Consider the following 72089-nt stretch of genomic DNA (forward strand, 5'->3'; position numbering starts at 1 on the left):
GTCGCGAAACGTCAACCTTCCTTTTCTCCGCGCCACTTGGAACAGCATACGTAGAGTTAATTGGCAGCGACACATAGGCGATGGCGGTAATCAGAATAAAATGATGAGATTGGATCGAACGGGGAACGATGGAAATTAGCGAGACGCCCGTTTCAATTCTCGTAACGCGGGAGGGGAGTGGGGACAGGATCGCTGCGTTGTCCGAGCCGTTCTCATCAAAAATCGGAGCGTCCTCGTTATAAATTTTGCGAATGCCCCTTTGCCCTGCGAAAGTTACAAAATCGTCTTTGAATTAAGTACCCGAAACGGGAGTGGACCTCGAGCACTCCGCGCATACGTCTGTCGCCGCGATTATTAACCAACAACAGACTACTTTCGCGGGCCGAAGGATAAAATAATACCCGACAGAGTTCTCGCCTAACAATCGCCGGTACGAATTTCCAAATCCGAGTTAACACTGTTCCCGCGATATCCGACACGGAAGAAAATACGTGTTGCGATTTATGACGCCGTGTGACCCGGACAGTTATGGCTGCGACCGTGAAGAACTGTAAAATACTATGGTTATTTGTGGAAACTGTGCACTCTCCTCCTCTCCCCTCCCTCTCCATCCCTCTCCCTCTCTCTCTCTCTTACTCCCCCCCCCCTCTCTCTGTATACGATTCTTTTTCGCGAAGCCCTCAAAGGCCAAGGGGCTATACGTCTGCCGACGATAGCACGGGATCTGTTCTGCCGGTAACTCTCGGCCGCTACTCCGCCCCCTGTGTATCCCGGCCTTTTTCCTCCTTCACGTTAACCCTCCGTCCACTATCACCTATCGTGCCACCTCCTGCAAACCCTCTCGCCACCCTACACCAGCACAAGCCGCACTATCCAAGGCCAGCCAGGGTCGCCTAGCTAAGTCGCCAAAAGCTTAGACTCCCTATGGAATTCAGCTTCCGTCATGCCGAAGACCGGCGTATTGCGTGGCATCCCCTAGTGTCGGCGATGCATTTCGACCCGCCGGGATTCTGCCTCGTAAAATTCGATTTGCGTAGACAGTGTGACACTTCACCGTAACGTGTGCCATTTAAGAACATGCTGATACTCATCAGCAGTCATTAGGCCAGGGGTTCTCAATCGTTTTTCATTATTCTTCCTAGACTTATTTAACCTCTTGAAGTACGACGAGTCATACTCGTGGTAATGATTGTGTATATGATCTATCAGAGATAAATGTTATTTATTTCTCCTTAACCCTTATGTCAATAACGTATACTCGCTTCCTTTTTTGCGCATTGTCTTGAAAATATTTTTTGTTCCTGATAAAATATTTGTTACCAGGAGCTATTAATATTTATTTCGAATCTACAATTTTGCTATCACAAAAGTACTCAAATTAGGTGATACAGTATCATGTTTATTTGTTTGATAACTGGAGTACGCGGATACCTCTTATTAGGGGAATATTTTTGATAAAAATAAAACCAAGTGTGCTTAATACCATTTATAATTGTATTTCTCATGTTTCACGACATATTTTATAGCGTAGTTTGCCTAGCGACGTTAGGTTTCCTATTAACCTCACAGGGACGCGTGAAAGTTAACAATGATTAATTAATTAAGTCCAAACGCAGCCAAGCTCCGTCGCTCAAATGATAATTAATGAAACTGACACTAGAAAGTTACAATTTACTGCAGGAAATATTAGTTCCTCTCGTTTCTATTCTGAAAATGATATCATCTAGAAAAACTGTTGATACTCCAAAATTTTATTCTTTACATCTTTCTCAATAAAAAAAAATTTGTTGCTTGTACATTTCGGTGCTTGCTTACAATGTTAAACGTATAGTAGTGAGATAATCTTTGTGAGAAGCAAATGAATGTAAGAAAATAACGAGTGAAAAAGAAATATTTTATAAGTGAGGTCTTCGAAAATGTATTATAAATAAATAATAGCATGATATTGAGACCAAGGATTAAACAGAGTGGTCTTAGCGACATTACTTCCTTCTGATACGGATCTCTGTAAAAGAAAGTCATGCAAGTTACTGAACTTCGCCTGACGCTACTTTGCATACTGAGCACCGCACTTAAGGTACTTATTTTTTAAAACAGGGAGAAATTGATTTATTCCACTCGCTTTAATGAGAGATCACTTTCTCTGAGCAACGAGTTTAAAGAACGGTTATATAAAATAAAGACAGAACCTTGTATACTATACCATCAATTATCGTATAAATCAAGTAGTTCCGTATCAATAATTTAGGGATGGATACAAACGGAACACCTGTTTCGATCATTACTTTAATTTCGCACCGACAATATTTTTGTCATTAGCAATTTCAGTATGACTTTTGAAATGGAACAGCAGTAAGCGAAACTTGGAGGCATTCGTATTCGGTGTGTGTGTCACGAAAATTCGAGCGACTTATTGCGCGACCTAACACATAAATAAACACGTTGACGTATACGTATCATCCCTCCAGGTATTTCTCAATTTTACCTCGTTTTTCAGTATTCCGGTATCACCAACAGGATACCGTAGCCGCGCGATATTCATTTTTTTCCTCGCATAAACCACATACGTGTCACGCAGAACGCGGGTGCTTTAATGAAAACGTACGGCGTGTTTTAATTAAAACTGCTTTGACCTCGCGGTAACGCACTTAGATGGGACAGCTCTGATTAGCGATTTCCAGCAAACAAGACAGAGCAATATCCTCCCGATCTCCAGGTCTTGACGTTCGCATACATATACACGTGGGGGTGTCTTTAATTTTGGATCCGCTATCGCGTCGCTCGTTATTACGGTTCAGCATTTTCGTCTTTCCTTTGCACACGCTGTGACTTGCGAGAGGCGAAAATGTCCAATCGATTCCCCATCGTCGAAAAACCAGTGCGCCCGTGTGCGCGCCGCATTCGTTGCAACTGTGTTAAATCCACACGATCTGCGCGCGAACATGCATCTTGCCGCGTGCAGCTTTAACGATTTGCATTTCGTCCTTTGTCATTGCGTCCTAAGTCGAGCGAAATGATTCCGTTGACGCGATGAGGGTTAGGGGCGGAACGGGGATTCCGAAAGATACACGGATCTCGTGAAATCCGACCGACCCCGATGTCGGATAACACCACTGTAATTTTCTCCAGAGGAAACGGGAACTTTTCTTATTCGAGGATCGTTCTTTGGACATAACCCGGCGATTCAGTAGGCCGGCAAGTCTAAACTTTCCGATGATTTATGAACAATCCTTCGTCCATCGGGCCGCGCGACGTGGATTCATCAATGGGCACAAATTGATCGAACGAGATTTATCGCGTGTGCCGAGCTGAATCTCGCGGCGAGGCGCTTTAATCAGCGGCAATCTGTTTCTCTGGAATTTCTGTTCCGTTTTTTCGTCCGCTCTCTTATCAATCGCGCTACGAGAAGCGGAAAAAGAGAGGAGACAGGAAATGAAGGAGAAAAATCCACGACGGAAAGGAGAAATGGGAAAACAATTACACTATCAACGATTGAATAGCGAGTTCTCAGTCAATTTCGCAGAAGCTTCGGACAATAAGCAATGTAGATAATAGCTCGGCAGTACCTTATCTACGGGCCTCTGTGCGGGGCTTGTAGCCCGAAACGTTTGTTCGGATGATAGAAAGTATTTCGTCCCGGCGTGGTGGGGCAAGTAGAAAACTTGGAGAGGAGAGAAGTTTTTGCGATACCGCGAGAACCGTATCAGATTTCCTGAAGCTAGGCGAGAGAGGTTCCCATCGCAACGCGAGTTCAATTCCTCGCTTTTAAAGCCCGCTTATACTTCGTACTTAGTTTTCGCGGCAAGCGAAACTTACCTAACAGATACGAGTCGTTGGGCACGATATGGAATCCGAGCGAGGAAGTCGCCGGTTCGTTCCATCCTTTCCCGGTGATGGACAAATCGTCTCCGGGACAGAAATTGAATGTCGAACTGCATGTACTTTCTAACTACGACGGAGCCCGAATAGTTTCGTTAACTCGACTTACGCGGAATCGCAAAGGGCTTCTTTTACGGATACGCTTTTTCTTCTCTTCCAATGAATCGTCGGAATTCGTTTCTTAAGTCCGGCGATTCTTGCAGAACTTTTCAAATGACATTAATTTTAAGCGGATCCAGCACCGCTGCCGTCGCAAAATGGGGATGCGGAGGAAATTCTATCCCAATGTCCGTACATTTCTGTTTACCTGCTTTGGAAATAAAGACCCGATAGTTTAATATTTCCAATATTTCATAAATTATTTATCGCAATACTGAAGAATAAAATGTATATTAAGTGTCAAAAATTTGATAATTCTATTTTGATACATTTTCAATATATTTATTGTCCTACATTAATTTCATAATTTAATTATTCATTAATTTAAAACTAGTTTTAATTTTTTCGTCGACTTGAGTGATTTATGGGAGATTTTCTAATTTCGATAATAATAATTTTAATAATTTTTATTCTAACAAACACATAAATTCTATATTCTACAAGTGAATTAAAACAAAAAATTTAATTTTATCGAAATTGTGACATATGGCGTTCACACATATAACTATAGATATTATGATGGCACACATGAAGTGTCACATTTGTTTTTTAAATTGTATATAGAGTTTGTATTAACTACTGGCTCGTCGATGATCACGAAGATTATAAACATATACAATGGTATGATATGTACGCATCTTTAAACGTTTATTCACAGATTATGATGTATGGTTACAAATGCCAAGACGTTGTAATTTGTAATATATAGATCATCCCAAAAATTTTATGTAGAGATTCTACGTTTAAAAGCAAATATAAAATTTTTTCATTTAAGCCTTGGTTTACGGAAAAGATAATAATAATGATATCGAATATGAATTAACTGGCGCGTCCGATCATGAGCTGTGAATTCTACTTCTTACCATACATTAAACCATTGTAGATTTTGATACTTAATCGATTCGGAAACGAAACTTTAAATAAGAAAATGGTACTCCATCCAAATGGTATAAGAAATTTGTACGACATATTTTTGCATTTACAATTATGAATTGATTGTACTTACAATATTTGTAGTTGTACCTACTACACCTAACTAAATACTTTTATCGATATTAAGATATTCTATATATTTATGCGAATACAACCACCAATAAATACGAGAACCATCTGCAATATGGAGAAAGCTTTCGGCTACGGTACTGTAAATTAAAGAAAACTGCAGCTTTGATTTGCGAAATTCTGTTCCGGTGATTTTCCTTTCATAAACGAGCCGCCTGGTAGACAGCAAACGCTTGCGGATAGCGACATGACATCTTGAAAGAACATGTGGAGAATGATCCACATCAAATATCGAGGGATCTTGCTTAAAGTTTGAACATTAATCATTCAGTAGCAGTACGTTCTAATTTACGAACGAATGAATTTGATCCTTGAAAGGATTTTGATTTGCAAAAGAATGAATTTAGAGTGCAACCCTGTGTAACTTTCCAAAGTAATAGTTACAATATTGCATATTTTATAACTGTTAATTAATTTGCGAATTAAAATTGCCCAGATTTCAAGAAAATAACGTTACCAAATCTAAATTTGTTATTACGATTACTATCATTGTTCTAGTAATAAAGTTAACTTATAATGTAGAATATACAATCTTATTTATGTCATCTACGTTTTATTTATCATTTTCATTTATTTAAGTTTTCTTGTCAATAAATATGAAAGCGTCGTCATTATTTCTTAAATTATCTAATTTGAACTAATGAACGAATCGATCAAAACGCTTAATTTCTTGTTTGCAATATTTAAAATATGACAACAGTTGTAGAATACTAAGACTAATTATTATAAATGTAATATTATACGACGAACGGTATTTGGAACTGAATTACAAAGAGTACAATTGGATAATCATATTACTGATTGTTTAAAAGGCACATTGAATTTCAATGGAAAATTAAAGCAAAAGATCATGAAATTTTAAATGTAGATATGGCGCGTAGAGTTTGCATTGGCACAATATTTGCTACATTAATTTAATCTGGTAACAATGTTATTCTTGAAATTATTAGTCATCCTCTCTGTGCAATTCGGAACATTTATTTAACGATCGACTGTTGCACTGCGAATTTCGCTCTGATGACTTATGTTCACGAACGTACTTTAATTTTAATGTTTATGATAGGGTTTATGATGCAATTTCTGTTCTATGCGAGTTTCATGTTAATAAGTTCGGCCATGCTTGCTACCCTTACTGCTACGTAGGTAGCAATGAAATATACATTATTTAGGTGTAAGGCCTTACTATACGAATAAATATTGCAAAATCACTGTTCCATGGCAAAGAAACATGTGGCACTCCGTCTACCACCGCTTTTTAAAAAGTCAGAACCATAGAGGGAGTACGGTCAAGTTCTCTGAGATAAACCAATAAAACAAAAATGTTATCGAAATGGTTTTTCATTGTTTCTCATCCTTGTGACTAAAATCATTCGGTGCCACTTTTAAAACAGTGTCCACAGAATTTAATTAATTTATCACTAAACTTCATAAATTCAATCAAAATTGACTGAATAATTTGAGAATATATATAAATTTTCCTTAAAATGATTGATTTTTACATTCTACGAGAGCTCAAATTTATTTTCAATCATCCACAGTGCGCATCGAAAAAATAATTTGCTTTCTTATTTTTTAAAATATCAATAGGTAAGGCTTAATGAATGTTATTGTAGATAACCTTGCTCATTATTTTTGTCAACTCATATTCCTTCCATAATTTCCCAGCTACATAAAAAATATAACAATGATATTATTTTCTTTCATTATTGTGACTAAATGTTTTACGAAACTTACTATGTTATCCACTTCTACACTGAAATAGTTAACACAAAACCGATTAAAGCGTGGATAATTTAATTTATACCTCCCCTAATAACCCATGCGAGCATCAATTTGATATACTTGACTTTGAAGTTCCATTCTTTTCAGACTTTTTGTTATATGTAAAACCTATATTATTAAACAAATGTAATTGTTCGCCTTTTGGATGGAAGATTACAAGCGATAATTTCGTAGTAAATAAACGCATTACCTGTTTAATGTTAGGTGCAATAATTGGACAGAGCTCTAAATAAACATTTAGTTAAATGTTACAGTTACATTAAATGATGCGATCATTAATTTTAAATACTATGTTTAAATACATTATGCAGTTGTGGTTGCACATGAAATACAGGTTCTTTTTAAATAGCGTTCTGAATGACAGTGATTTCATTTTTCTATTATACTAGAAACTCAATTTTTATAATAAAGAACAAATTATCTTGAAACGTGATATAACTATTTTTAGTGATACCTTACGAATGAAAATTTAATGCCATTTTTTATAAAATGGCGTAAGGACATTGGCGCGAAGGTTCCTATGTCTAACGATTACACTATTCTCTCTTTATTTTTTTACAAAATTATGTTATTAGAATGGTGAGAAAGACATCGCATTCAGCGCAAGAAGTTTATGCAAACAGATATTAATTGCCTATAAATTGAAAGCACCCTCGAAACATTCTCCAATTTTTAATCGCATCTACCACCGAAATTACCCGAAATTGGAGCACACTCCTTTCAATTGTGTCTGACAGAGAGTTAATCTCCAATGCACACTTTGCAACATTTCCGACGGCATCGACAGAGCGTTTAACCATCATTGCTGCCCAGCATCATCCCGGTAGAACAATAGCCACGTTCCCCTCTGTCGTATTTCTCATCTCGATTCTCATCCCGATTCTCATCCCGATCCTCATCCCCCACCGCAAGATGTATCGTGGTTAATTAATTCGCGGGTCGAACCGCTCATACAAAGCGTCGCTCGTGATGGCCCATGCAATTCGGTTGTATCGTAACGAGGATCGCGTACGCGGCCGCGATGCGCTGTTTCTGCGGTTCGTTCGAGCCGGTTTTACGTATGCCATCGCGAAACAATTGTATTCCCCCTACGGCCATAACCGGTCCAAGGGTAAGGCGAGTACGTCTTCTGTTTCCGCGCCGAGTTTCGGAGGGTTTGTCTCTCAGGAGGAATGTTCCTTCTAATTTATGAAACGCTACGGACGTTACGCCGTTTACGGAGACGCCTTCGAAGCGGCTGGCGAGAAGACCCCAGAGTTGGCACGTGAAGGGAAAACTTTCCAGGTTACCTGCCGGCAGGCTCTGATGCCGGCTATCCCGAACGTTACCGCCAGGAGGATTTTCTTGCTACGTCATTAGTATTCCAAGATATATACGGAGCCATTGAGACGAAGAGGGACAGCACGAAAGACACGAACAGACGGACGGCGAGCTGGAGTTTCTGCTAAATAAGTATCCCACGCACATAGACACGTTTCAGTACTCGCCCTACTTGCTGTTTCATCCACCGCCCTTACGACTTCTTCGCTCCTTCTTCTTCTCCTTCTTCTCCTTCTTCTGCTTCTTCTGCTTCTGCTTCTTCTTCTGCTTCGTCATTCTCTTATTCTCTCTCCTTTCAGTATTCTCAGGCTTTGTTACCGGCTCGTACCCGGGGCAGAGTAAGAAAGAAACGCGAACACTCTTAACGAATGCTTTTCTTCGTCACTTGCCACTATCGCGCAACAGGGGGGGATACGACCGGCCGGCGAGCACGGAGAAATATGAACTGTCTTTGCCTACCGTGCTTCTTGCAATCAACGAAATTAATGATGCGTTCATGCTGGTCAAAATATATTCACCGCGGTTTAATTAGAACCAGCGGACCTGGGAATGCAGTAAAACACGCGATAAGAAAGGATTCAGTATTATTGCAAAATATTTTCAAAAATTCGTCGGGGTGAATGCGCGGCCGAATATGTCCCCACGAATAGCCTTGCTTCTCTGCGTGCGATGTTCACTGTGAAACTATCGTTTATAACACCGTGGAGTCGGAGCTATCGCTGACAGCTGATTTACGAAATTCAGCTGACGTGACCGATTTTTCGATTTTGTACAATGTTGCAGAAATTATCAATATTAAATGGCTGCACGATGTTATCTGCCACCTTCGCGATTACTTCAGCAATCTCTTACGAATTTGCTATTCTCTTAGGCGATAATTAATTTACTTAACACATGTTCGTCCAGTAATTTGATACACCGCCATTCACAAAATGCCAGCATTGTTTTTGACACTGTCTATAGAAATGATATGGTTTACATAGAAACAATGTAACTTGTTAAAAATCTTATATTTTTCAGTGACGGTTATAATTATACCACCTTTGGTTAATATCATCTTTGTTTGGCAAAAATTAGAATTTAATTTATTTAGAATTAAAAGAACAAGAATGAATTATTTTCTGCAATATACAAACCAATAACGAATCGTTTGAGTTGAATTAAAATAGCCAACCTTGAAAATGAGAAATACATTCTATAATGACACGGTCTAATGACGATTGAATTTTATACATTTATAACAAAATTGAGAACGTAAAATTTAAAGCACTGAAATTAAAGAAAGGATTTCATTATTTAGATTAAACATTATTTTTAAACTATTTAAATAAATAGCGAAGAAAGAGAGGAAGTTCTATTTAGTGTCTCCATCTTGTAAGTGACACACGAAATTTTTAATTTGCATAAAGAATCGAAATTTAATAATCACATAATGTGACATAGTTGTTCGTTCAATTAAGGGTAAATTAAAATTTCTGAAAGATGACAGCAAATATAAATTACAAATGAACTTGTCATCGTTGATGAAAAAGATAAGTTAATAAATTCTCATTTATGTGGCTTCTTCGACTTTAGATTTAAAATCATTTCGTACCCCTTAAGGTTATTAGATCAGCAAGCATTTTAAAACGCCCGAGAAGGTAAAAGAGACGGTATTATTTTCAAGACTGACGTATTTTTCTGTTTACAGATGAAGAGCTGTTATCGCGAAAAGATTACAATTTAGCGCCAATTCAAATATTCATAAATCTAGTACTAAGGAAATTTTCCGAGCAATTATAGCACCAAAGCGTTATTGTGGCAATGCACAACTTCCTGATTTATTAGAAGAGGATTTGTACGCGTTAACGGATACGTCAAATCCAATCATTTATTTAATAATGGCAACGTAAACCACTGAAACCATTAATAAATGAATTACTTAACGTAGCAACAGCAATGTCCATTGTATAGTGCGAACAGTAATTTAGTGTACACGCGTAAACAAAATCTTTAAATGGTACTATTTTCAGAAATTTTGCTATACAGAAATCTGATTTTGTATTTTCAATTTACATTAACAGTGCACAACATACAAAAGAAAAAGATCAAATTAAATTAATTGCATATTAATTAACACTAGAACTATTGTATACTATTATAGTTATAGTACATAATACTATAGTACATATTACATACTAATGTAATACTATAATATTTATAGTATTAGCATTTGTAAAAGAAAGAAATGAGAAACCGGTCATTTTTAACGGTGTAGTAGTTGTGTGGTAGTGCTAAACAGATATCTAATAATCGAATACGATGAAAGGGAACGCACGTTTGGATTCCCAATAGCGAATTGTAACCAACGTCAGGATTAGTTTATTGAAACAAAGCTACCCCTCGCGTTTTCACTGGAGAAAACGTGGCAGGGATTGGTCAGCTGTTTCGAGGAAGTTATTTTAACTATTCTTCGATCAATCGATCGGCTGATTGTTTTTATTTCGAATTCCAGTACCATCCGCGAAAAAATTCAATCTCGGAAATGTATGGACGGCGCGAGGTAACCGAAAGCATTTCTGTGATTGTGTGCTCAAAGGAGACCCTTATCGATCGTCTTCGTCTCATTGCGATACCGCGCGCGCCGTATCCGCGATGGAGAACAAAAAAAAAGAAAATATTAACCGTTCTGTCCGTGCGGCGCAAACAGAGATCACGTGGCGCCAGTGAAATGTGTCAATTGACGGTGAGCCCTTTAAAATGATCAGGTCGCGAATCAAGTGACCTGGAGGTTATTTCACTGGAGGTTACCAATCGATCGGATAGACGTGGGGCTTCACGTGTTCTCCCTCGAGCGTCGAAACTTCGTAACAACGCGTTTAATCGCGCGATACCGATACCGATGCCCGTCCCTACTCGTAAATAAACCACCGAAAGGATCGTCCGCAAACAATTCGCTTGCGAACCATCCTCACACCTATCGCCCCGTTTTAATGAGCGATAAATGCTGATCAAGTTCAAAAGAAACTTAGGAATAAGCGGGGCGGTTGGCGTCTATAGCAGATTTCGAACAAACTTCAATTAACCCGAATAGTATGGTTTTAAGTACTTGTAAATTAGTTTAACACGGGGCAGACTGCGGATGTTGTTTAAATAGGTAACGCAGCGTTTATTTTCAATTTTAATTTGTTATGGCCTCAACTGCCATAACCAGAATAGAACAATTATTAAATGTCATTTTGGTTCCATGTAACGATTATATAGAAAAATATTTTTCTTGTTGATAATTATTATTCATTAGACAGTATGTGGTGACTACCTCCGCCATTCGCCAGCAGATGAATTCCTTTCCCGCTAGTACCTAAAACGATCCCGATTTGTATACATATATGTATATGTACACCGAAACCGTCCTTACCCTTATACCTGTCTAAGGCAGGGCCCGCTAGAACGACTTACTGACGAGTCTCCTAGCGGGCCCGGGACGAAACAGTCTCCCCTCTCTTTTTCCCGCTCCTCGCTCCTCCAAATTGCAATTTCCTCAGCGCGCCTAAGGTATACAAAAAGAAGTCGATGTCTTTCGTAAATCGGTATTTCTAGATAATGCTACTGAAATTCGTGTTTTTCAAAGAAGACGCTACCTGCATTGTTAAAGTTTCGGAAGTACATATTTTTAAACGCATCGCAAGCAGTTGTTTGTTACATTAAAATATGCGAGAACAAGGAAAATTAGTAAAACTTTGGAAGAACAATCTTGTTAGAAAGGAATGAAGAATGTGAAGTATATATAACTTCTGTTTGAACATGATGCAGTGAATTTTCTCGAAGTTTATTATTATAATACAAGTATAACAACCTAAGTAGCGAAATGTTAAAGAACCATAACTCCATTTCTGGACAATAGTTTCATAAAACTTGACTTCGGATATTTGCGCAAAATAAAAATTATCTTCATTCATATATAGGAATCACATAGACGTGTATACATTTTCTTAATCCTTTTAGCGAGTTGATAGCAACGCAATTATATTTTCAAATTGTTTAAATGATATTGCTATCTTGCATTTGATTTATCATTTTTATCATGGTATTTCAGTTTACTTCAGTCAATTTCTATTGTTTGAAAGTGTTAGATAAAATAGATTCGTAATGAAACAACAAATCAAATAGAAGTCGCAATTTTTAATTATGAAAATTGATTGTAATATTCTAAACAATTACCGAAAAATGTTTATTTTCAGTTTTCCTATTCACACAAAGTGTACAATATTTGTAATGGCTTTGGTCTTGGCAAGTTATACATGGAAGAGTGCTTTTTCACCGTATTATTGTATTGCGATAAATTGGTATCATACACATATATTTTTTATTTTTTTTTAACGCAAACCCTTACATATCTCAATTTCAATATAACTAGACATAAGGTCGCTACGCAAATAGATGGCACAATTATATAAGAAACTATACAAATAATCTGTTACGTTAAGTTAATTGTTAAATTAATTATTTATTACGTACACAATATTATATTAAATTGATCTATTCTGATTTAAGAAAATATTACGAGAACGAATTTTCGGCATCGCAGATAATTAATCGTTTCGTCTCTCGTAATTCGTACCCGTACTTTGCGTTTTATGTCCGCCTTCTGTGTCTCGTTGCACTGACTACGTATAGGATTAGACAAGGTATGGCCACTGATTACTTCGTGAGGTACTGTTCCTGGTTCCGGTGAAATAGAAAGTAAGGAATCTACGCCTATTCTCTGCCCAGATAATTAGGTTGATAGACATCTGAATGATAAATAATCTTCCATTTTCTTTTATGATACCGTTTGCTTCAAAATATCGTTATCGAGATAAATTTGATGTCCTTAAGTTTAGAACGTAGAACAATTCGTTGGAGTGTACCATGGTTAAAACTACGTGCATTTTGAAGAAAGAGGTATTGAAAATGGCAATTGAAATAGTTTTATTTTAATTTCTTTTTTGTTTAATTTTTCGGTATTACATTTGAGAATAATCTGAAATATCTATTGAATATTTAAAAAGTGTATTTTTTATAGACTGAATTTTGAATTATTTGAAACAATATTTTTATCAGAAGAAATTGCTTTAACTATTATTTTACGCTCTCAAACATTCTGTCTGTCTGTCTGTCTCTCTCTCTGTCTCTCTGTCTCTCTCTCTCTCTCTCTCTCTCTCTCTCTCTCTCTCTCTCTCTCTCTCGCTGTCTCGCGCGCGCTTCCTCTTTTTCTTTCTCTCTTTCTACAATTGGTAAACATAATTATGAATGACGAGACATATTCTCAGCTATTGTATAAATTAGCAGTAAAAATGATTGGTTTTTATGGCAATACAAGCTTGAGCAAAGAAATCTGACCAATAATTTTTCACTGATTCTCTGTAGTTTGATTAATTGTAAAACGAAGAATTCGATACCGATTATTTGAACGTCTGCAATAGTTTTGCCGTAGTTGAAGGGTTAAATTTAATAATGTTAGTAAAAATCTATGGCCTTGCGGTCTCTATGTTCAAGAACAATGGATCTGGATTTGCGTCAAACAGGATGGTCACAGTTGGTCAAGCAGCAATCGCCAAAAATAAATAATTAATTGACTCAAGTTTTAAAACAATTACTGCTGACTAAATCCGTTCTCAACAATATCGAGATTCTATTAATATTAAAAATTTTCGGCAAACTATTGCACACGAATATCATTAGTTGAATATCACAAACTTAACGTACTCACAGATTCATTGACTTCTTGGTTTCGTTACCATTTCGGTGTCAAATTCTGCGTTACCGATATATCGTGAATCTAGTCACGTTAGCAGGAAGCGAATATTCTATATAATTCATTCCCATTGTTTGCTAAATATTATCACAAACGGGGTATCAGAGTAGATCTGACAGCATATAGAGTTCTCTGTCACATGTACTGAAATACCGACGTCGCTAAAAGAGAGATTTTCTATCACCCTCTGTCAAAATAGAACAGTGAGCCGGTGAACTGCATAAAAATGCAGCACAGAAATTTCGTTTCTTTTTTACAGCATTCTCAAAAATACAATATACGATTTTGCCGTGTGTATTCCAGATTTTTATGGAAAAACCACACTTTCTTGGTGATTTCTTTTCAATTTGGTGAAACTTGGTATTATATTTATTAGAACCCTGTCGCGAATTTAATCGTTATCATAGTCTGTGGTCACCTAGGAGCTCACTTCTGCTCCAGCGGCGACTGGCTATGATGACAGACCCTCAGGACTTTTGTTGCGGCCCGCATAGGTTGTGGAATCTCAAAGGGAGACTTGACTACGTAGGGAGGGAGAATTGTTAATAGGTTAAGATGATTAGATAATTGAATGCGATTTTGTATTCCACTTTACGGGGTGTCCCAAAATGATGTTACTTCCGGGAAGTGAGATGTTCTGGGGTCATTTAAAGCAACTTTTTCCTTAGCTAAATATATTTAATTTAATTTCCATGATATTAACGAAAAACAGTGACTAATGAAAAAATCGTTTTGAGACACTCGGTATATTTTCTACGGATCTTCGTCGTAACCATCGGCTGCTGCTGTGGCAATATGTTATACTGAATGACAATATAAACAATATATTTACACTGAATTGCAAGTACAACTAATATAATCTAACAACTTCAGTCTATTACAAGTGCGTAAGTGTAGTGTAAGATTCGCGATAGTCCTAAGACACGCTCCCTGGTTTACGCACCAAGTCGGCGGGGGTTAACTATTGTTCGGAGGAGAACTCGGCTTGATCTTGCTACGTCTCGCGTCGCGATTTGACTTGAAAACTGCCCGATTTGGAGGAAAATCTTGGCCCTTTTATATGCAGCTGAACTAGAAAATTTGGAAGTGGGGACTGGGCCTACGTGACCAGATCATACCGCGGATGGTACAGAGAATCGGGGACGCGTGACCCTTCTTGAACTCGTGACTATACGGCAGATTAAATATTCTAACTTTGGAAGAAAGGACCATATTCACCGCCGACGTTATCTAACGTATGCCCTCAAGAAAGAAAAACGTCGGGAGAAAATCTCGGTACATAACATATAATTTGAAACAGCTCTACAAAGTTCATCGTCAACTCAGACATCCCCTAGAATTTTTTTCGGAATTTGGGCATCAAATTGTAACAAACATTATTATGGCATTAGTCATTAAGGCTTTAGTTACTGAGGCGTTAGTTGATGAAGCTATAAGTTATCGCAGCGTTAGTTATTAGCTAAAACATGATGTAAGAAAGAGAGGCATAACGAATATCGGTTTCGTTTTGATTCCCTTTCCAGTTTTCAATAATTTATAATTCGAAAGAAACCCCGATCATTCCACAGCCTATTCAAAATAAAAAATTATATCAGGCTAATGGCTGTAAAATACAATTTTCAAATATGTCAACTATTTTTGGGAAACTTTTCTTTAACTGTAACTAAAAACAAATGACTTACTGCTATGATTACTGACTGTTAAATATATTTTGTGTTAGACGAAAATAGAGCGCTAGAACCTGTTACCATTTCCGTATCGCATGAAATATAAATAATAAATATGGAAATATGGAAATCACTTGCTATATAGGTAGTAATTTCCCAATGAATTAAACTTGTCGTTAAATCTATAGTTTCACTTTTACGGTTTGAATATGTACACACAATGAATCTGTTGCTGTCAAATCATAATGCCAGTCTCAACGCAAATGAGATATACTGAATACTCTATTCTCGTTAAGAACTTTAATTTTTTGAAACATTGGTAATAACGAGTGCGATACAGAAATGGTATTGAGACTTCTGAAACCCCATTTTTAAGCAAAACGATATTACATTCGGTGTCGTGTACTTCTATATCTCGTCCGTGATAAATGCATTCGGTGTCGAATCTACTTCTATACCTCGTCACTGACTAAATCTCGTGATTTTCGCGAGATTGTTCGTTAAAGTATCGTACGATGGCGCTCAAGTACCGAACCTGTGGAGGTCCACTAAAGTCACTATATCATGAGACGCGGTAGCGTCTCGCGCCAAGTAGTTGAGTTAAAGCTATAGCGCGCGCGACGCTGCCAAGGATAACTATCTTTGACTAGAACGGCCGAAAATTTCAATTGCGATTTATTCTTTTCAACCGCATTGTATTTAATTTTAACGATTGTTATATATATATAGGTGAGGTCGCGTATTAAATGCTTGTGATCACTCGAGTGGGTTCTCTATATTTTATTAACCAATCTATAAGTATTAACGAATGTATATATATTAACCAATGACGACGCGCCACGGTTCTGCACCACGTGGTGGAATTATACTTAGGTTTTGAATCGGGAGGCACACGTGTTTCTCCGACGGAAGACAATATAGAAGTAGAAAGAAAGAAAGGAAGAAAGGAAGGAACAAAGGGAAACGGTCAGAAACAAATTCGAAACGGTACGCGCGAACTATGTACCATGAAGTATGTAAACTCGCCTCGACAACCCGCGCTGCGGCGGTCGTGTGCGGAACTACGCATCCGCCACAAACCTATGATGCGGTTTCATTTCAAAACACTCATGTACGATGACAGTATCAAAAACCGGACCCATGCTTTATGCAGCAAATTATGTACTTCTTATTAGTTTTAACATTTCTCACTTATTATCCAGTTTCAGAATATTTTTGATATTCATCAACAAAGTATCTGCTTCTGTTATGGAAAAACTTTTATTTTCAAAGTTTCTTAATTCTAGACAAATCTGTTTATCTCATTTAGTTTTTTCCAAAAAGTACTACATTTAATATTTATTTTTATTTATTCATAATCCTTGCCTATGCGGCTTAGGATGGCTTCCGGTTTACAAATTTTCCTACATCTATTTGTATAAACTATAACTATTTACATTTCTTTTTTTTTGTTTTGCATCTTAACCTAGAACTTAACACCTAAAAATCCTTCTTCCATCTTCATTGCACCTTTCTTTGGCATCTTTTCCATCCTTATTGCTATGTTTCTTTTTAGTTTTCTTCTTTTTCTCTTCCGCTCTCCCCTTCCTCGTTCTGTCTCCGCTCTCTCTCCACGTCGCTTCTCCTCCTCTCTTCTACTATCTTTTTCAATCCTGCTAGCCCCTCTCCTCCTTCTCCTAAAATTTCTTTTATGCTAGTTCCTCCGCCCGTCCCACACTTCACCACATGTTCCATCGTTTCCTCTTCTCTTTTACATATTCTACACATTCTTTCATCCTCCTGCCTCCACATCTGTCTTCCCCTACTCTCATTTCCACACCTGAATCTTGCTATTAACGTTCGGTCTTTCTTTCCCCTCCTACCCCTTAGGTATCCCGGTAGTTTTTCCGTTACTATGCCCTTGTACGTTTGGTTGTATTTTGATGCCTCTATCTGTTCTTTTCTCTCTTCCTTTCTCTTCGCTTCCAGCCTCTCTCTTAACTTTTTATAAATTTTCTTTGTTGCTCCCCCCTCTTGTTCCCTAATCCTTCCATCTCCTCCCCCTCCAGCCCCAGCGTGTTTCTTGTTTGTCTCCTCTTTTTCTCTCAATCGCTCCCTGTGTTTTTCTCCTTTTCAATTTCCTCTATACATCTCCTCACAATCTTTTTCTCTGACACTCTTGCTTCTTCTTCGTACTTCATTGCTCTTTCCAATGCCTTGTCTCTTACTTCTTCACTCTTCGTTTCTTCTGTCACTACATAGTTTGGCGTGTTTCTATCCAGCCCCAATATCCATTTAATATACCTTCTTTTTACCCTCTCCAGCCTCCCCTCCCTCTACCACCCCCAGACTTCCGCCCCGTAGAGAATTACGCTTTCCACCAGTGCAGCGAAAATTCTCATCCTTCTCTCAAATGATTCCTTAAATAATTTTTCTCCTATGCCCCAAGTCCTTTTCATCGCTATCATTGCTCTCTTGAATCTTTCGTCCAGGTGTTTCTCCATTTTCCCGTTTTTTTTGTACCATATAGCCTAGATATTTTACCTCTTTCACCTCTTCTATTTCCTCTTCTCCCCACTTCCATTCCCTTTTCCTTCTTCTCCTACCCCCTCCCTTTTCGAATACCATTACCTTCGTTTTGTCTACTCTCACTGTCAGTCCCTTTTTCCTCAGATATTTTCTTAGTCTTTTCATCGTCTCCTTTAGTCCCTCCTCCGACGTGGCCATTAGAACGATGTCATCAGCATATATAAGCGACCAGATTTTTTCCCTTCCTATCACTACCCCTCCCTCTCCCGCCTTTCTCAATTCTTGCTCCAAATCCGACAGGACCACGTTGAAGAGTGTGGGACTTAGAGGGCATCCTTGTCTGACTCCCTTCTCCGTCCGGAATTCCTTCGTCATTTCCCCTCCTATTCGCACGCTGTTTTTTGTCTCCTCATATATTTCCATTATTCTCCTTCTTAGCTTACCTTCCACTTGTAATTCTCTCATTCTATCCCACAAATTATCCCGATCTACCCAATCAAACGCCGCCTTCAGGTCCACAAAGCATGTGTATAACTTCCCCCTCCTTTTTCCTATTTCTCTGTTCGCCACGAAATTCAGCTCCTAAAACCCCTCCCCTCCTCTCAAAAACTCTTCCCCTCCTAAAACCGAACTGGCCCTCCTCTAGTTTTCCTTCCAACTCTTTCTTCAGTCTTTCATTGAGCAGGCTTGCGTATATCTTGTACGCTGTGCACATCAACGTTACCCCTCTATAATTTTGCACTTTCCCTTTATCTCCTCTTTTAAATATTGGGGTTATGATTCCTTTCCTCCATTCCCTCGGTATTCCCCCTCCTCTCCATATCTTGTTCATCGGCCCCAGAAAAACCTCCCCAACTCCCGTCGCCATCAACCTCCATGCTTCATTCTCTATCCCATCTATTCCCGGTGCTTTTGCTCTTTTTAAATTTCTTAACGTCTCTATTACCTCTTCCTTGGTGAATTCTTGAATTTTCTCCTGGGTTTCCTCTTGTTTGTTTGTTGCCTTTTTCTTCTGCTCCTCTACTTCTCCTTGTTCATGTCCTCCTAATAACTCCATGAAGTGCTTCTTCCATTCCTCCAGTTCTATGTTTTCATCCACCCCTTCCCTGTTTCTTTTTCCTGTATACCTATTTATGTACTCCCATGCTTCACTTTCCGTCCTTATTCCTTTTATCCTTTCTTCTTCTTCTCTCTCATATCTTTCCTTTTCCTCCTTGCACCATTCCTTGTATTCTTTCCTTTTAATTATGAATTCTTCCCTATCTATCTTCCCTCTTTGTAGTTTTCTCAGTTCTCTTCTCAATTCTCCTTTCTTTTGTTTCCATTCTTTTTTATGCCATGCCTTTTCCCCTACCTCCCAGTTTTTGATCCACCTTGCGTCCTTCTTGATTGCCTTCTCTATCTTTTCCTTTAATTCTGTCCATATTCCTTCCACTTCTTCCCCTTCTGCCGCCCACCCCTCGCACCGTTTATGGTATTCCTTTATTCCTTCCTCCGACCAATCACTCTTCTTTATTTGTTTCCATTGTCCCTCATCCTTCTCCTTTCTTTTTTCTGTGTCGATTAGCACTTCCAGTGGAACATGGTCAGACTCTGTCCTCTCCCCTTCTCTTACCTCCCACACCTCTTCATATGCTCTCTGGTTTGCTATTACATAATCAATCGTCGACGCTCCCTTCTCGCTGATGTATGTCCAACCTGATTTCACCCCGTAACATCCATTTAATATCAACCATCCTCTTTCGTATAGCTTTTCCAATAATCTTTTTCCTTCCCTGTTGACTATTTTGTCTGTTGACTTTCTTTGTTCTCCTCTCCCCGTCTCTATTTCCCTGAAAACCCCTCCTTCTTTGCCCACCCTAGCGTTAAAGTCTCCTCCAATTACTAATAACTCTTCTTCTGTTTCTCCTATTCCTTCTGTGATTGTCTTCATCGTTTCTTCAATCTTCAGACTATAGGTAGTGAGTACTCTCCACACTTATCCTGCCATTCTTACTTTTACTCCTGCTATCCTCTCATTCCACTCTCTATATTCTATTACCTCCACATTTTTTCTTACTGCCACGACTATCCCACCTCTTGCTCTCCCCTTCCTACTTTCTTTTCGCGCTGGTATGCACCACCAATTAAATTTTTTTGCCAGCCTTCTCTCCCTCCTTTTCCACTCTTCCTCTTCCATCCATGTTTCCATCAACCCCACTACGTCAAAATCTTCTATATATTTCCATGTTTCCCTGCATTTATTGTTTAGCCCTGCCACATTCCAAAACCCTATCCTTACTTTCCTCTGTCTCGCCTCTATCCCTCCTTCCTCCTTCCCCTCCATTCAAAGTACCCTTCCCCCTCTCTCTTCCTCCAACTTCTTTTCTCTCTCATTCCAGTTATACCATTTATTTTCTATGCAAATCTTTCTGTATTTCACCATTACTCTTTTTCCCTCCATTCTTTTCGTTCTTGCTATTTCTCTCAATTTCCTCTGCACCTCTCGTTCTTCTCTTGTTAAATCATCCTCTATATAAATACCCTTTTTCAACTCTTTTTTTCTCTTCATTATTTCCCGTTTATCTCCCCACTTCCCCAACTTGACCACCATTATTTCCTCTCCCTTCGTATTTTTTATTTTCCGTGCTTCCTTCACTTCTATTTCCACCTCTAGGTTCTTCTTTATAAAATCTCCCACCTCCTCCTCTCCTTCTTTTTCCCTCCAACTTGCTCCTCTTATCACTATATTCTTCCTCCTGCTTTCTCTTTCTCTCCTCTCCTCCTTCATTTCTAATTTTATGACCCTTTCTTCCAAGTTTTTCTTTTCCTTCTCCCATTCTTTCCTTTCCCTTCGTTCCTCCATTAGTTCCTTCCTCAGGCCGTCAATTTCGCTTAAATATTTCTGGAACATTCTTTCCATTATTTTCTCCATCTCTTCTAACACTTTCTTCCTTACCGACCCTCCTTCTGTCACTCCTCCGCCTGATGGCCCTGCCTTCGTTTTTTCTTTCCCGCCGAGGAATCTTTCCATTGTTCCCCCCTCTTCTCTCTCTTTTGTTTTTGTTTTGCTCGCTCTTTTAGCCATGATTTTTTCTAACCTTCTCGCGCTTAATTTTTGCTTATCTTTCTCTTCCTACCTTCTTTTTCTTCTCTCCTTTTCCTTTCCGTCCTCTACACTTTCCTTCCTTAGCTTCACTCCCTTACATTCACTTACTTCCCAGCGTTTCCCACACGTGTCTACCTTCTCTCGCGTCTCTACCGGAAGTCTACTACATTTAATAAATTCCAGTGTAATTTGCGAAGAAGTTTCGCAACTTCGTTGAATCCTGGCAAATAATGTTCGATTTCATGTGGTAAGATCTAGTAATAAGGGGACGATAAGTTTCTTTCAATACGCAGTAAATTAATTACACCAGTCCTATAATCTAAACTTCGACTTTTATTTGTGAATTCTAGCGTTTACAGATTCCCTGTTTCCTTATCCTCAACATAGACCGCAAACTAGACATCCTTATCAGCAACCGTTTGTGTCTCCAACGCTGTCACCATTTACATGTATTGCTTTTTTACCCCCATATCCTTGTCTCTAATTATTACTAGGCGACTGAGAGTCAAATATCATTCGAACTCCGAATCGTTCGCATCGTTCAGCTCTAGCAAAGGCATTTTTGAGAAAAACTAGTACATGTTTACTAGCGAGAAAAGCTAGTATATGTCTTTCCCTGTGTTTCTTTGAAAAGCACAGTGTTTTCTGGTCTAGTTATTTGTAAAATGACTTTAGGACGTCCACGAAAACGAACAGATTCCCTTCGACCCGTACCGTTCACATGGGTATTCGCAACGAAAAAGTTCGAGTCACGTGATTGTGATACGTTGCCATTATTGTGGTATTGTGTTCATTCTAGGCGTCCAATGAGTTTTTACCCATTGTTTTATTTGTTGCTCATTAATGTCAGCATTGTTGTCGTAGTCGTTATTGTGTTGAATGTTAAAATCTGTTATGTGCTGCGCGTAAACTATTGATTAACTATATTCTCCCAGTAAATTACTCCAAAATCCAGTACCATTTAAGATGCATTCCAAATTTCCGTGTTAGTAATGTCTCAAGATTGTCAAGTACGACGCGGCCGTACTAATAACCTGTAAAAGATACAGTTAAAAAACAGCTTCGTTGTTTGTTTTTCATAAAAGATATTACTCGTTTGCAACGTTGCAATGATTTTTTCCATCGAAGTGGATTCATTGTCCGTTTGACACAAATATTCTTTGCACGACGCGCTATTTGCGTTCTGCACAAGTTAAACGATTACCGTCGAAAATGTTTCCAGGTTGATGACAGAGAATCCACCGGCTGTCAAGCAGCAAGGCACCCTTGCTCTTGTTACGACCATCCTCAAATCACGCCGCAACATTTTCTCACCTTTATCGTATGGTAAAACAATCCATTGCATATTGTAAGCAGATTCGGATACCCATTCGCTCTCTCTTAACAATCTATCGCAGCTGTAGCTGAACATAAACAGTTGTATCAAGCAACCCGTTGTGTGGCTGGAGTAACTGATGTAATTGGATACTTCCATGTTTTTCTATAAAAGAATTGCGAGAATAAGAAACACTGGTAAAGTCGCTTAAGGATACAGTTAGAAATGGGTGTAATCAAGTAATCTGCGGATGTTGTACGCTTATAAAAAGTGTATATCATTTTAACTCGGTACTGTTATTAAAACAAAGAAAGCTATACCTTCTTTCCTTCTCGGTAATCAGTGAACTACGGATTTTTACACGTTTAAGGGGAAATTGAGTTGTTACAGTTCTAGATGATTTTTCATCTCTTAAAACGATTACAGGAAATACTTTGCTGTTTTGCTCATATTTCTTGCAACTAACACAGATAATTTTTATCATGCGCGAAGATTCAAATTCTAGTATATGTATAGTCAGTGACGAAAGGGCAACAGCGACAATTTTAAATTCTTATTAGGATCACAAATTAATGATATTACTTTGGATCTTAGGCATACTAACCAACAGAAACAAGTATCATCCACCAACGCATATAATGAGACTGAAAGTCAATACTTGTGCAAGCCCAATTAACGAGAATGTTTTCTCCACATCGTCGCAATAATGGATTAGTTTTTGATGACGTTGAACACAGTCTTTGAAAACTGCATGACAATTGTTCGTGTAATAGTATGGAATATGTTCCGACAGTTCAGTATAGGTCTCCTACTGATTCAGTTTCCCTATGTTTTCGAATCTGTACTGTAGTATATGAAACTGTGGAGTCGAATAAAAATTTGCGATGCATATGAAATTATCCACGCAACAGTAGTAAAAGGCACTCATGTAAAACGTGACAACCTATCAACACGAGAAAGGAAACTCAATATCTTCTGCGATGCGTAACTTCAATTAACTAGTATTCAATTGTATATTAATTTCTACACATCACGAAATAAATGTCGCAAAATTTCTCGAACGGATACCATCGATACCTTCTATGAACCAGAATAAAGGAGATCTATTAGAATTATAAATCCATTAAACAATGCACAAGAAAGTGTAATAAAGATTCTGCTACTTAAGTAATGGCAGGTTCCGGCGTTTCTAAAGAAAAATATTAATTTCACGAAATCTGAATGTTGGTTTATTAAAAGAATAGATTAGAACTTTAGTCGCTGACGGACGTGTTATTGTTCACTCCTCGTCTAAGCGTATAAGTGTATTATTATTGTGTGGCCGGTGTGACCGTGAGAGGTGAGTCACCGGTGTCGCGTCCACACATAGACTACCCATGTACAAAATAAGATTCAAATTAAAGGAATCAACCTAATTAACCGGACTAGAATGGAATATAAAAGCCCCTCTTCCCCCTCTAAAAATGGAATGGTAACGAGACAATCAAAGCGTGCAAGAAATAGTCCGGAAACTGGTATTAACAAATTAAAAAAACAAGCAACAATACCAAACTATTGGCTGAATTAACCAATTAGTACATGAAATCGCTATGAACCGTTAACACAAAAGAAACTGACAACGATCATGACAATATTATAACATCCTATCATGAGTCCCAAAAATCACCTCCTATTTTCGTAAATGGGGTACAAAACATAACACCGCTCAAAAAGCTACTAGATACAATAGCTTAAGATAATTATATTCTAAAAGTTCTAAGTAATAATCAAGTTGAAATCCAATAAAAAAATACAGAGAAATATTTACCCATTATAACTGCACTAAAGTAAAAACAAACAGACTGTTACACATACCAAAGAAAGGAAGATCGTTACTTTAGAGTAGTCCTTAAAGGAGTTCACCCAACTACAGATATAGACGAAATAAAGGAAGAGCTGAAAGTAAAGCGGCACACTGTAAGAATCGTTTCTAACATAAAACACTCAAAAACGAAACACCAATTGTCGATGTTCTTCGTTGAACTAAAACCTAAAGAGAATAAGAAAGATATATGCGAAATTAAAAACCTCTTAAATACAATAGTAAATTTTGAACCTTCATACGAAAAACGTGAGATACCTCAATGTATGAACTGCCAAAATTATGATCACACCAAAAACTATTGCCATAAAAAGTCTAGGTGCGCAAAATGTGCTGGGCTGCACTTAACGAAACACTGCACATGGAAAGAGAGAAAAGCAGAAGTTAAGTGTTGCAACTGTGTTGGTTCAATTAGTAACAATTAGTAAATAAACTATTCCCTGCACTGAGACAAAAAAAGGAGAATGGATCAGAGGGACAGCAAAGACCAGCACCTAATCCTAGACAACACAATATTGTTGCGCGGTCTCAACGTCCGTCGCGGCATCCCGTATAATCTTTATTTATTCACAATTAACAACGGCAATTAACACTAATAACAATATATCTGAATCTGGGAGTATACGTCCTCTCGCTTTGACAGCTCGAGAGAGTCTCTCGTCTCGCTTCTCATTCAACAACTTCGTTGGCCGGAAACCGCCATATCGATCCGACGGCCAACTTCTCTCGATCTTCGCAATCGACAGCTTCCGTCGTAACAATATCAAATATGCAGATAAGGTAAAAAGAAACAAACAAGAAATAAATACACAACAAATCAATCAGGACCTAGCTCAGAATAAAACTCTGTCAATACAGGATCAAAGCAATAGAAACAAACTCGAGGATATGATGTCCAGACTAATTGATAGAATGGACACAATGCTCAACATCCTATCAGCCATGATGGCTAAACTGAACTAATAAAAAAAAAATGGAGAACTTTTCAAAAATAGGAATATGGAATGCTAACGGACTAGTTCAAAAAAGCCAAGAACTAAAATTATTTATGGAAATAAATAACATAGATATTATGTACATATCTGAAACACACTTTACAAAGAAAAGCTACCTTAAAATACCTAAATATAATATTTATAATACCCAACATTCAGACGGAACTGCACACGGAGGAGCTGCAGCTATTATGAAAAGTATAATAGATCACTATGAAAATGCAAAATATAATACAGAACATCTGCAAGCAACAAGTGTAACGGTGAGAGATTGGAAAGACCCAATCACATTCTCAGCAATATACTGTCCCCTGAAGCACACTATTAACCAAGAAGAATATTCAGCTTGGTTTAACACGTTGACGACGGCTTGACTCACTTGGTGGGTCATACGTGTCAGACCCGTGGGCTGCGTACATTTGTTTATTTTGCTTGCATTTCACAAAATAGATACTACAAAATAGGTTTATGTTATTTTATGTGAAAATTATAAACAGATATTCAATAGTAAAAACATAGAAATTCAATATTATAAACTTAACATAATTATTTAATTTTTGTAAATTTCGGGCGCCGACTCACAGATAAAATCGTGAATATCGGCGCCGGTGTCAACGTGTTAAAACATTAGGAGAAAGATTCATAGCTGATGGAAACTAAAACGCGAAACACCCCTGGTGGGGTTCCAGAATACGTACCCCCACCCCGAAAGGCAAACAACTGTACGAAAGTATGCTTGAAAATAGCTTATATCCACTATCTACCGGAGAACCCACCTACTGGCCAACAGATAGAAGAAAAACTCTAGATGTCATTGACTTCTGTGTTATTAAAAATATTACGAAACACGATTTAAGTATAGAGTCATCTCTCGATCTCACATCTGATCACTCACCGCTTATCGCTACACTAAGAACTCAAATCATTCAAAAAAAGAAGTCACCATCATTACATAATGTAAAGACCAACTGGACATTGTTTAAGGGCTGGGACCACATGTTACTGTATCATCCGCGGGATGATCTAGTCACGTAGGCCCAGTCCCCACCACCAAATATTCTAGTTCAGCCGCGTATAAAAGGGCTAAGATTTTTCTTCTCATCGGGCAGTTTCAAGTCAAATCGCGACGCGAGACGTAGCAAGATCGAGCCGAGTTCTCCTTCGAGCAACAGTTAACCCCCGCCGACTTGGTGCGTAAACCAGGGAGCCTGTCTTAGGATTATCGCGAATCTTACACTACACTTACGCACTTGTAATAGACTGAAGTTGTTAGATTATATTAATTTTTACTTGCAATTCAGTGTACAAGTTTATTTCATTCCATTTCCCAGTTCGAGTCAGTTGTTGGTAACGATCCCACAGAGATACACCTTTACCGCTCGAGGTGTATCTATTAATATTTCTTTGAAGTTACGAGACCAATTAGAATCAATCCAAAACCCCATTACCCAATCAGTGGCGACCCGGTGATGAAAGAGGCATCGGCCAGTCCACGAAACCAACTTCCTATCTAGTGGCGACCCGGTGATAAAAGAGGCATCGGCCAGTCCACGCAATTTCCTCCTAGCGGCGACCCGTTGACGAAAGAGGCAACGGCCAGTCCACGCATTCCCTATCTAGTGGCGACCCGGTGATGAAAGAGGCATCGGCCAGTCCACGCAATTTTCTCCTAGCGGCGACCCATTGATGAAAGAGGCAACGGCCAGTCCCGTGAACCATCCCTACACCTAGTGGCGACCCGTTAATGAAAGGGGCAACGGTCAGTCCGTGAAACCTTATCCTACTAAGTGGCGACCCGGTGATGAAAGAGCCATCGCCCAGTCCACGTATTCCTTTCAAAATATCCGCACAAACTCATTTACCTCCGGCCACGTGTGCAGTGGCCCTCGGCTCGTAACACAACACTCGTTAAAAATACGTCCACTCATTCTTTGCTTCTAGACATTTTTATTCTTTACATTTGTAGATCTCGGTCAATTATATGAAATCGGTTGACCTCTAATATGTCGTAAGAGATTCGACGGTTGTTTAGCTGGGAAATAGAATAGTCTTTATTTCTAATTATTAATAATACGAATATATGGTTCGGTTGATTATGGATTCTTCAAGACTTCACGTGTGCTCGTCTCAAAGAACTGGGAGAGAGTGCCGCGTCCTCGAAAACCGCTAGCACGTTCCCCATGCCACCCCGTTGCGTCAGCGAGCATAATTTCGAGGAACCATCCAGCCTATCAGTTTTCCACGAAGTTATCTAGATCTCCAGTGCAGGGGAACGCCTTCATAAATATACGTTCCACAAATATCAGCTGTAAACAATTAAAGATCACAAAAATAGTACTTTCGTTCCCATTTTTGACACTTTCGACCACTAAATATGAGAATTCTGCAATTTTTAACGCTTTTTACATACTATAATGCGTATAATTTACCGAGATTTACAAAGTACATTTTTGAAGTTTTCATTATGGGCTCAGATAAAAAATTTAAAAGATGAGAAAAGTTTTGTCATTCCAAATAGCAAAATATAAGAAAGCATTCTATCTATGCTTGAGTAAAATAGTGCTTTAGTAGACCTGCAACATCTAAAAATGTTCAACTTTTTCAGTCTAGTTCTAAAAAAGTTATCGCGTTTTGAACAGTGTCCGAATATTAACGGGAGTTAATAATAAATATAAATTTTAAATCATAAATCAATCGGTATTGAACCGTATCTGGTACTGTCTGTTAGTGTATTCCTAAATTCTATTATCTTTTCGAATCTGTCGAAGCCGTTCTCAGAATTTTTCTTCCAGCAAATACATAATTCAACGTTTTTATTGTACCTACCGTCACAGATATATCTCGTAAGAAATCTCGTAAATAATCTTAAAATTAGACATACTATAGAAAAGATGCGGATTTGTCTAATTTATGCGACACGTTTATTTTCATAATTTTTCGTATTGTGATACTATTTCAAAGTGATCTCGTTTAGAAAGTAATCTGATGACAATATAGCACTTACTTTTAAGGACCTGCCCCAGTGATAGACAAACTCATACATTTCGAATTGGAAAGTGTTTAACATCATTATCATTGTTATGTCGAACCATATCAACCTGTTCCTTCTCTCGGTTTTGTTTCTCGCTGCCCATAGCCCTAAAATCTTTAAAGACGTGGCAGTAATTTTCAGACACAGATCATCAGTTTCCTCCGCGCGCATGTTGGGTTTCAAATACTCAGGTTCAGATAGACTTTGCACTTCCCGCGAGAATCACACGGCGAGTCGTTAAGGAAACGTAGATCGAGATCGCGTAGACAGGTCTTCACTCTGCAGTTAGTGCAATGTAAACAGATGAAGACTTGTCTCCCACCAGCGTAGCCGGCGAGTAGCTAAAAAGAGAAGTGACCACCCTTTGCGCTCCGCTTGGAATCCTCAGCAAAATCCTTATTCCCCTACTTTGCACCCCGTCACTACCGAAGAGCATCGGGGAGGATAACGCCGAAGTGGTGGTAATACGTCGTTCAGCGAAAAGCCGGTGTGTATCGCGACAAGCGGGGAGAGGGTGGCTGTCCCCATTTCTCCTTGTGTGAGCAGGCTGAGTCGGTGATCGCGTGCCTTTGGGTAACTTACGAGCTACTCGTTACCGTCTTATCATTTTTTCATGCGAAAATACCGTTCCAGAAAGTGGCCGGTAGTTAATACGCGCGAGTGCAAAATTGGTGTAATGCTCGATCGATGCATTGTGCATCATTTAGGAAAGATGAGCGTTTAGCGCGTGGGTCGCTTTGTTGTGGAGCCTTCTTTGATTCCAAGGACAGTTCACTGCTCCTTGAAATCCTTGAGTCGTAAACTAGTGCTAAGACGACAACGACTGGTGCGTGACGGAGACTTTTAACTGTTGAGGGGTTGTGTGGAATAAAACACTCGTGTAGTGCAAAACTAGTGTAAATAATAATATTTAGAGGGAAACAGGAAGCTGCGGCGAAAGAAATATAATTATACCAATAGACGCACGATACGAATAGCACGGACTGTACAGAAAAACTGGTAAGCTAGGTGCGACAGTACATATTTTTGTGCCTAGCTTACTTACGGGTATATCTGAACCCTAAAAAAAGTTCCCTACCTTGGATGTGGAGTTCTTCATAAAATACAGAAACTCGTCGTTCTGCTTAACATTAACGATGAGCGATGTCTACTGTACAGAGTTTTGTCAAAGTTATAATCCAAAGTGCTCCGTTTTTCTTTTAATTCGAGTGATAAGCAATCCGTGTGCGTAGATTTTACATGGCCGAAAGTGTTTTCATTGTAATCGAATCGAACGGAATTTTGTAAGATGAAGATAATTTTAGACCATGGTAGTTTTAAATCACGGTTTCAAAATATTTGACAGCTTTTACCGAGCCATTTTTCAGATAATTGTATTAATGGTATTGCACTTTGATTTCGAAGTGTTAATTCGATGCATGGAGCACGCAGCGCAGTTCTTCTGAAGACTTATTCCAAATTCATTTCTAATTTTCTTCATCAATTATCTATTGTTAGAATAATAGTTTATAATTCGCGCCTAACCAGAATTACGTATAAACATTTATCGAGCGGTTGCGCCGTTTTTGTTTATCGACCATACGATGTTTTCTTGTCGACAGATCTGATCGCATCGTTCGTTATGTTGTACAAACACATCGCGTTACATAATTAAATACAATACGTTATTTCTTATTCAGCCAAATATATATATATATATATATAATCACGCATCAACTCTAACATCTATAGTCTATCCATGAGTTTTTGCTATTAATAACTGTATCCGAACTGTCTACTTACGCATATTTAACACATTTGCATAATATATATGACTACGTTAATATTGATCCGTTCCGAACAATATCCCCACATTTTACTTTTCATTCCATTGGCTGGGGGCCGAGCCGATAATATTGTTGCGAATTTCACTACACGTGTTACGCGCCTCGCGTAGCGGCATTGTATTTACAACTCGTTTATATACAATATACAATATAGATACAATGTATCGTTACGAATCGCTTGACGGTCCGGTCTCGACTGCTGACTGTCTATTAACACAACAGATTCGTGGCAACCCCTGTCTTCAGCTATTCTCTCTAAAAGGTGTTCACCACAGAACAATACCACATTACGACACGTTCAGACAAGTCGCCGTAAGAATATATAGCATTCTGAGAACTCTCTAATCGCTCGTTTAAACGGTCTTTGATAAAGTTAGTATAAACTATTTGCCTCGGTCCCACAAACAAATTGTAAATACAGATATAGCCTTGAAATGAAAGCGTATGCGAATGTTGAATGCTCGAAAGTAGAGGGATGTATTATAGAAAAGATGCACGAAAAAACGGTGTTTAAAAGTATTTATTTATTTATTTAGCTTTCGGGCATTCTCTTGACGCCTGTATACGTTACCCAGTCCGAAAACTAAGATAGAAACGATAGTTTAAATATCAAGCCCCTGAGACCACCACGGGTTGTTACCCATGTGATTATTGAGCAACTGGAAATCATTAACAAATCATGGACCTGCAGGCACCGAACTCGCACGTAAACAACAACAGTGTAAACAATTTTGGAATAGACACTCTTCGACATACAATGTCGAGTCGCGTGTCGTGGTCCGTGAGGATTTTAAGTATTTTTGTCTTGTTAAATTAGAACCGGTGTCACATCCGCAACCAGCGAGTCTGGCGAACCCTCCTGTTCTTTTAAAATAATAATTAAGACCTCTACATAGCGACGGACCACCTGGGGTTGGTATAGTAAATCTAATGAAACCGGACGCTTCTTGAGAGGCCTTGAAGGCCCGAATAACCTGAGTGTGCGTCTGGTTTATGTCCTCAATTTTTCCTACATTACCTAGCCTCGGGTGGGCCCGTTCAGAAATTCCCAAGGACTTTCCCTAACCTTCTTCTCCTTTCCTTATCCCATTTTTCCACCACCCTGAGGACAGGAGAGGGAAGCCTAGGCTACAAAAACTCTGCGACCCCAAGCGACGGGGCCAGTTGAAAAACATCTTATGTCCGGACCTTAGTCGATTCCAAATAAATGTGTGTGTATTAACCATATTGCAGTAATCACTGTCATACCCCCTTTCCCAGGTAAATTCCTTTAATGGTTTGACCAAAATAGGGACAATCAGCACGTAACACCGGCATGAATAAAATTTCGTAAATGAAAACAGTTGCTTTTATATAACTACCTTGGATAAAGTTGACGAAAATCAATTTCTATGGTAATGTTTGGAAATCATTGTATTATTTTAATTAGACGAAAGAATCAAAATAAAGCAGATGATAGTTGAAGGAAACTCTATTGCGAATAAATAACGAATGTCTAAATATGGAAATGAGAATTTTACTTCGTCGCAGCCTAGAAAGTAACATAAATTACAAGATACACAATTCCTTTTAATGGTAGAATATTGGACGCTTACATTAAATAAGTAACTTAGATAGATATTAAATAAATTTTGTTGATCATTGAGCATGTGTTCATGTCCCGTTCGTCATTGTTGAACAAATTTTCTCTTTGGATTCGATCACGGATCAAAGTAGTATGGTAGATCGTTCTGTTGTTTTATTAAGGTATTCACAGCATGTTCTATGGTTTCTGGCAGATGATCCAATAACATCCGTGGCATCACAATTAATTCTTTAAATTCTTCCGGTTGCGCCCATCGCATTCCGTATTTCTTCTCCTTCGAACTCTCCTTTTTGCTGTAAAAGAAAGAACACTTGTATTGCTTCGATGCTTTCGAAAATTTGAATTGGCGCAGTGAATTAAAGTTTGAATTAAAGCAGCGATTCCTGTAAACGTCAATTTGTTACAAGTCAGTTTTAACTGAAATTTCGTTCTTTCTGTATGGTATTCTGTATCTATTCAATTTTATGTAATAGTTTAGAAATCTTCGCTTAAATTTATTAATAAAAGTTGATACTCATGCGGTATGTATAAAATTCCCAAAGATAATGACATAAAAATACGTTGAAACAATAAGACGTAACTCCGTTTACTGTCATAACAGTAAACAACGTTATAATGTAGGGTAGTATCAATTATTTGAACACTGAAAACGACACAAAATATATTTTTATGCAACATCAGGATGTCTTGAAAATTAGTTGCTCGAAGCCATTTTATCTGTAATTCTAAAATAACTTTCCTGACATGTAGCATTTCCATTTTATATGGCAAAATGTATTTTATGAATGTGAAATTGAATCTTGTAACTCGTGCAACAATAGTTATACTTTTAATAATTTTTGAAATCCAATTATTCATAATATAAAAATTATATTGGAACATGCTGTAACAATTTTAGTGGCCTCTTCGAATTACCGCTCGAGTGCAAAGGGTTAATTTTCTTCTAATTTCAGAAATAATCATGTACATTTACAATGTATTATATGTGAGTAAATATCGGAGCAATGTGACATGATAGTTAATGCTATTGATCCGTTGTTCACCATGATCTCGTTTCAGAAGACATATAAGGTAATACATCATAAGAATCGACATCTTAAATGTGAGGTGAGTAAGAAGCAAGAACAGAAAATGAAAATTCAATGCCAAACCTTTTTCCTTCTGATTCTTTTGCTTTCGACTTAATCTTCGTTATGTGGAGTATTTTCCCTCCAATGTAGAGTCTTACTTTCGAAAATCTTCTCCGCGTAATATCTCGATCGTATTTAATATCGTCCTGCAAGTATATGTGGACATTAGTTGACCAGTGTATACACTCGTTATGAGAAATTTGCGAAATGTATATGTAACTACTTAAATCATACCTTGCTGATTAATTCGTTCTAACTATATGTCTGGTAATAACTCTATAGTATCTTCAGCATGTTGATTTAATAACGTAACTATCCTTTTTGTAGCAATTTACTTGCAAAAAGTAAATAGGACTTATGTAATTCTCATCAATTTTTCCATATATTAACATTTCACACTACGATTTCTTTCACAACTACGCCGATTGCCCACATTTAATAATTTCTCTTATAGAATGAGACAATTTATAACTGCTCTGTATCTTTATCCATTTTCAATTTTACACTTTCATAAAAGAACGATCGATCTAGGTTTCGATTTCGAAGAAATGAACGGCATTCACGTTTAGTAGAATGTGTATGAAAATTTTAAAATATAATTAAAAGTAGTAAGCGTATATTACGACTACTAATTATGATTCTTTAATTTGTTTCTTTTCAGAAACTGATAGATTTATTTTTCATTTGACACATGTCGGAAAAAATTTATCGCCAGCTTGTGCAGAATTTTTTAATTGGAATAAAATGGACAACTTTCCCCTATTATCTATATTAAAAATGGCGGTTAAATATTCACCTGAGCAGTGATGGCGTCCCGGTCGCTGAGCAACGGCGACTGTCCTGCTGACGTTGTTATAATATTGCACGAACTCCAAGTTTTATTCAGATCCTTTTCAGGGATGCCAGACAACATATAGCCCAACCCGTTCATGACCACTCTGTACTGGAAAACAAATTTTCCGTCACGCGTTAATTACAAACTCTTGCTTAAATTTTTATGACTAGATCAAATGCGGACGATGATTTAGTAGAGTGGCGAGTAATGTAGTACTTTCTTGTTTGTAGTCATTAGGATTTGTTCTACTAGATTACCAAAATAATCTAGTCGAGCAGATCCACTGTGATGAATATTTTTGATCGAGCAAACTTCCTCTATCACTTAATAAATTCTACAGATTTGTATACAAAAACAAAAATTGTCTGTTCGAATTGCGAGATATAGTGACCGAGACAATATACCATTACTTTATTAATCAAACTACATAGATGTTGGGGATATTTTCGAGAATGATTTCTGACTGATAATGTGCCAACAGATTACAAATAATAGATTGACATTCTGAAATTCTTTTAATTATCACGTTACTTTCAATTTCAGTTACACATTTTGTCATAAATGTATGAAAACAATAGTCTACTAATAACAAGCTAAACCTGTCATGGCTTCAAATACTTATGCGTTGAGACTAGCTTCATGCGTTCTCAAAGCCAATAAAAGAATCAATTATCTGTCCACTATTGTCTCTTCATAATTGATACTGTCAATATTTATTTTGCATAAAGCATAGTCTTCGACTTTATAGACTTAATTCATTACCTTGGGCAATCGACAGGCTTGCAACGTCATGACCAAGGATGTCCTCAAGTTCTCTATACTGTCAACCCCGAGTCTCATCACGAAATCATCGCCGACTCCTATTGTGAAGACAAATTCTTCCGAAATTCTAGCAACTTCTCGTGAAAGGAGACCCGCTAGATCAAACATTGTTTCCTCATAATTAAAACCTTGTTTCCTTACAATTAAGATAACGCTTTTTAATAGTAACAAAATCGTTGCAACAAATAAGGGATTTATAATAACAATTCAAAGTAGTAACACAGTAGTTAACACTTACCCGGTGTGGCAAACGCGTAGACCTTCACATTCGGATACTGAGGCCTCAATAAAAACGCTAATAGAATGCTTATACCAGCACCTAGACTGTGACCTGAAAAATTCGTATTACGTAAAACAAAAGTGTGTAGTTTGAAGCAACTATGAGTAATTATGGTAAAACTATTGGCTAAAAATTTTCCATTTTATGCGGAACAAGTTAGGCACTATACTGAAACAGCGTTATCATAAACAGTAGGTATGCACAGAGTATGAAAGAAAAAACGATTCTCCTGGATTTTCTATATTTTTGGAAAAAACGAATTGTAAATTTCCTTTTACAGAAAGAGCAGAAGAAATTATTCACTGCATTTGTTAGCTGATTTTGTAGGATGTATAGTAGAAAGTATAATCACACTTTTGAGATTGCCGCTCTTAATGCAAAGTAAAAGTTGATGACTAAATTGTTCTCTTAATTATTTGAATAGTTTGGAAATATCACGCTGATATTGTGAAATTCTTTTAGCCCATTTATTCTTTTCATTTCGCCTGATTATTATAAATAGGGAAGAGAGGTGCACTGAATAACATTTTGTATGTACCTGTCAGCATCAAGTCATAGTTAGGATGTGTGTTGAACGCTCGTTCCAAAATCTTATGTTCCTTCAGTTGCTTCAAAATGACTTTCGCTCCTACTATCATACCGCTGTGAGCCTGCATACAAAAATGGATGATTGTGAAAATACAATTAAACTTAATAGGAAACAATGTGTCATAGTTTTTACGTAATTTAGAGATGTCACGTGTGTGTCTGACTTTTTCGTTCTTTATATATTATTTCATCGAAAATCCTTTTAACAGTAACGCAATAAAAAATGAGTACATTTATAACATGCATCGTGATAACAGTTACGACTTTCAGTATTAACGAAAGACATGAATCACTAGAAATAAACGCTGTCTTCTATACGTTAAAACCTCAGAAAATGTATTTGTTCTCGACTAAATGATCTGCAAACCAAATATTTCCAACTGAGAATTTTAACTATGCGATATGTACATTATTACGCAACTATGCAATATGTACTATTTGTCCATAGTATGGTATTTATAGTTTGAATAGTGAAATTAAATTGTGGAAAACGAAAATTAATTACACGCGGTACTAACATTGTCTCTTAAGTCATCATCGTTTACGGGATTTGAAATCTCGCGAATATTATTTCAATCGCATTTTACAATTCTTCTGATTAAGACTTGTCTTACGATTCGAAAATGTGCTGTAGATTCGCATAAATGATATTCAAGCAATAGAGGATTCACAAGAACTGTTAAATTGCGAATGTTTGATTTCCTTATGCTAATATTTACCATTGAGCCCGGCGGAAGGCCTTCGCATTCGAAAAACGCGGAACCCGCATCAATATCTGTCAGTATATCACGTACAGATAAACTGCCTCGTATGGCGATGACGATATTGTTTGTCTTATGATCTACGACGACACAGAATGGTATCTAAAAACATTTATACAGATAGAAAAAGCTGCTTACCTATGTATTATTAAAAAATCAGTACCAACCTCGCATAAATAATTTTTAAAGGACGCATAAAGAATATCGTCTACGGGCCAGTCTGACATGTATTTAAAGCCGGCTAAATAGCAGTAGCAACAATTGTCTCCAATAATGACAGTCCGTTTCCGTCTGTAATTGAATTGCGAATCAACGTAGGCACCACATTCACACAAAACTGGATTCTTATAGTAAATTTTGTCTAATAAGGCGTGTGTAACTAACATTAAATTCAGTACAACTTGAAAAGACTTGTTCACAGGAAATGATTAAATAAATTTCCCAATTCACGTGTGCATTATAATATTAATGGAGAGAAATCTAGATCAAATCAGATTGTTGTTTTTACAAAGCGTTACATGCTGATCACTTTTGCTACTGCATAGCTGTACCCTTGTTCTGGTAAGTTTTGGGGCAAATCTATTGAATGGAAAGTTGGATGGAGAAAATATTGACACATATTGATATTACAGAAAGGTTCATTTCTCTTTTTTAGTAATATCAATATTATAAAAGGTTTACTTTTGTTTTCGGAAATAATAATATTACCGAAAGTTAACTTTTGGTTCTCGAAATAATAGAATAAGAAAATCTTAATTCACAAAAATTACAGGATGTGAGAAATATGAAAACGTATTTGATGACAATAGTTATCCACGAAGTAGCCTTGTGCAATTTGTAGTAGAGACAGTTTCATCGCATTGGAAATTTCTGAACTAATATTTACCGAAAACAGGAGCAGCAGGTTAAATTCTGTAAAACGCGGAAGCATCCGGTACACGTGTGCATATAAATTGCGTATAACCATCCATAACAGGCTATTGATAGCTTTATATAATGAGAAGCCAACTCCAAGTTCATCCAACTAGGTGTATTAGCGAAGATGACCGATGCATCTATAATAAAAAAATGCGAATTATCTCCATTATTCTCTTACGAAATATATACATTTATTAAACACGTTGTACACGATGAAAGATTTCATTTTCCGCATATTGCTAGTGATACGAAATTTAAACATTGGACGGTGCAGAAATGTTTAGATTAGATTTTTTCCAAAAACAAAGTATCGATATCATCATTTACTACTAATATCATTTACGATTAATCAATTTCTGATGATTGCTCTAAATGGATAATTGTCTCATCAGGAAAAATAGAATAATATGTTTAAAAGAAAATGATAATTGGAGCTGTAAATGTTCTAAACAATTTCGGCGATGTTCTAAAAAAAGTTCGCTATCTGAAAGTTAAAATAACAACAATTTAGAATAAACACGTATATGCTATCTATTAATACAAAGCAACATAAAACTTGCCACTTCTAGTGCTCCACAAAGGTACTGTTAGATACGCAAATAATTGTTACAGGAAAAACTTCTCAATGCATATATGCGCATATAATTGAAAATTAATTGGTATCAATTCAGTACGTTAATACGTGTAGATGGCGGAACATAAATACCTGTTGTAGTTACTGGATCAGCAAAGAGTCTCAGCCGACGCAGTTCATGGATTTCACGTTTCCGTCGTATTCTTAGTAAAATGCTTCCTGCCACTACATCCGATGGAACCAAGTCTGTTCCTCGGAACAGACCAGTTAGCAAGCCTAGAAATATTAGTTTCTTAATGATAATAAAAACCATCGTGTAATTAATATAGTGGCATAATTTAACTGGTTATCCAATAAATCACTTATCTAATTATATAATTATTTGATTGTGTAATTAAATAGTTAATTAACTGTCCATTTTCTTATTATATTGTTACGTAATTATATACAGTAAATTCTCTCCAATTGTTACTCACTTTGTAAACAAAAGTATACTACCCGAGTCTCGCGGCTCGATTTTATAATCACCGATTGTCAGTAAATATAGAAACGAGCTCTGAAACACGAACAATTGTACCTTCACTTTCCATATCGCCCATTATTGTTTAAAAGCTAAGAGACAATTTGCGAAAATTTACTGTAGTCCGATAATTGTCTATAAATCCAAGTAAATAATTAACTAAAGATACGTTTCGTGAATATAGAAATTAACACTTGCGCTTTATACAAAAGTAGTTAATCTATGTTGTATCAAAACAAAAGTATACCACTACTTTAATGCATTCGGATAATAGAAATAACAAATTATTCAACTCTATATCAGATTTACGTAGACTATGAAAGTGGTAAGAAAGATAAAGGAAGAATCACAAGTTGAAGATATCAGTAATCAAACTATATTTGCTAGTCAATTCGCAAAATTTTTGAAACATTTAAATTCGTTCAATTCCTACAATATTCGTTTCTCAACATTCCCGTTTCATGCGTATTAACGGTGAATTTTGATACAGACTAGGTTGAATTTGCATTTCGTTGAATTCGAAGATCGTTTAAAAGTAATTTGCATGGAATTCCTATATACATGTAGATAGCAATTCCTTCAAAATTTCCAAATTGTACACGTGGCGTTTAAAATGTACGTATCTTTGAATGCTTAGTAATTTTCTTATGATTAAACTGTCTTTAGTTAATTATAAAAACGAGGGACCGATTGAACAATGCTATTATTTTATGGGAAACGCTAACAATTGAATTTGAATGCACTGAAGAAGTAGTCAAATTTAAAAAATAGATCAAAAGATAATTTATAACTAATTGTTAAGAGCGTGTAACCAAAGCGATTGAAATAGCGTGAAATTGGGTGTAAATTATTTCTAACTTCAACTTCCAGTAATAGCATGTCGGTTTCGTGTACATATGTGAAAACCTGATTCACCGGAAACAGTAACTCTATATTGTAAGATAAAAAATACGTTAAATGGGAGTGGCTCATTATTATTTATTGCTTATTGATACTTTAGCGAGTAGAACGAATTAATGAACATGAATTTAATTTGAACGACCAGTTTTTCTAATTTAAACATTGATTTCATCTCAGAGTTTCCTTGTATCCTCCAATTTTCCTTAACAAAAAATATGATAGGTTTCGAAATGTTAATGTATTCGACGACTTCATTTGTGGCAATGTCTAGGTTCATTTGGATCTAATATTTATTAATTCTGTTCAAATCACTTATGGCAATATTTATATACTTTCGTTGATTCTGAATGGTCAACCATTCATTATCAATTTTACTAATTTCTTGGAACTCGTAGATCGACTGCGGCTTTTATAGATTTATGACAAATAGTGGTTATTGAAATACGAAACCATGAAAAGTTTCAGATGCATCTGTTCTTATACTATAGTAAACAAAATTTTCTTCTTTTGCATCGAGAATCGCACTCATAAATGTTTTACTGCTACTTTGCGAATTCTGTACAATAAAAATTGTCCGTTAAAGACATCAGGAGCCAATAAATAATATCTTCGATATTCCTAAATTTTTTAAACTTGTTTACTATTTTAAGTTTCTGTTCTTCATGTTTGTAATCTTAGTATTGCAATTCATTTTTGACATCAGAAATTATATACATGTCTCTCTGTTTACAGACCACAGCTTAAATCAGCCGTCTCAGAGACTAGACGACTATGTACTCGCAATGTTAGATCCAAACTTATTAGGCATCGCATCGAAGGTTTAACTCCTTGCCGTATTTTGACGAGTCGGACTCGTGATTTTGTAACAATAACTTGTTAAATAAGGATGTTATTTCAATTTAAGCGCTGAAGTAATTGTAAGCACATTATGAATATTAATTTTATTTCTCCTCCGAGAAATTATTCCAATCGAATATTATCTAATCATTGTAACTGCGAAGATAAAAGTACCGCAAGGGATTAATGATAGTTCGAGTCACATGCACTCGGAAAAAGATCCGTAGAAGGCTTAAAAAGCAACATTGTTACAACTCCAATGCAGCCGACTCTTTCCAGGCCAGCCGTACCTATGTCTCACCAGCGATATGTTGAAAAGTCTCATCAGCACTCTCGTCTTTTCGCATCCACCAGAGGAACTTGAATCTACGCAACCAAAGGCTCGACAGCTTGCTGTGTTCGGCCAAATTTTCAAGATTTTTGTTCTCGATTGAGCCCAGGGGGTCGAAGATCAGCGCTAGGCCGAAAATAGTCAGACCTATGAGGATCCAGTCGAAAAGCACGAGTGCTTGAACGACGGTCGTGGTGTAATGATCGTATGAGCACTTGACGCTTCCGCCAAACATCCAAATACTTCCTAAAACGTTCCATGCTATCTCGGGCAGGAGCAGCAGTATCCTGTGGAATTGTGAAAATAGAAAAATTTATTCAGTGACAGCCGAGTATCGGTGTTAACTCTTACAGAGAGTGTTTCAAAAATGTTCAAATGAAATAAAGGCATATAAAGGCCGGTAAAATATTTGGCAATGTTCAACAACTGTTCGCATTTATAGCATAATCGTTATTGCGATATAGGTACTAAACTTTTCACTGTCAGCTTTATACATTTGCCATATTAAATGCATTATATGCATATCTCTGCAATAACGCGTTCATTAATCCGTGAAATGTAATGCCCCGTACAAACCTGATACGTTTCTAAATACACTTATTAATCGACTGCGGATTTCATGCAGTTATGGCAAAATTGGATCAATGAAATACAGAGCAGTAAAGACGTCAGTACTTAACTATAATATTACGAGGGAAAGTATATTTCTATTTAAGTCTTTTTTTCTATAATTGGTGGAGAGAAATTTTTTATTTTGCACCAATAACCGCAGTTTACTTGTTTCCTATCATTATTAGAATTATGATAACCTCTGCTGAAGCTATTTCAAAATTTGTAGAATGATCTGTTTTCTCAATTTTAATTGTCGACGTCAGGTATTATGAAACAGAGTCAATGCACGTGAGTTTCAATAATTATGAACAGCAGTACGAAATTTATAATCACTAGTCAACTCAATTATTAACATTGACACATAAGTAAAAAATGTGTTCTGTGTTTCTTCGTTCGATATTTTTATAATGGAATCAATTTGAGTTTATTCTGGTGGCAAAGTCATTATGCACGAAAAGGTCTCATTATGTCATATACGAATGAATTCGCTTTGGTACACGGTTTCATATAATGTAAAAATGCACAATGTAATAGCATTTCGCTTAAATAGTAGAGCATCATCTTCATTTCCAAAAAAAATAATGCAGAGAAAAAAGACTGCAGACGTCATTAAATTACTTGCGAAAGATAGTATAACTCTTTTCTTTTTCGTATTTGGCGTGATCGTCAAATACATTATATACTAATCGCGGCAAATCGTAACAAAATCAATGCTATTACGTAACCCCTAAGCAGGCATATATTTGCGTAATTAGAATTTAAAAAAAAACTCAGACGTATATGGCAGAGGTAAATGTGAAAACCTAGAAATAGGCGTAGCTGCAAAAGGCATATTAATACATGTTGACGCAGAGACGTAGAAAGATAATTGACAAAAAAAAAAACGGCAATTCTGAGAATCATATAAATTCTGATAAAGCACGTTACAATTGCAACTAATGGCAACGCTAACGTCAAATATACGCATGCGTATATATTGATGTTCGTTCAATTTCAGTTAAAATTAGTTTCAACAATAATATCAATTCGTGATTCATTTCAATTATAATTATGGAACATACTTTGGAGTAACTAATAAATACATTAAAAACTGTTACCCCAGAAATATTCGACAAGATTAATTAATATATTGGATATATAAATAGGAAATAGAAATAAGAATAGTTAAAAACGAACTCAAGAATTAAATGAATTGATTTTGAAACAGTCAATTCGTGTTATGCATCATACAAGATGTCTCAAAAAATGTAAAACAATAGATTATTTAAGATACGTTCTCTAACATTCTTGAGTAATTTTGCTCCTAATCTGATAAATATAGATGAACTTATCGTTTTCATGAAACATCATAACTACTACAATCAATACTAAAAAGGAATATTAAATAATATATTATAAATATTAAAAGCAAAACGTATGACTTCATATTATATTGAAACGTAACAGTTATATTTCTAAATTATTAATTATATGTGTCAATATAAACGTGGACTTAACAGGATATCGACTTATTTAGTGTCTCAGTGACTGACCAGAATATCTAAAAATTCTATTAACGATCTCTTAACGACACAACGTCGAAGTCTTCTTCTCGTCTCGTATTTTCGTTTATCGATCTTATTAATTTCTATTTACTTATCAACGGTCGAAGGTAGCACGCTTTTAATTTACGTTTTTTATCACGGCGCATCTTGCGCGTATTAAACGGCAAGTAATCGACGTCCGTAGAGCGCGTAATTAAAATCGGAATAAACAAAAAAGGTAACGATTTGCGTCGGCAAATCGTTCGTAAACGATGTTGCGCTGAAATGAAAATAACAGACGCCGAATGGTTTATCCGGGGATAAATTGCCGTGAATCGACAAGCAGTTCGTGCCACCATTCGGCATGTAGCGTTAATGCGTCTGCGTTGTTTCCGATACCGTAAATTGCTATGAAATATCCAAACGTTTACTTACTTGACTGTCAGAAGCGGTTCCACGTATTTGCGAGCCTTCGTATCCATAATAGATCCTTTCACACTGTATCTGACGATTAGAAGCATAAAAACCATGGTTAGCAGGAGATACGTCAATTGTCCTAAGAGGAACACGCGAACCAAAACGCCACCCAACTGACAGTTCCATGTGTACTGATAGTATCGAAGGCAGGCGGTGCCAATAAGAATGAACCTGCATAAACAAAATCAATTGCAGGAGATTAAAGTTTTAGACACTTGCTCCCGATGGAATACCAGTAGATTTAATTGCTGTAAATAGTGAATCTTTTTAGCGTAGTCAGCATACAATATCGTTAACATTGGTTAATTTGCTAGCGGGGAAACTGCATATTAACATCCGATAGGATCAACGTCAAACAGGTATCAAACGCACCGTGTAATTAATATAATTAAACTAATTTGACAAATAATAGATTGCTTCCGAAGCAGTAAAGGATAAGTTATGAGGAGACTATGGATTTTTGTTCAAAGTAAAACAAGGAAGTATGAACTGAATAACAATTTTATTCACTCTTTAATCGTCTTGGTAGATTAAAAGTAATATATTGATATTTTAAAATTCTTTTAATCTTTCTGCTACTTTAAATTGTAACTACTCAATTTTGCCATAGAAATATAAAGTTTGTAGGCTAAATATAAGCCTCGATTGTTTAAGAAATAAAATAAATATCGATTGCAAAATAGTGTGAAAGTCGTAATGAATGCCTCTGAGACTGGATATGTCATAACCCTTTTCTAGGTTTTTTATGTTACAAATTTTGTGGTCAAATGAAATATCAGTGAACAAGTAAAACGTCTTGACGCGAGGATCAAGATCAAAATAATTACTGCGCTACAGTAAAATTGTTATCTTTGGCCTGTAATCAACTTTCCCTTCTTACTTTCTAGTCGTTGATTATGTAAATCCGACAAAATTTAATTATAACAAAACCACTAATGTCAATGACGTGAAGAATGCTGGCAAAGTTACTTTTGTACATGACATTCGGTGAAGGTCTATTTCGTCTATTTTACATAATACTTCTATTAAAGGATAGCTCAATAAACACTTACAAATTACAATTATTTAATATACGTTAATCTGACACACGAAAGAAATATCCAAAATAAATTAAAAATACTCGACAAAATCGATATTTTGAAAGCGAACCATCTTTTGTTGAACATTGTTTAAACATGTTTCAATGTTCGTAACGTTACAACAAAATGTGCCGTTTGCATTTAAAGTATTGGTGCAGATATCAGTTCTATAGATTTTACAATTGAGGAAGCAAAAGTCTTCGCGTTGTAGTTTCGACAAATTTTTGTCAAAGTTAAGTTCCTCAAAGATTCAGAGTGATAAAAAAATGACCTCACTTTTATTCGATGCACCGAAATCTATAAAAATGTGGAAGAATGAAAAATTGGACAGCGTTACTGTAGAGGAAACAAAACATCTCCGATGAGAAAGCTGGATCGAGATTTCGATAAATGTGAAACATAAAAGAAGACATAATTTATCATTTTAACGATACTGGTATGAATTGTATTTTCTGGTTCATGCGTCACAGCTCAACTAAGCAGAGTGCCGCATGAACAGTAGAAATATTTATTGCCCAGACGTCTACGCATGACAAGCGTCAGAAATTTATCGATCAATCAACGTCAATAGCATAATCGAATAAAAAAAGATTATTAACTTGTGGATATACGTCAACATGCACGAATATAGTCGTGAGTTGCATGCAAATGTATATAAAATCGGGCGAATTATATATCACGTTACAAATATGTGTGTAAGTTAAAAGTAAGACGTTCCAATTATTTTACATAAGATTAGTGTTACGTCATACTAAATATGTATCCGCGTTTGGGAAACTTAAACGGAGCCCTGTCAACGACCTTCTATAATTCTGCTTCGAATGTTTATTGAATGATCTAACGACAAATTAGATATAAATGAATAAACTCTCGCGTTCCATAATAATCATGTTTCTCAAAATTACAACATCATAAGACGTAAGAACCAGCACAGACACGGTTAACTAAAATAAAATGATTAAGACTCTGCTGTTAGCTTTCATAACTACAAGCTCTCGTAACTTCGTATTTGTTATAAATAGTTATCTATTAATAATTCTCCAAAGATATGCGTACGTTAACTTCAGACAACACACATTATTACTTGCAACTCATTTTTACCTGCAACATTTTTAATTCCATATCTATTTTCTTTTTTTTTTAAATTTGTCAGTTTTATTTATTTATTCATTTATGTGAGTTCTTATGAATTTTTCATTTGCACTGTATTAGCCGTTGGATTTCTGTAAAAGTCTTCTCGGAATCGTCTGCTTTCTTTCCGTGAAAACAACTACGTTATCTCAGAGGTTTCCACACTTTCGTAAGTATGTTAAAGCGAAACTGCATCGTACGAATTTCGTGTTACGCGGGCGTTACCGGTTTGGTAACATCTGATTTCAGTGTGTATGCATATCAGCTGCTCTATTTCTCCACGTAGAATGTGTGTTTAAAGTCTATTGCCCAAATAGTATTTAAACATTTTAAATCTACAAAGAAAGTAGCAAGGAAAATTACGTGTCTAGACAAATGTCGAAGTATTTAATCTCATTGACATTCTCTCGCATCAAACACAATATAATTCGTCTGTTAACTGCTATTCTATTTGTTGAACAGATCCAATATTTTCCAACTTTTCATCACTATTCTATACGCCTTTTAGAATTTTCTTTGTGAACAGTTAAATTATGATTTCAAAAGAAACAAGTAAAAAATCTCAATTAGATGTTCGTACGATGAAATAATCGTACAAAAAGATGTTTGTACAATTAATCCATCATTCTGTATTATTGAAGTCTTTACATTAAAGAAAATTGAATTCCTTATCAATGTCATTCATCTCGTCAGACAGTTCCAACAAAGAAAAAATTCAAGAATATATTGAACTTAAATAGTGTTGCTAATTAATTTACGGAAAACGTTATAGTAATATATTGTTAACGAAAATGTGTAAATAAGTAATTTAAAATTTGGTATTTTTACAAAAGTGTTTTCGTTTATATCGTGAAAGAAAGACTAAAGTAATGGATTCGATTTTCAGTGTTTATTCACTTCTACCTGTATCTTTTTCCTTGTAGTTCATCATTCATTTCGACGTGGGTCAATGATACCTAATTAAATCGCGAGGAAAATGGAAGGCACTCACCAGACGGCTCGAATGAAGATTTCAAACAAGCCTGGATAAACCAGATCATCGGTCGCAGCTAGCCACTTCCTTCCGAAAAGTTTTATCGCAGGCATTTCCCTGTAACAAATGATACAGAATATGGTACTTTCTCATTTAAGTTGATCCGAACTCGGTAACAACGCAAGATTAATGAGATCCGAAATTAATGAAATATACAAAGTACAAGATATGTACTTGATAAAATTCGACAATAATAGTAAATGCAACGGAAAAATTATTCGATCGATTCCATGGAGATTTATTAAATATATTGGCGATGCCTGAGTACATTTTTACAGTGATTCTAAGCATTTCAGAAAAAAAATTATGCAAATGAAAAATGTTGTAAGCTTTAGGACAGGTGAGCGATAAGAAATTTATATTACATTTAATGTACACACGTGTTTTTGATTTCATGAAATTATAGATCTTGCAAATATGTTTTGTAAACCAAAACAGATTAAACAGAATGTGAGATATTTGTGAAATATTTTGTTAACGTAATCGGTAAATTACACTAATTTAAAATGAGTATTCGATACACTATAAGTCGCAACTCATGCGAGTGTGGTTGCAACCTGTGCAATCAGCTATTTAGTAACTATAAGCAATTTGTAGTTCAGTAATGTAATAAATAATGGGATTAAAGTAGCGATAGTAAAATACGTATTATCATTTTTTGGCTGAGCAAACATTCAGTTACTTTATTCGTGTTATTATCAAATATGTGCATTAAACACCATGCATTATTAAGTTTCTATATTAGGTATACTATTTTGTAACATTAGATAACTCTATGTACACATATTTTTATATAAACATTGGAGAATACATTTCAGACATTTACTTATTTACAGAGCATGTCATGGTTATGCCAATAACCTTATATTATGCTGTATATTATATTATACTACATAATCATTCGTATGTGCACGTAATATAAAAGCCATCGATTTTATTCTTTTTTTTACCACAATATTACACGTGCTTCCATTCAAATAATAATAGTAGGAACAAGATAAATTTTAGTCACGATATATAAATGAATGCTGGTCATTCTTGTTCATCTTTCGTTTAAATCAATTTGTACTAATTTCGAGAGACAAAAATCGTGGCAATATTATGCAAACGAATTAAAATTATACTATTTTAGACAATCATTTTGCTTTCACCAAGAATTATTCTTATTACTTTTCACTTCATGAGTATAATAACTGCATATTATTTTTAGATGCATCGATCATTTGTGTTAACATTATAAATAAAAAAATTCGACCTTTTACATTTCGCATCCGCAATCGAAGTTTTTATACAAGTAGCGCATAAATAACGGATATTAGATTCAATGACGGAGGACAGGGTCTTTAACGGTACACATGTGAAGAACTGTGATCTCTTTTTTTATGTCTTTGCGTTACCATGAGATTTTAATAGCTCGGTCTCTCTGTTCCTGTGCACGTAGTTGCTTGATCGCGAACTACAGACCAGAGAAAGCGCTAAGAGAAAGTCTTTGTCTATCCTACATCTCGCAGTATTGACATAACGTGCTGAGGCTCATAACTGGACCTGGCCATGTTAAAACATGATTTGATTTTAGCTCCGAATTTTACAATTGCTTCCACACGCGGCCACGTCTACCATTAAGAAGGCCTACATTCTTTCAGGCATTACTCTTCCCCGTTTCTCGTTTTCTGTGAACCGTGTGCCGCTGTTCGTCCCGCGAACGAAGCCGCTTCGAACGGAGAGGTAAAATCGTTCGTTGATCATCATTAGCAATTAACAAGGTCATTTGTCGATTAATCTCACGCTGGTCTCTAGCGACGATCGAATCGATTCCCGCATTCGATCGTCGCATCTTTCGAACGGTGCGCGCACGCTCGCCGCTTCTTTTCCCGAGAAAAGTCTTGTGCGACTGGTTGTTCAAGAACATTCATTAGCGATTCCATGGTAATAGTTTATCGGGGCAGAGTATGAAATTCCATCCCGAGACGATTACGTACGCGTTTGCTCGCGTTAGACGCTTCTTTCACAAAGAACACGAGCGTTGTCATTGGTATCGCGAGGAGATTAGATATCTCTCAGCCAGATTTTTTACTCTATATTTATGGCATATCGTGTTACAATTTGTAGTTTGCTGCTGCTGATACATGAAACATTGTTTATGCAAATGTCTAAACTGTGCTCGGGTATGTCGCGAAATGTGTTTTCAATCAAATGTTTCCAACGTTAACATGTTCATTGTTTATGATTCGTCGTTTCTGGTTCCTTAATATTCTACACATTTCTCCGACTGCGATTCAATAATTTATAATTTTTTGAAATTGGAAAGAGCAATTTTTTATATAAATATTCGTTCCAATAAATTCTTGATCTGTTAAACAAGTGTTTGGTATTATTCGCTACTTTCCTAATTTGTTACATTTTGTTCTTGCGATTTGCATGAAGTTTTTTATAAGTACTTTTGCGAAGTTTCGATTTTATGTGATATAGCATCAGTGTTATAGTTGAACCTTTAATAGTTGTCATAGTTTAATAAAGTATTTTTGCGAAGTTTCGATTTTACGTGATATAGCAGCAGTGTTATAGCTGAACCTTTAATAGTTGTCAGAGTTTAATAAAATAGTTTAATAAAGTATTTTTGCGAAGTTTCGATTTTACGTGATATAGCAGCAGTGTTATAGCTGAACCTTTAATAGTTGTCAGAGTTTAATAAAATAGTTTAATAAAGTATTTTTGTGAAGTTTCGATTTTACGTGAAATAGCAGCAGTGTTATTGTTGAACCTTTAATAGCTGTCACAGTAACAGGCATTTAACCGACAGGTGCCACTTTTTCTTCAAATAACAATCGATCGAGTAATAGTTATATACATATGTCGTAATAACTTTATAAGTAATAATATTAATAGAGTTGCACGTTATTTTGATGTGTTCGTCTCTTAAGCAGTCTTGAAAAATTGCCAGTCGCGCACTAGGCAATTATTTGTAGCATTATCTTGAAAGTTTCATTTTTATACGTATAAATAAATGAATTTGAAATGTATAGTTTACTAGTCACATATTTGAAACAATATTTTTTGTAATCGATTAAGAAGATTAACAAGATACGTCGGAGATCATCCTCAAATGTATTCCAACCGTGACGGTAAGTGTCCGATTCCTTATTAGATTAAAAATGATTCATGCAATATTAAATTTCCATAAATTAATTACTTTTCAATCGTTTCAATGCACGCAATAGAAATTTATACAGATGAAGAATAACTTGTTTCATCTCATGCAACTGCATCGGTCGATATATGGCACGTCGTGGATCCTTATGCAATTTTCTATTATCATACAAATGATTATTCTTAACTAGAGGACTCCTTACGGTAAAAACATGATGGTAGTGTTATTAATTTCTTGTATTTCAGAGGATTTGCAGGCTGTCGCAACACATTACTTGCATCGGTACGCGATAATTTGTTTACATTCTGTGGAGATCGACAGTTCCAGTTGTAGATCGATTTCCGTCGGATTGACACATTCCACGTAAATACTAATTTCGAACGATGTCGTTATATCAGGCTGATCCAACTAATTGGTTTGCTCACGAATGAAATTGTTGGCTTCGGATAATCTTATAAGCAATTCTATTCACGTTTGGTCTGATAAAGATTGTAGGAAAACCGTGGCTAGGATGGTGTGTCGAGATTTTCACGAATTCCACCACATGCAAATAACTGAGCTATGCGCGTAGACACTCAATGAATCACTCGGTTGGCTTAGTCTTCTAAGGAACTGTGAACTGTTAACGTTCTATTTAAAAAGGCTTATCGGAATAAAGTCAGCGAATAGAAGAGCGTCAAGATATTCACGTACTCTTCCTTATTCGAATAAGTGAGAAACGCGCGAAGACGATTACCGAACAATTTGATGACTTAGACATTCAAGAGACGACCCTCGGAAAACTGTTAGATCAATAGAGCGTTTAGATGTTCGCAAACGACTAAGAAATGCAAGAGAAAGACTGGAGAATCTCGCGTCGTCTTGGTCTTTCAACAAATTCTGAACCGTCGACTCGAAATATGTAATCCTATTGGAAAGCAAATGAGTAGGCGCATTGTCAATTTTTTCGTAAACCGTAACGATCACCTACCAAATAAAGGAGAACAATTTAACGAACAATTCGGTAACTCGTCCATTCAAGTTATTCCCAATTGACACTCTGTTTGAAAAGTAAATACTGAGAAACCGGCGGTAGTCACGTCTCTCAACTAACTGAGGAACGCAAGAAAACGATTAAAGAATCCGTTGGTCATAGTCGAGTATGCACGAGGAATTTACCTGATAGATGGAGCGTCTCAGCAGCGTCCCGACGAATCTCCGAACCATTCACGAGATACCAGTTTTCTGCATGCACGGTCCCTAGTCCGACGATCAACGCCGGACAGGATGCTGGCCGGTATTTACCGTTCCAGTGCGCTAGTGGGCCCGATCTTCTCGTTTCGTTCCGACCGCTTCGTTCGGCTGTTACGAGGCGCTTCATGAACCACCGACACTCATAATCGCAACCGATGCCGGTCGCGTTGGTACCGCCGGAGCTATGCGCGGCTGGTCCGGTGTCAGCACCGAAAAACTGCTGCTGGAGCAAGTTCGCGACGAGGAATGCGGGGCGAGCACTCGACGTCGATTTTTCGCGTACTCGCGGTGCCGGGGCTTGCGGTCGGAAAGTGGCGCGGCCGATCCTACGACGAAAAATTGCAACGGCTCGCGAGAAGCGATCGGAAGCCTGCGCATACAATGCGCACGTGGAAACCCGTTCACCTTGTTCCGAACCCGCGGCACCCTGCGTCGAATCTTATAAGCTGGCCGGCAGCGACTGTCCAGCGCCGCCAGAACTTTCCCTTCGACGTTCCTCTCGATAACACGTTCCTCCGCTCACGAAAAAAGTAACGACTCCTCGCGGGGATAAAAAGCCGATGGTAGGAGCGACCGGCCCCTGGATAGGTGCCCCTGCGCGCCGCGGTTGCAGCAACCTCACGGCTGCACTTTACACTATAATTGTGAAAAGAGATTGGCCGCTGATTAGCGTTGCATCGTTGGTCACGGTTGCTCCTCGTCACCACCGCCGCGCGACTGCGGTCCGGAGATTTTCATTTAATTACCTGCACGAGAAGTTCGTCTCACTCTTAAACTCTATCGCCACGCAAACCCGGCAGGTAGAGAAACGTTCGTGCGTCGACGATTTTATGTGGCTGACATTAGAGACGCATGCAGACTGTTGCGGTTCGTTTCAGCGTGATGATTCTACGTTGTTAGTATTAAAGCTTCGACGGCCGTCGTTACGTGCACATGACTGTGCGAAAATTGGCGTTAGAAAAATCGATAAACATATTAACGTATTAACAAAATTATATTATTAACGAGTCTATTTATATTATTAATCAAGAATGCCATAATATCACTTTGTTGAGAAAGTGTACCATAATTACATGAGAAACACGTTAACTACCGTGTCAATCGTACATGGGTGACAGAGTCATATAAAATTTGATTTCCAAAAAATAATTTTTACGCTAATCCATCTTAATTTCTACATTTTATATCGTGGAAAACCTAATTGATAATTCAATTAAATTAATTAAATTATATTAGTAATTAAAGCCAAAGCATTCACTTTAATTTTATGATATTTTTGATATTTTTGGCGCGGTTTTTAAAGTGCTAAGATAAAAATAGTGTCAAGAAGAAATGTACATTTCAATCCAGCTCTGTTTCTCAACGATGCACGTGGACTGTATGATGCTGAGTTTAGGAGGATTCCATTCAAATCCGAAAGGATTCCATTTGAGCATCGATGTTTTTACATGCTCCTTCTAAAAAGATAGCAACGTTATATTATGCTGTTGTTTACATGCATATTTTCGCGTTCACTTGGAACATGGTTCATTCAAGTGCTCTTGTTTCCCAAAGTTTACAGTAGTGTATGTACAGGATAGCGAATAAAGGAACATATAATCGTTTCGTGACCCAATTAGGAACATGTCAATGGGTTATGCGTTAATAAAAGACACAAATGCGAGGTTTGATAATGTTGAACTTTTCTTTCTGTATCGGTGATACTTTCGATTTATGAGTATCTAAAGTATTTAATTAGGTTGTATTATCGTGTACGCTGCCAATGAACAATTTATCTACTAAGTGAGAACATGTGTAGATGTAATGAACTCTTATGATAAACAATTGAATATATACGCAACTATACTACTTCTTGTAATCTTTAACCCGTTGTGTTTTGAATGATATTTTAAAGTACAATAGTATTAATGTTGAGAAACAGCTACAAATCGCCGTCGTGCTTAGGTTTTTAAAATATTGATCTTGTATATTTTTAATTCGAAGAATTGTTATTTACATACGTATCGACAGTTGTGAAAGAATTATTTACAGCTAGAACGTGTATTATTTAATCACAAAGGAATATTTAAAATAAAGATTGCTGGAAATAGTAAGATGACATAATTGATGTCGTGAAATCAGGCTTTCTAAAATTTCATCGATTAGAGAGCAGTGTACAAACACCTGGCACATTATTAATATTTTCATTAATAAAGTCTGTATGTTTACCATGATTTTTCACGAACTATACAGCTATTTCCAGAACTGGTTGCTAAAAGAACAGAAACCCGTCTCTGCCAACCCGTATACCGAAATTTTTTGGTCGTATTATAATGCACTTGTAGGCAGTGAGGCCATTCTTTAAGAAAAGGTCGCTTAGAATATTTTTCTTCTGGAATATGTTGGCGGTGACCAGCCGTATTATGTAAAAGTTCGAACAAAAATGCCAACAAAATTTTTGTTAAAAATCTTTTTGGCAACATTTGCAACTCTTGTTAATAATAAACTTTTAGCATCGATAATCTATTTTGATAATATTGGCTAATGAAATGATTGCAAAAGGTAACTTACAAACTATTATTTATACGAATTTCAAATATTGAAATAAATTCGCATGTATATAGAATTTTGTCAGGATTATGTTTCACACGCTTGATTAAGATTAATCAATGACTTGATTATGATATGACACAGTCGTAATATAATTATTAATTTATGACTATTTCAGAAAGGTTATATTGATACATGAGATACATGTATTTTATCGTTAAGTGCTGCTAAATCATACCGATTCCGATAATATTTGTATAATTTTAAATGTTAATGACAACCGATATATGATGACTTTTTCTTCAATTCACACATGAGCTGTTACGATACAGGTTCTCTCAGAAAATTTTATGTTTTAAAAACATTCTCGTTTACGTCACATATTCGAAAATAAAGGTGTGCCTCTTACATTCGAATTCTACCCAGTTGACAGAAAAACGCGGTACCAAGAAAATGTTGTTAACTTGTTTTTAGAATTGAAATGTTTCGAATACGAAATCAAAATCTAAGTACTTCAGCTTCTGAACATTATGACAGTAAAAATTTTGGAAGACTTTTATAACGAGGCATTTAGCGTAAAATTTTAACTGAGTATTCAAAATATTGCGAATAGAGAAACGGTGAATTTGTAGCACGAATTGCAAGGGATTATTAATAATAAATCAAGTTACAACGTCTCTTATAAGTAGACTAGATTTTTATGCATGAACTGTACTTGTAGATTTTCATATTTTTGAAACGATTCAATAAAATCTGTCTCCTTAATCCAAATTTTAGTACGCTATTATATGAAAATGACAATTTGCATAAAAATCACACAATTTGCATAAATAGTCTAGTCTGTGTAACAAGATTTCTTGGAATACAGCGAAACAATTCGTTTGCTTTTAAAAGGGTCAAAAGATCGGAACTGTCAATTGTTTTGCTTTCAAAAAGGTCAAAGGTTCGGAACTGTCAATTGTTTTGCATTCGAAAGTGTAACATTTTTTGTCAGGTAAACTGCTGCTATTTACAATCGGACCGGGTGACGGTAGATATTGAAGCTAGATGGCAAACACTTGTTCATAATTACAAAATATGGTGTGATGTTACGTGTTTCGAAATTCTGTAATAAACGCATCAAATACTCTATTATGCTCCTTGCAACGTAGACAAGTTTAACCGAGGTGATTCATTGCTCGCAAAAGAATTTTCCACGACATCGTTCCTAAGGTTTATGTAATCTTGTAGTCCATTGGAAAACTTTTTGTTAACAATGAAATATCCTTGACCCACGCAATCGCGTGTGCTTTTACAAACGGATTAGCACGAACATGACAGATTTGTATAGACATTTTTTTCAATAAGGAACATCATTTTTTAAAGTATTCCATCGATTAGTATAAATAAATCTGTAACTCACGATGTATGTTGTGTTGTTTCGTAGCATTACTTTGTCGTCTGAAAGCACTATAGACTTTTTGAATTATGATTTATTTATCTTCTTTAAATAGTGTTTAATAGAAGTAGTTTTTACTACATCAAGTTCACAATTTTAAAGTAATATATTCTTATTACGAATTAAAATAGTAATAGTTTTACAATAGAAATTTAATTACATACTTTGATTATAATATATTTCCACAATAAATAATTGTTTTCCTATTTCAAGACACTACACTTTTAAATAGATAGTGTTACTATTGGATTTGTAATTTTGTAAATTTGATTTGCGAAATATGGATGGTTTACGTAATAATAGAAAATAAATAAAAATTGAATAGAAATCGTAGCAGTAAGTTAAATTTAGGGTAGATTAATCATATAAATTATGACAAAATGTTTATCTATCAGTAAAAAGTCACTGTAGAATTTGATACCGCTATAAAATTATTAGGTCATTGTTACTAACGATAATTTAATTTCGGCAATTATACTAACTAGTTCATCACAAATATTATTTAAAATTATTTATTGGAAATTAGTAAATGCGGTCTACTACTTCCTTTGTCACATTTAAAGAGTTTGTACACAGTGTGTATAGTAATACACACGTAACACAATGAATAATTAATTTGTCGTATTAACATAGCTTAATGTAATGCGCAGACGAATCAAATTATGTGTGACAAAGGTGATCGAAAGCAAAAACGTATTACGGAGATTTCTCGATCATACATTTCCATTCGCCTTTGTCACTTCGTTTCATTAGACATGCCAGAGAATTCACTCCTTTGCTCTTTCGCAGAACTTTGCGTTTCTAAACATTTGTATTACTTATGTAATAAATTTATTCATGATTTTTTAAGACCGGATGTATGCTAATAAGATTATGTTAATTGTACTTAACTATACCAGAACTATTATTTGAATTCTGTGCACTGCGTGAATAATATAAATGCAATATTTTAACCATTTTTAATCTTCGCTTACAAGAAGAAAAGAAAACTTTTCTTTCTCTTTCTCTGATATCATATAATATTATTGTATTAGCTTTTAATTATCAATTTTATTTACTTTGCACATTTATAGTTTACTTGCTTCTTTTGACCCACCACATAATTCTGTAGCAAGTTATTTTTCATATCTTCATTTATAATACTGTTCATTTTATTATATTTATTTAATTTATGTTATTTCTGATTTTCTTCATACACGTATAAATTTCTAAATTGCTTCCATCTAACATTACTTCTGCTTTTATCTTTATACAATTTCTATACTTCCTTTCTTATTTATTTGAGATTATTTTTATCATTATCTTCATGACATTGTTAAAATCAGCCCTACCGTTCCTCTAATAAGAATTGTTTTAAAATATTCATGTTCTTTCAATCGTTTTTCCATTATACTACTTCTCATACTTTCGTTCTCTTTGCTCATGTTATCCTACGCGTGATGATCAGAAAACGTAATACGTTCCAATCGATTTTATAGTGTACATAATATTGTACTTCCTCGAACCAAGTTTTACAGTACAATTGTCGATTTCATTTACTATGATTTTATAATATTCATTGGAGTCATCAAAATATGTCTTTCCGCCATTGATTACTTATGCAAGTGATTAATGTGAACGAATAGCAGGGAACGTAGAAATGTTAAGGAAACATTCACGTATACTGTAACTTAATTATCGGTCACATTAAATTGAAAAATGTTAATTAATCGACATGTGTATAATATAAATAAATTGAAGGGTTTTCATTCTTGGTTCTGACAGAGTAATTACAGCAGACGCTACAAATGTTACACTTAATGTATCCTGTGTGAATGTTACACAGCTTCTCTTACGAAATTCAGGTACATAAATTGACGTACACAAAGTATAAACTTACGTCCCGCATGGTAAATGAGACACATGTCAGACAGCATAATAATTCTGAGATTGAGCACTGCTTATCTGTCGTTCCGTGATTACGTACTTTTATTAACAATGATTAATTAATCACTGAATCGCGTATATGCTAATCAAAACACGATTTCACCGAGTAACAATATTTTCTCATTTCATCAATTAATTTTATCTAACCGATTTTTTTCACGATTTAAACTGGAGCACCAATATGGATGAATGAGAAAGTATCACGAGCAACTACAGTTTTCACTAGTGTTTTGCACACTTGAAGAAAAATATCTATACATACTTTTTTAAAATGTATATTTAATAGAAGTGTTATATTTAAACAAAATATGAATGAAAACAAATATATACATATATGATATATAAATATATGATAACAGTTATGTTACACACTTACACACTTTTCAACTTTAGTGTAATGCTTTTGTGTTCTTAAGGGTTACTGCATTATACAGGCTTTGCTGGAATGATATTATACTTAACGTAGAAATGTAAATAATAAAATAGCTGGCTCGATGTTTTTGCAAAATCGACTTGAGTCCCGCTTTCAAAATAAAATTAACTGTGGTGCTTAATCTTCCATGATGTACAACTTCGCGCAGAAAAAGTGTAATAAAGAACAGATTCCTGGAATTTCTAAAGTTGTCAAGGTCATCGTCACCTTTCTAAATCCTCACAATAGAAAAGGAGTCCCAAAAATCAAGGTCATGCATGGTAGCATCTATATGCTAAAAAAAACTGCAAAAGTGCCTTAGGTTATAGGACGAGTGGTTCACCGACCATGAATGCTTTTTAATGTAATTTATTAGCAAACTGTCAAGATTATTGGTTCCAAGGTACTTCCTCAAGTTTTGCAATTCATAACAAATCAATTCCATACTTATTCATTTCAAATGTATTATCAAATAGAAAAATTCCTAAATCACATTAATTCTCATATTCGTAAAAATACACCAAAATTAAATCTCGATTTCTTGCATTCATGACTGTCCCTTCATTTAGATATTCATTGCTTAAAATACGTCAAGAAAATCTTATTGCAAATTCTTAAAATATTGAATTAGCTAATAGAAAGTTGAAACATTTTTGTAAATATTTCCATAATTATATACATGCTTCTTATTTACATCTTTGATTCTATCTATGAAAAATCTTCCGATATTCGCAGAAAAGTATATAGTTTCTCAAATAATTATTGTTATTATTCTTCTTTAATAGACTGTCTAGAAAATGCGTTGCTATCATATAAGGATGTAAACAATTATTGCAAACGTGTTCGTTTTAATTTAGCTTCAGTGCATTATAGTTCAACTAACATTTTGTCGTTTGATGCAAAGAATAGCTTGTTCGGTTATTCTATTTTGCAAGCAAACGCATACAACATCGCTTGACTGGAACTGTACCTTTCATGGAACTTCGTTAAATTGCAGGAACCACTTTCACTTCTTCCTATTCGCTCTAGTGTTCTGCGTCGAACTGATTTGAGAAGATTCTGTTGTATTCCGTGACCATTTATTGACTAGCAGCGGCAAAACTTGCGATCACGTGAAACATCTAAACAAAGTACAATTTTTTATTCAAACTAAACAATCATATGAAATATGCAACAGTTACGTTGAATAATTCAATTGCCATATTCAATGAGTTCTTAAGGCGTGATTCCACTAATGCAACGCTATGTTTCGTTTTATCTTATCCATTGTTGTCGGATGCCGTATGTTTCCTTCCTGAGTGTTGTTCGAGTGAAATCACGCCTTTAAGTCCCTCTGCTTTATTCCATTGACGTGCAGATGACGTCTATTTATCTGCATGTATCGGTCAAAGTATATGTAAGCTGCGACGACACGGTGTGCTCACGCATGGACTTCAGGAAATAATCATATTATTTAGTTGATTATCGAGGATAATTATACAACGGCGTTGTCGTAGGAAGTGTGTAATAAAAGCCATTCTTTGTTTATTCTTATACGTGTGTGTGTATGCGCATTCACGTACGAGAATCTAGCAACTGTATTCGAATCTTGGAAGTAAGCTGCATTCGTGTATAACTTAAAGAATGTGACACTTCACACGCAATTTATGTGAGCATACATGTCCGTGAATGCATTTGGTTGAGTCACAGGGATGCAACAAGAGAACTTCATTCGATGTGTAATTTATATTTAACACGTAATAAAATATAATCGAAAAGTGAACGAAAAGTGAAAAATGATATGTATCTAGATATGATACATATCATATCTAGACCGAAAAATATGTTGAAAATTATGTATAAAGTGATTTAGAATGTTCGAAGTGTTAAAAGGATTAATTTACCAGAAAATTACTGAAAAATTAAAGGAGATACAGTTTACAAAACATCGTTCTTACTTTCATAAGCATGCGTTAAAGATAGGTCTATAAAATGTATAATAGATGAGACAGAATTTAAATATAAATAATGTTTCACTAACCTGTATGTACGGTTTGTATAGAGCATGTATAAACTTTTTATGGCTGTGCAATAGACTGTTGTAACACATCGTTAACGCTGCAACTAGTTTCATCAGGGCGCCGCATGGCACATCGGCGCATAGAGTGTAGAGTACCGTGTTTAGTTTCACTTTTATAATGTTCCTTGTTGATGTTTTAGGTCACCGATTCTTAACTAGAGATTTCAATCGGTCTGCTGATAAGTTGCTCCTGTTAACCCTTTGTGGTGCCAGTTGCTTTACGATAACGTAAACGAGTAGTCGGACTTCAATGGATTCCAGCCGGATGGTGCAATTTCTTTTCAGATGATTTCTAAGACTATTCTCAAGTTTTTAAAACGTAATTCGTGAAGAAATCAAAATAATTGCTGCTGTTAACTAAAGCCAACATTCTCTACCTTAATTATAGCAGAATAGCAGTTAAATTAATTTCTTGTTTTAATAATTCTAATAACTTGTAAATATTACAACACTGATTTCGAATCTTCCTCGTGTTTTCTCTGCGTTTCACCTGCTGATTTATATAATAAATGCATAAAATCGGCTGGGTTAGTTTCTACAAATAGGTATTACATAAAATATTACGGTTGCGTGGAAAGCATATTATGATAATAATTACAGATACCGACTGTTTTTGTACATTTGTTCGAAATATTTTTTATCGAGAAATAAAGGTAACTTTTATTTGATTATACAAGGGCAGAAATGAAACTTTTTTACAGATTATTTAATAAGTTAATCCCGGTAATAAATCGTTCGGTACAATTTTTAAAAAGGTATTGCATTTTGAAAAATGTCGAACTATCTTTGTAAATCACTATAAGTATCTCGTTCAAATGATCGAATTCCTATCTGGTGTACCTATTTTTTTGTTTCTCTTCATAATCATTTGCAGAGCAGAAGGCCTCATCGATTTAAATGACATTGGATTATGCTGTTAAGGACAACATTCAGAGCGACTTTTCTGTAACATCTCCATTACTCTATACATATCAGTTTATATACATATAGTATATACATATAGTCATATTAGTTTAAACTTTCTCTCACTCAAAGTATTACTTGATAATAAATATAATATATTTCGTATAAAATAAATATAATTTGTATAGCCTGTGAAATCAGTAAAAAAAGAAATAAGAAGAAAAGTTATTCTAATAATTTTTTCCCCATATATGTAACTCACAATTTTAATTTTTGAAAATGCACAGGTAAATATACAGTGGTGTTAGTAATTATAAACTGAATTGCGATGCGAGCACTATGGTATCGACGCGTGGATGGTATCTCCACCCTTCCGGGGTTGTAAGGCCCGAATTGAACCGTTCGAGGACGCGTGATGCCGGTGTCGCCGATGTATTACCAGCCAAATTAATATTGGGTAACAGATTAAAATGGTCGAGCAGTGGTTGCGCGTACTGTGTTTTGTTTCCTCGACTGCTGGAGGTTGTGTTACGTCTCAACTGCTGGGGACCTTGTATGAACGTGTGTGGACCTCGACTGCTGGAGGTTGTCGACTGGTTACTGACTGTTTTTAGACTGATGTTGAAGATGAAGTGTGAAGACGAATCGTTCGACATGATCGTCGTCGAACTAGGATCCGTCGGGGGGGGGGGGGGTTTCTGCATTTTTGGGGGTTCCGCGAGAACTTGGAATCCTGTATGTAAGAAGGGCACTGATTGGGTTTTGTCGACTGCTATATCGTACCAATCAGTGCCTTCATTAACTTGGCGACACCCTCTTGTCGCGTCGTGAGGATGTTTGTGTGTATAGAATTTATGGCGTTAAAAAGTGCTACGGGAAATCGTCCAGGTCAGCCTTGGACGGTTACGGTACCGTCGCGTACTCGAGTAGTGTGACCCTTCGGATTACGGCACGTTCCAGCTGTGGGCTTCAAAAATGCTATTAGGAAGTTCTCTTAGAAATCTTAAATTTATGACACGTAATGGTTATTGAGTAAGACGTAAATTGAATTAGCATGCTTCTGGTCGCCAGATGTAAAAAGGGTCTTCTTCTCAAAAATAACCTTCCTCGCGTCCGTGTCATAAATCCCATCGGTAGAAACTCCAGGCGATTGTTCCTTCGGGACGGAACAAAACTCAATGTAACTATTACACTTTTACTGATATTTAAACAAAACCTTGACAATGTATCATATTCTTACATTTCTATCTTCTATTATTTTCAATACAGAAATATATGAATATAGCTTCTTTTCTTGATTTTTATCTAACTATCCGTAAAAAATGTAAAGCTTACTTTGAGTATATAATTATTCGCAGCACTGTAGGTGATCTCTTTTAACTGAGTGATTCTGTATATTCAAAAAAAAACTTAACGAAATACCACACTTGAATAAGATTAGATATTTAAGATTAATAGATAATAATAAAAGATAATAATATAAGGTTAATAGAAAGTAGAAATATACAATATGATATTTTGTTAAGTTTTTATTTAGGTGTCGGTAACACTAGAGAATTTCCTTTGAATTTATAATTATTTACAGTACTGTATTTGCTAAACCTATTTCACATTATGGAAACTACGGTGTCCATAAGACATCTCCTGTAAGACGAACGATGATCACAGTCAACCTAATCTACATCTAACCCAGATCTCAGTTTGATCTATCCTCGACTAATCTCGTCATTAGATAAAGGTTTGGGATAGGTCTGGGTTAGATTTAGACTAGGCCTAGAAGAGATTCCCAATCCAACTGTATTATCGAAAAAAGCGTAGATCCGCGTGCATCACCATTCTAACACCGCTATTTATATAAATTTTGTTTATGTGTGTATTGAAAAAGAACAGAGACTTTAAAATTAATAAGCAAAATGAAATTACAAAGCAAGGACAGGCTCACTGTTAGTGTTGGTGTCGGTCTCTCTATAAGAATACTACAACCTTCCTATTTAGGAAATGTGAAGCATGCGACAGAAGAATGTAGGGCGATTCGAAGTGAAGCTAAAGAAGTGAAAGATCTCGTGAATGGAAGGCACAGCAAAACATACACTACAGCGGTTACCAGAACTGACAAGTGTGAAGAAACGTTTAAACAATATTTAAAGTTTACGAATAAGTAGTACTATACAACATGAAATAAGTTATACAGGACGAGTCATTTAATTTTCTAACTCTAAAACTTCGACTGCCATGTCACCCGTAAATGGGTGACGGAATTAATACCTCAGATTTGAACATTAATTTGTTGCTAATGTATTGTTGCTATGCAATAATTAGCCGATCTGTTATATCTGAAGCACCAAAATTATGTATACGCGTTTGTTGATGATCCGGCTTGCAAGACCGGTTTTGTTTGTACACGTTTGATCTTAGTATGAATACGTGATGTATGAATGTTCGATTTGAACTTAGTACGAATGCGTTATGTTTGAATGATTACTGTGTTCTTAGTATGAATGCGTTATGTATGAATGTTTGCTGTGCTCTTAGTTATGAATGCGTTATGTTTGAATGGTTAATGTGATATGTCTTTCGTTCATCGTGTTCTGTCTGTTGTCACCTCGGTTTTCCGTTAATTGGCGGAGGGTAATTTTTGGTGGAGGAAATGAAGCGTTTTTGATTGGAGGTGGGTGTGTCGCAAGAAACTTGGAATGAGGAGTGGGAACTTTCGTAGAAAGTTCTGGTTTGTGTCGTCTTCTTTGTTACAGTAAAATTGATGAATGTTTGTCCGTGCAACGGTACTGTAGGTCTGTTGCACGTGTTGTCCGTTTGTCGAGACGAGTTTCGTTAAGTACGGTAGTCATAAAGTCATTTCGTTAGTCATCGTTCGTCGGATTTTTTTACCTATTGTAGGTCTATTCACATGTTTATAACTTAATGACTAAAGGGATGACGAGGTACTTTTGACCTTCGGTGTTGCCGTCGCAACATTCATTAAGATCCACAAAATAGAAAAGTATTTGAAATGTAATTGATGTCGTACAAAATAACTGTTCAATTTTACTTTAATTAAATAAGATACTTTCATTATATTTATTTTATTTTGATAACAATCAGTTGGTATCCTTTGATTTTTTAAAGTAGAGAACTCCATTTTTATTACACAGTTTAAAAGATCTGTATCATTTTTCAGAAATTAAGGAATCGAGTCCGAGAATGATGTCTTTCTGTTACCATAATAAACTTGTATATGCACGTGCATACAGTCAGTCCCATAAGTATTCGTACCCTCATAGGTTATAAGAGAAATTTGTTGAAATGAAGGGACGCATGTAAGATTTTGCAATAAACTTTTTATTATGAATGAACACATGTATAAAGTTTATTAATACCAAATTATAACAAAGTTGATTAACTGATAACAAAAATATATTGATTTTACTTCTCGTAGTACGTAATAACAGTCCACAAAAGTGGACTTTCTCCAAACTTTTCCTCTTCCGCCACGTCCAAAAATATTAAATTAGATAATAAAAAGTTTACTGCAAAATTTTGGAAGAGGAAAAGTTTGGAGAAAGCCTAATACAGAACTAGAATTAAAAAATGTACAACCAACTGTAAAGCACGGCGGAGGCTCCGCGATGGTATGGGGCTGTATGGAGGCATCCGGATTGGAAAACTTATCTTTATCGATAAAATTTTGGATAAGATAATGTATAAAAATGTACTCGAAGAAAATCTGCACTCAAGTGCGATCAAGCTTGGTCTGGAAGATGACTATTATTTTCAACGCGACAACGACCCGAAGCATACTGCTCAGATTGTTCGTTAGTAGATACTTTACCACGTTCCCCATTTTGTACATACACCTCCTTACAGTCCAGATACAAATCCTATAGAAAATTCATGGGCGGAAATAGATAAAAGATTACACGAGCATGAAATTTTTAATAAACAAATGCTAAAAAACAAAATTTTTGAAGTTTGGAATATTATTGAACCAAATGTCACATTAAAACTGGTAGAGAGTATGCCAAATCGATTAAAAGATATAATAAGGCATAAAGGTGAACCCACTAGAACATTAATATAAAGTAAAAATGTTACTCTAATATGCGAATATTTGACAAAATGTACACTGGTACGAATACTTTTGTGGACTGTTATTACGTACTACGAGGAGTAAAATTAATATATTTTTGTTATCAGTTAATCAACTTTGTTATAATTTGGTATTAATAAACTTTATACATGTGTTCATTCATAATAAAAGGTTTATTGCAAAATCTTACATGCGTCCCTTGATTTCAACTCTTATAAGCTGTTACGTACGGAGATTTTCTTACGACGTTTTTCTTTCCTTCTTGAAGGCATACGCTAGATAACGTCGGCAGTGAACGCGGCCCTTTCATTTAAAAGTAGAACATCTAATCTGCCATAAGGGGCGCGAGTTCAATAAGGACCCCACATCCCCGATTCTTAGAACCATCTGCGGTGTGATATGGTCACATAGGCCCAGTCCCCACTACCGAATTTTCCAGTTCAACTGCGTATAAAAGGGCTGAGATTTATCTTCTTAGCGGGCAGTTTCAAGTCAAATCGCGACGCGAGACGTAGCAAGATCGAGCCAAGTTCTCCTTCGAGCAATAGTTAACCCCCGCCGACTTGGTGCGTAAACTAGGGAGCGTGTCTTAGGACTATCGCGAATCGTACACTACACTTACGCACTTGTAATAGACTGAAGTTGTTAGATTATATTAGTTTTACTTGCAATTCAGTGTACAAGTTTATTTCATTCCATTTCCCAGTTCGAGTCAGTTGTTGGTAACGATCTCACAAAGATACACCTTTGCCGCTAGAGCTGCATCAGTTAATATTTCTTTCGAAGTTACGAGGCAAATTTAGAAGCAATCCAAAACCCCATTACCCAATCAGGTGGCGACCCGATGATAAAATAGGCAACGGCCAGTCCGTGAACTATCCCTACATCTAGGTGGCGACCCGGTGATGAAATAGGCATCGGCCAGTCCACGCATTCCTTTCAAATATCCGCACAAACTCATTTACCTCCGGCCACGTGTACAGTGGCCCTCGGCTCGTAACAAAGCAATGAGGGTACGAATACTTATGGGACTGACTGTATGTACTTTCTGCGTAGTTGGCAGAATACCAACGATTTCATTCAGCGTGTACAATCTTTACGTGCGTAGTAATCATTTTTTTTTGTTTCTTGCAATAGTGATTACACCTTTCTCAATTTCTTAGATTTCAACAGATAACCTACATTTTCTAGCACACCAACTAACTGGACTGTTTTCTATGGTATTTATTTATGCGTTCCTGGTAACTAATCATGAACCAATGGAACTGCTACCGATAATTTTAGAATTATTATATTAGGGTGTCCAATAAGTTTCTTCCTTTTTTAAATGAGAAATCGGTAGAACATATTTGTTGTTTAAGGTTGATTTATTGTGTATATATGAACCGTTCTGATATATGACTTCCTTCTATTTTTTAGGAAGCCTTGCTATACCCTTTTTCCAAAGCTCAGATATATTTATAGCTCAGATATTTTTGTCCAGAATAGTTAATATCATATTCCAATTTGTATCTTGTAAATCCTTAAATAAATTGGAAACTAATTACACCTTGATATAATCTTACCAAAACCTTAACTTCTTCAGAGATGAATGTTTATAGTAGGGAACGATCTAATACATCGCGTTCCGACGCCACTATTCAGATGAAACCGAAACATTGTTGAAATAGCAATTTTTATATGAAATGAGATATCATTCTTTGTAACAAGAGCCATTCAAGACAGAATCAGGATACACTAACGAGAAGTATCTCTTCTCCTTTGTCAGAATATGAACACATGCAAATATACGTAGAGCGAATATTTACAATATATATTCGTAATTATTTACAATGTTGCTACTTATCTGCTAGCTCGAGTGCAATGAGTAAATATTATGAATTTGATGGAATCTTATTACGTGTTCGGAAATATGTCAATAATAAGTTTAATGTACTGAAGTAATGTTTTCATAGTGACCTCACACTGAACCATATTTATCTACTTCTGACTATAGCCTTCGATAATACCAGATATACGACAAACAAACTGTGTTAAATTATGTAATTTCTTATAGCAATCGAACTTCTTATACCCTCTAACTTCTATACGTTTCTACAAAATAATTCCATGAATACCAAAACCATTTTCGTATTAATTTTAAATAAGCAACTTATGTCTCAAATTTAATTTAAAATTTAATATTATTGATATCGATCGTCAATACATTAATAATAAGAAACAAAAAAGCAAAATCAACGAAATCATTCCAGAAAACAGTCTTACATTCACATAGAACGACAGAAGGGAAAATAATTTTGTTTTAAATCCGGTGATAGAATTCTTTTATTAGAATTTCAATTAAAAAATTGCGTTATGCCCGCATCAATGGCGGTTGTCAACAAAATAGCTGACAATTGCAATACTCGCAATTATATATTTAGCAATACCAGTAACTTCAGAATCTCTGAGAGAAGTTTCGAAGAAAAAAACGTAATACAAAATACATAATACACACATTGTAACACAAATATACATGTAACATAGAACTTCACGAGTTTCTGTGTGTTCAGAAGAGTTACATGGGTTAAAATTCGGAGACTTAATTAGACGTATACACGTTTACGTCTAATTTCTAGTCTCTGATTTCTACGACGTCTTTTCCACGTCAGCAGCAATGAAAAAAAACATTTAGTAGATTGTTTATTTCTTTCAATAATACTACTTGGCCAAAGTCCGAAGTGTCTGGTACTCGGAAGAGTAGGCAGAAGAGAAGGACTAGTCCTGATCAAACCAAGTTCAAGCAGATCAAAGTAGGCTAGAATAGGTGGGAGCGTGTTCGCATAACTAAAACTTCGTTTCCTGGTACATACTTGCTATTAAGGCAAGAGGTTTAGAAATGACTTTATGGTATGGCTGACCATCTGTGAGTTTTTTAGCAATTCGTTTAGGGTTATTGCAATTTCTTTAGCGGACCGGTCTACAGTCAACATTTGGCACATAAAATTAAATAGATTTCAGGATGATGAAGGTCATGCCATCATTTAGTCTCCCAGGTCCAAGAAGCCCTGACATAAAGTCCCAAGACTAAGGGTAGTCCTTCGAACTAGTAGGCACCAAGTGCAATATTCAGAGGATCTCAATCATCCATCTGACGAGTCCTCAACACTTGCTGATTAGTAAATCTCGTTCGGAAAATGTTTTTTCTCATCCGAACGAACTCGATTAGTAAAAATTTTAGCTGATTGTAGGGTGCGTAAACGGGTTTGCCCGAAAAGCAGTTAGAACATGTTCGAATAAACTGAAGCAGATTGAGATGGTCAAGAGAGAGCTAAAGCAAACTGGAGCTGGTCTGGGCGGAGTAAAGCAGATCCAACCGAGCTAAATCCTTGACAGATTGAAGCTGACCAAAGCAGGTCGAAGAGCTCGCGTCGTACGAAATCGAGGCGTATAATGACAACCGCTGTTACGCAACGAAATCTGTGAAATTAAAAGAGACATTGCCTTTAGACATTGTCCCGTTTCCGCCATGTGCGGAAGCATCCCGGCCTTATCCCGAGACGGAGGACCACGCATGGTCCTCCGAGTTGGGGGTAACCGAGGAGGAAATGGTCAGGGCCGTCATATGGCTCCGGAGCAAAAATACTGCCCCGGGGCCGGACGGAATATCTGGCTGCGCCTGGGTGCTTGCCATGAGCGTCCTGGGGAAGAGGCTCATGGCCCTTTACACGGCCATGCTCAGGTTGGGGACATTCCCCGACCTGTGGAAGGTTGGTCGGATGGTCCTCTTAAAAGAGGAGAGGAGGCTGGCGGAGTCCCGCTCCGCGTACCGGCCAATTTGCCTTCTGGATGAGGCGGGCAAGATCTTTGAGAAGATCATCGCTGCCGGTCTTACTAGGGACCTGTCCCGCGTTGGCCCCGATCTGACGGACAGCCAGTTCGGCTTCCGAGAGGGACGGTCGACGATAGACGCGATCGACCGCGTCAAGTCCCTCTCGGAGGGGGCCGTGGCACGGGCTTGGCGGTATCGTTAGATATCGTCAATGCCTTTAACACCCTGCCCTGGTCTGCCATTATGGAGGCACTTGTGGTCCATCGGGTGCCTCCTTATCTAAGGGCGGTGATCGGGGCCTACCTGCGGGACAGGTGCATTGCCCTGGCCGGTACGAGTGGACACGGATGGGAGTTGAACGCGGGGTCCCACAGGGGTCCGTTTTGAGCCCACTGCTGTGGGATCTCGGATAAAATTCCGTCCTGGAGGCCCCACACCTCCGAGACTCCTTCGAGAGGACCATCCGACGAAGCGGAGGCCGCGGCTGCGGCCGTCGTCGCGAGGATCCGCGATCTGGGGTTGAGGATTGCTCCTGAATAGACCAAGGCCATCTGGTTCAAGAGGCCTCGGTGTAGGGCATCTCAGAGATCGTGGACCCGGGTGGAAGGAGCCTGTGTGGAGGTGAGGTCCGAGATGAGATATCTCGGTCTGACTCTCGACAGCCACTGGAGTTTCGGGGCGCATTTCAACCGCCTCTTCCCCCGAGTGGAGAGGGCGGCGGCTTGCATGAGCCGCCTTTTGCCCAATCTCGGGGGACCCGGAGATGCGGTGCGCCGCTTATATCTGGGCGTGGTGCAGTCCATGATTATGTACGGGGCCCCTAGTATGTGCCCCTGCGATCTTGGCTGGTCGGCGTAGGAGACTTAGAAGCCCTAAGGTCGGGGATCTTGCCTTCGAGCTCGAGGCGGCGGTGCGGGCCTACGTATATAGGACTCGCATCGTCAGCCGGGCTCGAGGATCCCCATCGGAGCCGGAGGCGGTCCAAGATCCCGAACTCCGGGCACTGGCGTGGGCTACGTGGCATGAGGAACTTCGGTCCCACGTCGGCCAACACGTCGCCGGGGCTCTCCTGCCACACTCCGCCAGGTGGCGGTAGTGGCGGTTTGGCAGGCTCACTTACCGGGCGACGCAGGTGATAACTGGCCATGGTAGTAGTTTTGGTCAGTACCTGTGTCGCATCGGTAATGAAGCGACGGCGGCATGTCACCACTGCGACGATGCGGTGGATTCGGGGCAGCACACGCTGAAGGTGTGTCCCGCCTTTTCAGCGCTGCGCCGAGTCCTAATAGACGAAATTGGGCGCGACCTCTCGCTCCCCGGCGTAATTGGGGCAATGCTGGGCAGCGAGAGGAAGTGGAAGGCGGTGGCCTCCTTCTGTGAGCAGGTCATGCTGCAGAAGGAGGCCGCCGGGCGGCGTCGGGAACGACGCATCGCCGACGCCGCCAATCGTGCCCTGGATAGCCTCCCCAGGCAGCCAATGGCCATGCACAGGAGGGTGCGTAGAGCCAGGAGGAGATAATAATGGCGGGCGGCGGGCACGTTTATCCCGCACCGCTATGTCAGTTAGTTATCAGTTAAATGGGGGGAGGGCATAAATTCCCCCCGGGACGCGGCCGGCCAAGGCGAGAGGGAGCCGCGGTTGCGTTCTTAGAGAGTTCCCGTGTCTCCCACGAATCCGCCAGGTAAAGGATGTGCGTCCAAAGATCGCCGCGGGGGTTTTAGTGGGTCGAAACCTACCCTGCCCCCGTCAACAGCCCCGAGTTACGGGGGCGTTTGACATGCAGATTTCCCCCGCGTTGAAAAAAAAAGTTCTTTAGACATACTTTCGCAGAATACAAATTTTTATTTCAGCCAGCATTTTGTTCGCAAGCAGCCCGAAAATTATATAATAAAAATATAATGTGCTGTTGTTTTAATTTTCTTCGATCGCTGATTTACGTTTTATTTTAGTCGGACGTGTTTTGTTCATAATCTAAAATAAAAATGTTTAATTAAAATATAAAATAGTAGGGAATAATAGAATTAATAATAAGGTAGTTAATAATAAAATAATGTTTCAGTATCTAAAACAGAAAATGGGACAATTTTCAAGTGAGGTGCATATTGAATCGAGGTGTGAGTAAAACTATGTGAGTTTCATCCCATTACTACTCAAACGAATGTTGAGGAAATATAAGGTTTATATTTATCGAATGTATTTCATTTGCGTCCGTTTTAACCACGGATGGATCCGAATTCCCTTTTACGGAACCAGACTGATCTTCTTCCAACTTGGAAATTTCGGTACAGAGGTAACCTCTGGCTTCCAAGTACATGTTCTCCATTTCATCAAATCGTTCAGGACTGAAAAACTCAATCTGACTTCGTTTTGACGCGGGGAACGCTTTCTTCAGCTTACAATAGCTGGCTAGCGCTTCTTCCCATAGGGAGGTGAGATAATCTAAACGATCTTTTAGAAGTGGGCAAATATAACTCGCCCTCCCGTTCTTTCTCAAGCGGGTGATAAATCCCGGAATTCGACTCAATTATTCTTCCAATAAACTAATTTACTCAATCGCGTCAAACGCGAGAGGGGCCTGCTTGGCAGTCGATTGGGCCATCTCAATTTTATTTCGGTAGTAACCACTAAATGAAAACTGGCGGATGTATCCTCCCTAGTAGCTTGTTCAAGAACACACTCTAATCAACCTCAGTATCCGGCTCGAAGGACCAGTTTGTTAGGAGATCGGCTAACCGTGACTCTAACGTGTTTTTGGAACTGAGGGATGGGAGAGTTGGAACTGTTACATGGGGGTATTCGCTCCCTGCGATCTCCGGTCTCGTCTTCTCTGGCGTGGTCTGCTAGGCGCAGGTGCCGCTCCAGGTCGGGGTGGCCTTTGTATTCTGGAAATAAGAAATATTGGCCGGAGCCACCAACAAAATTAATAGAGATGTTAATCAGCTATTTTGTTCTCCATCTCAGCTGGTCAGCAGCGAAACGCATGCTCCAGCGAGAAGGGGGGCACACAGTCGTTAAACCGTACCAAGTGAGCCAGCTGTTTGGCCGCACCGACAGCCCCTTGGAAAGACAAGGAAAGCATTCGGCGACGAGCGCGTGGAACCGTACGTTGTTTCCGAAACCACGGTCTCGCCCCCTCTAGACAAGGACAGCCGATGTCTCGTCGTGTATATTTCGACGGTCGACAAACGGCCGCGCTACGCAGAGTCGGAATATTCCGTCAAAGCGGGCAGTCCTGGCTAGAGAGATGCACTTCTGTTCGGCACTCGTCTCCTGGAGGTCGTAAATCTCCAGCAGATCTGTTCCATGAGCGACACGACGTTGGCTCTCTGATCGAAACTCTCACTCCTATTCCGAGGTGCACGGGCCTCGAGGAGCAACGGGGAGAGGGAAGCTTCTAGGATTTGCAGCTTCCATGCCAAGCCCAATACATCCCGTTGAGCAGTGCCGTGGTTTAACAACTGCCGGAACTCGATCACTAGGCAAGGGTAGGTCGTGCACCTCCCACAGCTTGCCTAGCCTGGGTGTGGAACGTTACGTTCTCATAACCCTGGATGGACCCATCTATTCGTGAATCCACCAAAGAGAAACCACACAGAGGGACCATATCTACATATTTGTTGGTCCTCGCCGGACGCCGTATACTACAAACTGAAGTGCAAGACAGTTGCTCAAATCGAATTCAACTGTCTAGCGAGTCAGGGAAAGATTGTTAGAGCGACCCGATCGTTCTGCACGTGCACTGTAAAAGTACAGGACGGGCAGAACTGGGACTGTTCGCTTATCACCTGATTGCTCTGTAACGGCACTACAAACTCACAGCTCGAGCACAGCAATAGTGCAGGCCGAGCGGAGGGTGTAGACTTTATTTCTCTAATTGTGCTGGAGAAAACACAGCACAACTAGAGTTACTTTTCGGCATAAATCGCGCGAACGTAATGCACATTCGAATTCTTATCCTTACCGAAAGCTCGAATCTGGCTGCTCCCAGAAAATAGCCTCTGGTGACCTCTTTTCCCTTGTTTCACAGAAAGGGTGGCACTCGACAACCGATGTGTCACTTACGAGATTCACAGCGCAAATCAGTCTTGCACCAAGAGCGGAGGTGCCCACGAAGAGTAGTGTCGGGTACCGTCGCAGTGCATCGGCTAAATTCGGGAAGTGAGCGTTGCCGTTCAGACTTGCCGATTCCCTCTCTCTCTCTCTCTATACCTGGTTACCAGGCAAATTTACGAATACCGTTAAATTTGCTTTGTCCTTTGTCTATCGTCCCGATTTCGATATCGCATCTATTATCGTTCGTTGTTGCCGTGTTCGCCGAGTCGAAGTTTTTCGACCGGGAG

The 72089-nt window shown here is 37.2% G+C and overlaps 2 protein-coding genes across 6 annotated transcripts; both read right to left on the reverse strand.

Moving 5' to 3' along the window:
• Nucleotides 1–22144: 22144 nt before the first annotated feature.
• On the reverse strand, nt 22145–25361 carry LOC144467677 (odorant receptor 13a-like). The gene is made up of 4 exons (XM_078176576.1): nt 25298–25361; nt 23188–23303; nt 22446–22721; nt 22145–22275 (listed from the first exon to the last, which is right to left on the reverse strand). Exons 1-4 carry the CDS (start codon nt 25359–25361, stop codon nt 22228–22230), a joined length of 504 nt encoding a protein of 167 aa, XP_078032702.1. The 3' UTR covers nt 22145–22227.
• A 6408-nt stretch (nt 25362–31769) lies between these two features.
• On the reverse strand, nt 31770–51323 carry LOC144478971 (diacylglycerol lipase-beta). Of its 5 annotated transcripts, none has more exons than XM_078197387.1 (14): nt 50512–51305; nt 46164–46262; nt 42921–43133; nt 40321–40637; nt 37895–38038; nt 37157–37325; nt 36438–36561; nt 36229–36372; nt 35460–35571; nt 34880–34972; nt 34582–34736; nt 33781–33927; nt 33006–33130; nt 31770–32147 (listed from the first exon to the last, which is right to left on the reverse strand). In XM_078197387.1, exons 2-14 carry the CDS (start codon nt 46256–46258, stop codon nt 31970–31972), a joined length of 2016 nt encoding a protein of 671 aa, XP_078053513.1. In that variant the 5' UTR covers nt 46259–46262; nt 50512–51305; the 3' UTR covers nt 31770–31969. The 5 variants fall into 5 exon arrangements, 4 of the variants coding, with proteins under 4 accessions (XP_078053513.1, XP_078053514.1, XP_078053515.1 ...); XM_078197388.1 differs by lacking the exon at nt 50512–51305 and adding an exon at nt 50324–50429; XR_013495425.1 differs by lacking the exon at nt 31770–32147 and adding an exon at nt 33219–33318 and having other exon boundaries at nt 50512–51323.
• Nucleotides 51324–72089: the final 20766 nt, after the last annotated feature.

The sequence above is a fragment of the Augochlora pura genome, chromosome 3 (genome assembly GCF_028453695.1).
Source record: "Augochlora pura isolate Apur16 chromosome 3, APUR_v2.2.1, whole genome shotgun sequence".
Taxonomy (NCBI): Eukaryota; Metazoa; Arthropoda; class Insecta; order Hymenoptera; family Halictidae; genus Augochlora; species Augochlora pura.

Excerpts from the sequence above, each read along its gene's own strand:
- LOC144478971 (XM_078197387.1), bottom strand. The coding sequence starts at position 46,258 with ATGCCTGCGATAAAACTTTTCGGAAGGAAGTGGCTAGCTGCGACCGAT. Across the intron at positions 36,562-37,156 it reads ACCTGCTGCTCCTGTTTTCG|ACGGAAACGGACTGTCATTA; the intron begins GTAAATATTAGT and ends ATTCAATTACAG. Across the intron at positions 33,928-34,581 it reads AAGCCTGTCGATTGCCCAAG|TACAGAGTGGTCATGAACGG; the intron begins GTAATGAATTAA and ends TTTGTTTTCCAG.
- LOC144467677 (XM_078176576.1), bottom strand. The coding sequence starts at position 25,361 with ATGGCTGATAGGATGTTGAGCATTGTGTCCATTCTATCAATTAGTCTG. Across the intron at positions 23,304-25,297 it reads TCTGGACATCATATCCTCGA|TTTTCAAAGACTGTGTTCAA; the intron begins GTTTGTTTCTAT and ends ATTGTCATGCAG. Across the intron at positions 22,722-23,187 it reads CTTTCAGTCTCATTATATGC|AAAAACATGGAAGTATCCAA; the intron begins GTTGGTGGATGA and ends ATTCTTTTATAG.